This window comes from Muscardinus avellanarius (assembly GCF_963383645.1).
Source record: "Muscardinus avellanarius genome assembly, chromosome: 10".
Lineage (NCBI taxonomy): Eukaryota > Metazoa > Chordata > Mammalia > Rodentia > Gliridae > Muscardinus > Muscardinus avellanarius.
Window position 1 is genome coordinate 97,886,937 of NC_137796.1, and position 70,959 is coordinate 97,957,895.

At 46.6% G+C, this 70,959-nt stretch overlaps 1 protein-coding gene across 1 annotated transcript; it reads right to left on the minus strand.

Annotated features, from left to right (window-relative positions):
• Positions 1-4,266: 4,266 nt before the first annotated feature.
• TMC5 (transmembrane channel like 5) lies at positions 4,267-57,135 on the minus strand (the record flags this gene model as incomplete). The annotated part of the gene is made up of 19 exons (XM_080703939.1): positions 4,267-4,326; positions 5,513-5,617; positions 9,867-9,945; positions 13,386-13,559; positions 14,507-14,640; positions 14,800-14,875; positions 22,463-22,558; positions 24,240-24,337; positions 26,068-26,146; positions 28,179-28,330; positions 29,597-29,752; positions 31,653-31,797; positions 32,930-33,081; positions 34,154-34,402; positions 36,364-36,451; positions 38,118-38,217; positions 46,695-46,784; positions 53,249-53,370; positions 56,375-57,135. The coding sequence occupies 19 exons, from the start codon at positions 57,133-57,135 to the stop codon at positions 4,267-4,269; spliced, it is 2,916 nt and encodes a 971-aa protein (XP_080560065.1).
• Between the last annotated feature and the right edge of the window lie 13,824 nt (positions 57,136-70,959).

Here is a 70,959-nt window from a genome sequence, read left to right on the forward strand (position 1 = left end):
CTGGGATTAAAAATGTGCACCACCACACCAGGCTATGGGATATTTTCTTTTTCTTTTCTTTTTTTTTTTTTTTTTTTTTGGTGGTACTAGGGCTGGAACCCAGGGGCCTTCTACATCCGGGCTACACTCTCAGACCTATTTTATATTTTATTTGGAAACAGAGTCTCTTAAACCAGCTGAGGCTGGCTTCGAACCTGCACGATCCTCCTGTCTCAGCCTCCCAAGCACTGGGATTACAAGCGTGCGCCACCACGCCCGGCTGCTATTGGATATTTTCAATCAACAAATTTGAGGGATAGGGTGAGGTGTGTGGTGCTGAGATTGAACCCAGGACCTCATTCATCCTAAGCACGTACTCTGCCACAGAGCCACATCCCCAGCCCCAAAATAAATGTCTTTGGATTTAAAAACTGTACATCTACTAAATAAATGGAATATCCAAACTGCATGTACTCGATATCACAATAATCAAAGGGACAAGATGGAGAGAAAAATGACCAAGGAAGACCCCTCTGAGGGCTGGATGTCTCCAGAGTCTGCGTGGCACCCAGAGGCAGGCACGCCCTAGGAGCAGAACTCAAGACTTACATCCTATCCTAAAGTGTTTGGGGCCTGTAGAATAGAGAATTTGGATGAAGAAAAGTGTTAACAAGTACTACTAAGCATTTCTTTGCAAAGCCTAATATAAGGTTAAAAAATCAGGGCTCAGAAAACAGTGAATCTGAGTTCCTGATTAACAACTTTTTGGCTGCATGACTTGGGGCAGTTAACTGAATTCACCCCTAAAGTTGGAGCAGTATCAGCAACCATCCCATAGGGCAGTTGTGGTCAAATAAGTGCATGTAAAATTCTTGCTAATTAACGTATATCACTGCCTGCCACTTTATTAGACAAGTTTCAAATGTTTCCCGTGTATCCACTGTTCACAACAAAACTATGCGTTAAGTAACATCATGGTCCTGTTGTATAGCAAAAGAAACCAAAGCTCAGAGAAGTTAAGTCACTTGCCTAAAGTTGCAGAGGAATGATGAACGGGACTCAAACCCAGGTAATTTAATTCCAGAGCTCACACTGTTACCTGTGGTGTACCATCCTTATCTGGCCCATAGCAAGGACTCAGTATTGAGAAATATCTTAATCATTCCCCGCACTATTATACTGTCTCCTACTAAGGGTCTTAGTGGACCCTTTGGTATTAAGAACAGTCTCGTGCCTTGTGAATCATTTGGCAAATCTGCAAAAAAAAAAAAAATAGACACACACAGGCATACATTTATTTCATATGCACATATGTATTCCACATATTACAGCTGGATTCATGTTCAGTTCAGATCGGGCTGATGATCACGTGCAAAATCTCACAGGGGCAGAGTCCCGTTCCACCCTCTCCCCACCTCCCCCGCCCCGTCTAACCCCACAGTCCTGTACTCAGTAGGCAATAAAATTCAGATAAGACCTCGAATTGTATTTTGCCTTTGGGTAACATGGGGTGCTTTTAGTTCAAAGTCACAATCTCAAGTTACATAATTCGGAGGTTTCCTGTCCCTGATTGAGGATCACGTTTTCTCATTCCTTCTGTTCCACTTTTCTTAGCACCAGTTTCTAAACCTTGCCCGCTCTCGCAGGACTGGGAAGAGAGATTCCTCAGGATCAATCATTCAGACACACATTTCTTGAAAATAAAATGCATCACTTCCAGTAGGTCTCTTTCCAGGTTTTTGTAGGCGAATTTCAATATTAGAACAGACTATTGGAAAATCCCAAGTAGGTTGCCTTGAAAAATCAGCAACCAAGTTTTTAAAAAAAATAGCAGAGCATGTCCAGTTTCACCTTTGGCATTCACACAGTGGGTAAGTTTCTGCTCCCGGCTAAAGGCTTGGATTCCTCTTCCAGAAGGCTCTGAGGCACCCAGGTAAGGATGGAAGAAGTTGGCCCACTTTCAGCTTCTTTCAACTGGCTACCACGACAGTCGTCATGCCTTTAGGTTATCTTCATGAAAGGATCGCCTAAATCGCAGGTCTAGGTTTGGAATAGGAAAGAGAAGTTATTGCAGACATGCGTTGGCCCAGCTCTGTGAGGGAAAGACTAGAAAGGTCTGGAAAATTCTCCAGCTTCTCAGGCCTCCCTTCCCGCCACCCTTTGAATTCCTGATCGCCCACCATTGGATGTCATCAGTAAAGCCTATATCCCCAAAAGACAAATGGGTTTTTTGTTAAGGATCTCCTCTGGCATTTGCCCCAGATATTCCTTAGGAAAATTATTAAAGAATAGGGACGGGTGTGGCTTATATGGTTGTACTATCCCCAGTCTACAGCTGCGTGGCACGGGACTCAGATCTGACCAGGGAAATTGCCATTTCACAGCTATTCACTTGATTAACGGGCACATCACCCCCAGAGCCAATGAAACGCTAGAGAAAGTCGAGATCTCCCCCCTCCCCCGCCACTCCTTCCTACTACACTGAACCCAAGAAGATAGAAGAAGCTGGTAAAGCCATTTTGCAATCATTAGGAAGGGCCTATTTGCTTAGAAACTAACATGGAAAAGAACTGAAAAGAGACACCGGGTTTTGGTGACCTGAGCTGCTGCCTCCAGCCAGGCCGAAAGCAAGAATTCTTCCTGGATTTTTGCTGAAGGCAGTTTGGAGCAAGTTTGCAATTGAAAGTGATTGACACGAGAGCAATTCTGATCCTCACCTTGGGCTACATCGCTCGGACAAATGAGTGTCTTATTCTATCATGGTTCAATCACTTACCAGGAGTGACTTCATGTTTCCCCAAATATGAAGGGCGTTGTTGCTGAAAAAGAAAAACAGAAGGGGCGCCACATCAATTGGAAAGCACAGCCGTTACGATTTGTCAGTCTCCCATTTTAAAACTATGGGTAATGAAGCCGGGCATGGTGGCGCGTGCTTGGAATCCCAGCATTCGGGAGGCTGAGACTGGAGGATCTGGGTTTGTGGCCAGCCTCAGCGACTTATGAGGCCCTCCGCAACTCAGGGAGACCCTGTTTCAAAATAAAGAATAAAAAATAGGGCTGGGGTGTAGCTCAGAGGTAGCATGCCCTTGGGTTCCATCCCCAGTACCACAAAAATAAATAAACAAGTAAAATTAAGAGTAATGATTAGAACCAAGCCTCGGCTATAGAAATATCAGATATTTCTATCCGGGCGTGGTGGTGCACGCTTGTAATCCCCGCGCTTGGGAGGCAGAGACAGGATGAATTCATGCATCCATTCCACAGATATTTACTGTGCATCCGCAGTATGCCAGGTGATACATTAAGAAATGGGTGCCAAGGGACTGCCGTAGTCCCTGCCTGGCCTGAGAGAATTTGCGTTGGGCCTCTAAGTCCCTCACCCAAAGTGTGCAGGCACTGAGTAAGTCAACACTGTCAAAGTCGTCATTTCTACAATAATGGCAGTTCAGCTGAGGAGGGCTGCCTATTCATCTGTATTTCCATAATGCCAAGGAAGCTGGCAAGGGCTTTAGAATTAGAGCAGGATTTGAGGCATCTTCATACTGTCTTGGTAGGACTGAAAGTGGTAAAAATCTTTTCAAGAGAGTGATGCAGTGATATTTATTAACATCAGTACAGACCCTGCAGCAGAAAACCTCAAAAATAATTATAACTACGTGTCTCACTGTATACTGTTTTATTTTGTGGCACTAGTGATTGAACCCAGGGGCATTCTAGCTTCAAGTTACACCTGGCCCTATTTTTTATTATTATTATTATTATTATTATTATTATTTTAGTAGTAGTAGTAGTAGTAGTAGTAGTAGTAGTAGTAGTATTTTGGTGGTACTGGGGTTCCTGGAAACCCTTCTACCTCCAGGATACACTCCCAGACCTATTTTATATATTTTTTTTGTTTGGAAACAGGGTCTCTTAAGCCGGCGTGGGCTGGCTTCGAACCAGCGTGATCTTGTCTCCGCCTCCCAAGCGCGGGGATTACAAGCGTGCGCCACCACACCCGGCCCTATTTTATTTTTTAATCAGAAACAGGGTCTCACTAAGTTGCTGAGAGCCTCACTAAGTTGCTGAGGCTGGCTTCGAACCTGTGATTCTCCTGTCTCTGCCTCCCAAGTACTAGGATTATAGGCGTGAACCACTACACCTAGCTATAGACTGCTTTTAGTATTAAAAAATGCCTGGGAATAACCTAAATGTCCAAATATGCAGAGAATGAAATAGTGTCCAAGTGTTGTGTGTGTTTTGGGGGGGTTATGATACTATTAGTATAATACAGCCCCACTTTTGTAATTAAGTGTGAGTAGATACAGGCATCATTTTCGCTGATGCCGGGGGGAAGATCTGGAAGACCTAAGAGTGGGATGAGGTTTCAGGGCACTTTTTATCTTGTGGCATATACTTCTATGTTAGTGGGTTACAGAAAACAAAGGTAGGCGCCATAGGGCAGGGGCTTTATTTTGTTCAGAACAACCCAGCACCTCACACAAGGCCAACCATGGGACGTGTTAAATATGAACAATTACGCCACGTGTGGTGGCGCACGCTTGTAATCCCCGCGCTTGGGAGGCTGAGACAGGAGGATCGCACAGGTTCGAAGCCAGCCTCAGCTACTTAGTGAGGCTCCCAGCAACTTAGTGAGACCCTGTTTCCAAATAAAATATAAAATAGGCCTAGGAGTATAGCCCGGAGGTAGAAAGCCTCTGGGTTTCACCCCCAGTACCACCAAAAAATAAAAATAAATAAATAAATATGAATACTTAAAAGGAAAAAGTGCTGATGCGGTGGTGCATGCTTGTAATCCCAGTACTCAGGAGGCGGAGACAGGAGGGTTGCAGGTTCGCAGCCTCAGCTGTTTAGTGAGGCTCTCCACAACTTAGACCCTGTTTCAAAAATAATTAGTGCTCACTTTGGCAGCATGTATACTAAAAGTGGAACGATACAGAGAAGGTTAGCATGGACCCTGTGCAGGGATGATATGCAGATTTGTGAAGTGCTCCGTATTAAAAACAAAAGAGAAAAAAAAAGAAAGAATTAAAAAATAGATCTGGAAGCCGGGCGTGGTGGCGCACGCTTGTAATCCCCGCGCTTGGGAGGCTGAGACAGGAGGATCAATAGATTTGAAGCCAGCCTCAGCTACTTAGTGAGGCTCTCAGCAACTTAGTGAGACCTTGTTTCCAAATAAAAAAATATAAAATAGGTCTGGGAGTATAGCCTGGAGGTAGGAAATCCCTGGATTCCACCCCAGTACCACAAATAAGTAAGTAAGTAAGTAAATAAATAAATAAATAAATATAAAAATAAAAAATAGATCTGGGGGTGTAGTTCAGAGGTAGAATGCCCCTGGTTTCCATCCCCACTACTGCAAAATGAAACAAAAGCAAAGCAAAAACAAACAAAAACCCCCACAGAAATGCTTCAGCATAGAAAGTCAAGGATGGAGCTTATGTGATCCCAACAGCTCGGTCTGTAGTTCCCAGATACACTTTCCAAAGAGCCACGTGTGTCCCTGGGGCCCTGCGGCGACCCCTGGCCTCACCTCCGCCTTTCTCCTTTCCAGTAAGAGTGTGCTGGGGTTGGCTCTCTTCTCCGCATCCTGCAGCCTGATCAGCTTCTCTATCAGGAACATCTTATCTTTGCCCTCCTGCCAAAAAGGAAGATAAAAAGTGTTAGTAAGTAAGAATGTGGCGATGGACGGTGGCAGAGGGTTATGGAGCAATTGGTACAAAGAAGATCCCAGAAGTTGGGTGGAGACTGATGTCATATTTTCCTCTGATGAAAGAACAGAAACATTTCAGAGCGAAGCCAATGATGCCCCCGAGCCTTCCTATGCGATAGGAGGCTCCCCTAAAGCAATTCCCCTGGCGGGCTGGGGCGGCAACCTTCTATATTTGCTACTAGAACCAGCTGTTGAAGCCCCAGGAAAAAGGGTACTCGGTACCGACATAGTCAGGAACCCCACCGCCTCCAGAAACCGGACCCTTCGGGAGTAAGGGAAGGGCAGCTTTCAGGAGAAATGAGACAGCCGAGCCAGAGGCGATGCTTTCCTCAAGGCCATGAGATGGAGCCATGGCGCCTGGAGCTGGGAGCTGGGAAGGTCAGCTCAGCCCTCTGAGGCATGCGCTCAGCAGAAATGCCAGCTCCCTCCAGACGCAGCAGGGCTTGCCTGTCTATTCTGAGAATAATGCTCTTAGAAACTTTCCTGGATGGCAGGGCAAAATTGCAGGTGCTGAGCACATGCGTAGAATACTCGATGAAGAAACCCACGGTTCCTTGTTAGCTCAGTAGAACACACCCCTAGGTGGAGAGGAAGAGGGATGATGGAGAGGGGAGCAGGTGCACCGGGTCCCACCTCTCCCTGTGATGACATCTTGTCTACCCCATAGAAGATGCCATAACGGCTGTTCACCTCTATGGGGCGTGCGTGCGTGCGTGTTGCTGGGGATTGAAATCAGGGGCATCCTACCTCTGAGCTATTCCCTTCTTATTTATTTATTTTTATTTGGAAACAGGGTCTCACTAAGTTGTTCAGGCTGGCTTCGAATATGCCATCCTATTATTTCAGCCTCTCTATTCCCGGGATGACAGGTGCGTGTCCCGGCGCCTGGCTCCCTGTGCTCAAGCTGGCCGCACACACTCTGTGAGTACTGGGACTTCCTTTTGGCCCAGGAGCTGGTTCTGTGAACTTAGGGTTGCCTGGTCCGGCCTGGCCGACTGAGAGAGAAGGCCACGACTTGGAGCTCTGCCCTCAGGACCACAAGTGAGTTTTACTTGTCAGCATTATCTGTGCTGATGGGGAGGGGCAGGCTTCTCCTGGAAAGGTGGAATCACTTTCCTGTAGACCCCTGCAGCTGAAGACAGTGGAGTATCCCGCCTGTACGCAATGTGCTTTAGAACCATTTTCTATACCTCTCGGTGTTTCTACATGCATTAATTGGAATTCTTCTATAAGGAAGAACTATCATTAGACATAGCTATTTTTTAACAAGTCCCCCAGCTCTCTTGGATATAGCCAATTTGTTTTGGAAATCACTGGCCTATAGCAACTGTCTTCACACTCTAGGGTGAATTAGCATCACCTAAAGAGAGTGCAAAAACGCAAACTCCTAGCTTTCCCCAACAGATTTCTAGTTATTTATTTATTTATTTATTTATTTATTTATTTATTTATTTATTTTGGTGCTGGGACTGAACCCAGGGGTATTCTACCTCTGAGCTATACCCCAGACCGATTTTTTATTCTTTATTTTGAGACGGGGGGGGGGGTCTCACTAAGGTTGCAGAGGATTTCACTAAGCAGCTGGGGCTGTCTGTGAACCTGCAATCTTCCGTCTCAGCCTCCTAAGTACCGGGATTGATTCCAAGCATGCGCCACCATGTCTGGCTAACAGATTTCTGTTCAAAGAAGCAAAAACTGCACTGTGGTCAAGGGCACAGGCTCTGGAGTCTCCTGGTCCACCATTTAATAACCCTGTGACTTAGGGCAAGTCACTGGACTGTCTACCCTCAGATTCCTTAACTTTAAAATGTGAGTTCAGAGACCAGTGTAGGGCTGCAAGCCCATAATCCCAGTACTTGGGAGGCCAAGACAGGAGGGTCACAAGTTCAAGGCCAGGCTCAGCAACTTAATGAGACTCAGCTTCAGATTGAAAAATAAAAACAAGGCTAGGAAGTCAGGTGTGATGGCACACGTTTGTAATACCAGTACTTGGGAGACTAAGACAGGGGGATCGCAGGTCACGGCCAGCGTCAGCTACTTAGGCCCTCTGCAGTGTAGTGAGACCCTGTTTCAAAAACAGAGAATAAAAAATAGGGATAGGGTTTATCTTGGGGGTAGAATGGCCCTGGTTCAATCTACAGTACCACAAAAAGGGGGACTGTGGATCAGTGATAGAACATTCATGTGTTCAGTCCCCACTGAATTCCCCCCTCTCTTTCCCTCTCTCTCTCTCTCTCTCTCTCTCTCTCTCTCTCTCTCTCTCTCTCACACACACACACACACACACACACACACACACACACACTCCTAAAATAGGAGTTTAAAAGAAATGTAAGGCCGGGCATGGTGGCGCACGCTTGTAATCCCAGTACTTGGGAGGCTGAGACAGGAGGATCCCACAGGTTCAAAGCCAGCCTCAGCTACTTAGTGAGGCTCTCAGCAACTCAGTGAGACCCTGTTTCAAAATAAAGAATAAAAAAATAGGGCAGGGGGTATTAGCTTGGAGGTAGAATGCCCCTGGGTTCCATCCCCAGACCTGCAAAAAATAAAAAAGAAATAAAAGAAATGTTAAAACCGGGCGTGGTAGCGCACACTTGTAATCCCAGAATTCGAGAGGCTGAGACCAGAGGATCGCGGTTTGTGGACGGCCTCAGCTGAGACCGTCCGCAACTTAGTGAGACCCTGTTTCAAAAATTAAAAAAAAAAAAAAGAAAAGAAAATAGGTCAGGGAGTGTAGCTCAGAGGTCGAATGCTTCTGGGTTCCATCCCCAGACCCAAAGGAAGGAAGGAAGGAAGGAAGGAAGGAAGGAAGGAAGGAAGGAAGGAAGGAAGGAAGGAAGGAAGGAAGGAAGGGAAGGGAAGGGAAGGAAGGGAGGGAAGGAATGAAGGAAGGAAGGGAAGGAAGGAAGGAAGGAAGGGAGGGAGGGAGGGAGGGAGGGAGGGAAGGAAGGAAGGGAAGGAATGAAGGAAGGAAGGGAAGGAATGAAGGAAGGAAGGGAAGGAAGGAAGGAAGGGAAGGAATGAAGGAAGGAAGGAAGGGAAAGGAAGGACGGAAGGAAGGAAGGTAGGTACCCCTAAACTAGTTAGGATTCAATATGATTTTTTCTTCATCACTTGGCATATACCAGGTACAGGTAAGCGCCCGACAAGTAGTGTTATCTGACACTTGTGTTAGCTGGGGCAGGGAGTTAGCAGGAATTTGCATTTTAACAAGCATCCAGGTTTTATGGTCACTCTTTGAGAAGGGTTGTAGCAGAGCCGATTCCCAGCCTCTGTCGGGTTCTGTTGGAGAAAGTGTCCCAGCCTTTGTGGTCCATCCTCTGGGCAAGACTCCCAAGCAGGCGGGCCTTGACGATGCCACAAATGAATTATCCAAACCTCTCCCCAGTTGACCCTGCACTGCCGGGACAGCCCGAGACTTTAGAATCAAATCCCTCCCTTGCTGGGATCTATGTAGGATTTGCCTAAGCCGCCCAGAGCTCTGCACAAGCCCTAAATTGGGATGCTTCCAGAAGTGAGAAGAGAGAAGAAGAGTATAAAGAACCCATACGTTTCTTTACATCCACAAAGAATCAACTCCAATGATTAGAAACCCCACAGATTCAAGCAGCTACAGCAGCTGGGACACCTGCCCTTTCCTGCACTTCTAGACACAAGGTCTCACGCCACGGTTATGTTGGTGCTCAGAAGGAAAGGAACCAGTCTCAGCAACTTGTTGAGACCTTCAGCAACTTAGTGAGGCCCTGTTTCAATATAAAAAATAAAAGAGAGCTGAGGGTGTAGCTCATAGGTAGTATGCCTCTGGGTCCGATTCCCAAAATAAAAAGGAAGGAAGGAAGGAAGGAAGGAAGGAAGGAAGGAAGGGAGGGAGGGAGGAAGGAAGGAAGGGAGGGAGGGAGGGAGGGAGGGAGGAAGGAAGGGAGGAAGGAAGGAAGGGAGGAAGGAAGGGAGGAAGGAAGGAAGGAAGGAAGGAAGGAAGGAAGGAAGATACAAGAAAAGAAAAAGTAATAGTGTAGGTGAAATGAGAGTATATAAACGTCCATGGCTTTGGAGGCCAGGTAGAAGGAAATGGGTTCAATACACTATTTATTCTTGCCACTTTCTAGTATGTTCAGAAATTCCCATCATAAAGTATTAAAAGGGAGAGGAGCGTGATGGGGCCCAACATACTTACGTTAATGATCTGCTCATGCAGCAGCCGGATCATAATTTTCCTTCCCTCTGTGATCTGCCAGTAAAGATAGGTGATGATTCTGGAAGAGAAGAAAAGAAAAAATAAAGACCAGCTCATTGCAGTCTCTGGGCAGGGGCCAGATATCGGGATTTAAAAATGCCCATGAAACCGGGCGTGGTAGCGCACACTTGTAATCCCCGCGCTTGGGAGGCAGAGACAGGAGGATCGCGCAGGTTCGAAGCCAGCCGCGCTGGCTTAAGAGACTCTGTTTCCAAATAAAAATAAAAAATAGGTCTGGGAGTATAGCCCGGAGGTAGTAGGGTTTCCAGGAACCCCAGTACCACCAAAAAAAAAAAAAAAATGCCCATGAAGACAGGTATGGTAGAGCAGGATTGTAATCCCAATTCTTGGGAGGCTGACACAGGAGGATCCGAGTTCGATGCCAACCTCAACTTAGTGAAGCCCTTTGTAACTTAGTGAGACCCTGTTTCAGAAATAAAGAATAGCCGGGCGTGGTGGCGCATGCTTCTAATCCCAGCATTTGAGAGGCTGAGTCAGGAGAATCGTGATTCACAGACAGCCTCAGCTACTTAGTGAGGCCCTCTGCAACCCAGTGAGACCCTGTTTCAAAATAAAGAATAAAAAATAGGCCTGGGGATTTGGCTCAGAAGTAGAATGCCCCTGGGTTCCATCCCCAGTTCCACACCCAGAAAAAAAAATGTGAAGAAAGCAACGCATGCCAGCGCAGAGCCCCGAAAGCAACCGCGTAAGGCTCCATTCTCGGGAGGCCCTGGTGTGGGCAGGGCAGCGCCGAGGGCCCGCAGCCCCAGCTGAGCCACCTGTTCAGCTCTGCAGCCTGGAACCTGCCCCTGCAGGCCCGCCAATCCCTGTGAGTCTTATCCCTCCCCTTTTAAAATTGGGGGTGGGGATGGCTCTGCAAACCACAGCAATGAGTTGCATTAGTTTGTGTCTTTGAGTGTCTCTCTGTGTAAGGGATTGCGGCCTCAAACGCCCTCGGAGCCAGGCCTCCCAACGGTGACAGCCACGGCCAGCCAGTCCACTCGAGTGCCCATGGAGGAAAACAGACCCAGAGTACTGAGAACTCTATTTTGTCACCAGAAGTCAAAAATGGAGTTTTCTTTCTTTTTTTTTTTTTTTCTTATTGGTACCAGGGATTGAAACTGAGGATTCTCTACATCTCTAGCCCTTTTAATTTTATTTATTATTTATTTATTTGTTTGTTTATTTATTTATTTTTGGTGGTACTGGGGATGAAACCCTTCTACCTCTGAGCTACACTCCCAGACCTATTTTACATTCTTTTAAATTTGGGAACAGGGTCTCTTAAGCCAGCGAGGCTGGCTTTGAACCTGCGCGATCCTCCTGTCTCCGCCTCCCAAGCGCGGGGATGACAAGTGTGCGCCACTGCACCCGGCTCTAGCCCTTTTTAGTTTTTTTTATCTTGAAATAATATCTTACTAAATTGCTAAGGCTGGCCTCAAGCAAGTCTGAGATAGTCCTAGCACAGCCTCCCAAGTCGGGGCTTATAGGTGTGCACCAACATGCTTAATTAGAAGTGAATCTTTTTAATTTTAATTTTTATTTTTTGCAGTATTAGGGATGGAACCCAGGTAGGGGCATTCTACCTTCAAGCTACATCCCCAGCCCTATTTTTTATTCTTTCTTTTGTGTGTGTGGGTCTGGGGATGGAACCCAGGGGCATTTGACCTCTGAGCTACAACCTCTGCCCTATTTTTTTATTCTTTATTTTGAAACCGGGTCTCACTGAGTTGCAAAGGTCCTCACTAAGTAGCTGAGGCTGTCCACCAACTGCAATCCTCCGGTCTCAGCCTCCCGAATGCTGGGATTACAAGCGTGCACCACCACACCAGGCCTAGAGGTGGACCTTTTTTAAAAAACTAAAAACATAGTCAGCTGTTGTGATACATAACTGTAATCCCAGTACTTGGGAGGCTGAGACAGGAGGCTCACAGGTTCAAGGCTAACCTCAGCAACTTAGTAAGGCCCTCAGCAACTTAGCAAGACCCTGTTTCAAAAATAAAATAGGGCAGCCGGGCGTGGTGGTGCACGCTTGTAATCCCCACACTTGGGAGGCAGAGACAGGAGGATCGCGTAGGTTTGAAGCCAGCCACGCTGGTTTAAGAGACCGTTTTTCCAAATAAAAAAGTATAAAAATAGGTCTGGCAGATCACGTGGACTCTGGGAGAAAGTAGTTTGCAACTGACGGCACTTGGCTCGGGCCACACTCGAGTAGTGACCTAAAGGCAGCTACTGTACCCCAGGGCCCCGACAGCCCCTTTGGGGTGTTCGGCCACTTTTCCCTATTCCCTTCTGGCAGATTGCGTGGACTCTGGAAGAAAGCAGCCTGCACCTGAAAGCAATTCGGCTTGGGCTACTCTCAAGTATTGTCCTGAAGGCAACTGCTAGACCCCAGAGTCCAGCCCCTTTGGGGTGCTCAGCCACCTTTCCCCATTCCCTGCTGCTTCCAATAAACCTTTTACTTAAAAAAAAAAATAGGTCTGGGAGTATAGCCCGGAGGTTGAAGGGTTTCCAGGAACCCTAGTACCACCAAAACTAAACTAAACTAAAATAGGGCAGGGAACATACCTCAAAGTAGAATATCCCTGGGTTCAATCCCTAGTTTAAAAAAAAAAAATCCCTAGTTTAAAAAAAAAAATCACAGAGCCTGCCGTGAGGCAAGGCCGGTACTGGGACCTCCGAGGCCGGGATAAGAGCCTGCTGAGGGGTTAGGCCGGTGCTGGGGCCAGCGAGGCCGGCCCTTTATTTTTGATTTTGAAACTGTGTCTCGCTAAGTTGCAGAGAACCTCATGAGGTTGCCAAGGCTGACTGGGAACCTGTGATCCTCCTGTCTCAGCCTCCCAAGTACTGGGATAACAGGCATGCTGGCTGCCCAAAGTATTTTCACAGAACACAGTGTCATATATATATATATATATATATTTTTTTTTTCCCTAAGCATTCTCATATTCACTTCTTCCATTTTATTCTCATGTCATCTCTTAAAAGGGGTGTGTTTTCTTTGTATCATGCAAAAAAAAAAAAAAAAAACCTCAGTTAAGAAGATATTATATGACTTAAAAAAAAAAAAAAACAGCCGGGCATGGCGGCGCACTCTTGTAATCCCCGCGCTTGGGAGGTTGAGACAGGAGGATCGAGCAGGTTCGAAGACAGCCTCAGCTACTTAGTGAGGCTCTCAGCAACTTAGTGAGACCCTGTTTCCAAATAAAATATAAAACAGGGCTGAGAGTACAGCCCGGAGGTAGGAAGCCTCTGGGTCCCACCCCCAGTACCACCAGAAAAAAAACAAAAAATACCTACCTCTTCCGAGGTAGAGTCAGGACCATCCTGAACGCCAAGCTCCGCTGCAGCTCTTTGCTCTCCAACCAAACCCCCAGGCCCGCCCTCATCTCTCAACAAGGAAGGCCCCCAGCGGCTGGCCCCGCCCCCGCCAGCTTCAGAGGTGCCCACCCCACTCACAGCACGATGAGGGTGAGGATGAAGAAGAAGTGCACGCTCCCGATGAGGTTCCGGTAGATCCACACCACCCACAGGTAGCCAGGCCGCCCGCTCAGGGTGTCGATCCAGCCGTAGATGGAGTGGATGAAGGAGGGCAGGCCTCGGAAGGGGCCGCAGTCAGCCGAGGGCTTCAGCCTGCAAAGCAAGAGTGGGGAGACCTGCTGGCCTGGGCTCCAACGCCACGCGGGCATCAGAGGAGAATCGGCCTTTCTAGGAAGCAGCCATTCCTGCCTGCTCCAAGCAACTCCTTCCTTTCTTTCCTTCTTTCCTTCTTTCCTTCTTTCTTTCTTTCTTTCTTTCTTTCTTTCTTTCTTTCTTTCTTCTTTCTTTCTTTTCTTTCCTTCCTTCCTTCTTTCTTTCTTTCCTTCTTTCTTTCTTTTCAATACTGGGGATGGAACCCAGGGGCATTCTACCTCCGAGCTACACCCCCTGCCCTATTTTTTATTCTTTATTTTGAAACAGGGTCTCACTGAATTGCAAAGGGCCTCACTAAGTAGCTGAGGCTGTCCGTGAACCGCAATCTTTCTCTCTTAGTCCCACAAATGCTGGGATTACACGCGTGCACCACTATGCCAGGTTTACAGTCTACCTTTTTTTTTTTTTTTTTTGCGGTACTGGAGATGGAACTCAGGGTCATTCTAACTCCAAGCTATATCCCACAGTCCTATTTTTTATTCTTTATTCTGGTGGTACTGGGGTTTCTGGAAGCCCTTCTACCTCTGGGCTACACTCCCAGACCTATATTTTATATTTTTATTTGGAAACAGGATCTCTTAAACCAGAGCGGCTGGCTTCGAACCTGCGCGATCCTCCTGTCTCCGCCTCCCAAGCGCGGGGATTACAAACGTGCGCCACCACGCCCGGCGTTTTTTTTAATTCTTTATTTTGAAACAGGATCTCACTGAGTTGCCAAGGGCCTTATAAGTAGCTGAGACTGTCCAGGAACCATGATCCTCCTGTCTCAGCCTCAGAATGCTGGGATTACAAGTGTGCGCCACCACACCCAGCTCCCAACCTACCTTTTAAAGCAAACGCTCACCCAGCTAGTCTCCCAGCCCTCGCCCGAGGCCAGCGCCTCCTACCTCCAGATGGTGATGGCCAGGGTGCACAGCACCCCGGTGAAGGACGGGAAGAAGAGCAGGAAGATGAAGAACGTTATCATCTGGGAGGCCCGCCAGGCCTTGCTGGGCGGCTGGAAGTTCATCACCAGGCTGAGCTGAGGACAGAGAGGCAGCCCTGTCCCTCCTGTGGCCGGAGGGGCAGCCCGAGGGACCCTCCCAGGGGCCGGCCCATCCCTACCCAGTGTCCTCTCCAGCCCCAGCCACCACCGGGTCCCATGAGCCAAGCGGTTGGAGGCCACTCTGGGCCGACTCACGTTCTTGACATAAAACATGATGAACAGTGTGATTATCTGGATAAAGGGCAGCAGAGGGCAGAAGAACATCCCGATCCTGCAAGGAGAAGAGGGGGAGTGGTACGGGGGACCCGGGAGACTCCTGGAGCAGGGGCAGGTACAGAGGCGTAGAGCGAAGGGAGACAGGGTCGCACTTCACAGGATGGAGTCCTAGCCCGGTAACTCAGAACATGACTGTACTTGGAAACAGTCTTTAAAGAGGCAACTAAGCGGCCGGGCGTGGTGGCGCACGCTTGTAATCCCCGCGCTTGGGAGGCGGAGACAGGAGGATCGAGCAGGTTCGAAGCCAGTTGCGCTGGCTTAAGAGACCCTGTTTTCAAATTTTAAAAAAAAAGTATAAAATAGGTCTGGGAGTGTAGCCCGGAGGTAGAAGGGCTTCCAGGAACCCCAGTACCACCAAAAAAAAAAAAAAAAAAAAAGCAATTAAGCTCAGGTCACTTGACTGGTGTCCTTAATAGAAGAGAAGCCAAGCATGGTGGCACAGGCCTGTAATTCCAGTACATGGGAGGCTGAGACAGGAGGATCACGGATTCAAGAACAGCCCCAGCAAACAAGGGGACCCTTAGCAACCTAGCAAGACCTTGTTTCAAAGGAAAACAAGCAAACCAAAAGGACTGAGGTGGGCATAACTCAGGGGTGGAATGACCTGGGCTCAATCTCCTAGACCAAAAACAGGAACAAAAAATAATAGTAATAAAGGTTAGGACACGAAGGTGTGGTCAGACAACCCCTTTAAGACGCAGGGAGAAGAGAGCCAGCTGCAAGCCAAGGAGGGAGCCCGGGGACTGGTCCTTCCTCAAGCCCCTTGGACGAAACCAACTAGGCAGCCGGGGGCGGGGTGTTCTCTTGGGAGGCTGAGACAGGAGGATCGCAGGTTTGAAGCCAGACTCAGGAACTTACCGAGGCCCTCAGAACTAATCAAACTCTGTTTTCTTTTTTCTTTCTTTCTTTCTTTCTTTCTTTCTTTCTTTCTTTCTTTCTTTCTTTCTTTTTCTTTCTTTCTTTCTTTTTTGGTGGTACTGGGGTTCCTGGAAGCCCTTCTACCTGTGGGCTACACTCCCAGACCTCTTTTTTATTTTTGGAAACAGGGTCTCTTAAGCCAGTGCGGCTGGCTTCGAACCTGCGCAATCCTCCTGTCTCCGCCTCTCAAGCACCAGGATTACAAGCGTGCGCCACCATGCCCGGCTGAAACCCTGTTTTCAAGTAAAAAAAATGAAACAGGGGTGGGGGTATACCTTGGAAGTAGATGCCCCTGTGTCCAATCCCCAGCACCACACACACACACACACACACACACACACACATACACACACACATACACACACATACACACATACACACACATACACACATACACACACATACACACATACACACACATACACACACACATACACACACACATACACACATACACACACATACACACACATACACACACACACATACACACACTCCTTTAAAAATGCATTTGAAGCTGAGTGTGGCAGCGCACGCATGTAATCCCAGCATTCGGGAGGCTGAGACAGGAGGATCGCGGTTCACGAACAGCCTCAGCTACTGAGTGAGGCCCTCGCAACTCAGTGAGACCCTGTTTCAAAATAAAGAATAAAAAATAGGGGTGGGGGTGTCGCTTGGAGTTAGAACGCCCCGGGGTTCCATCCCCAGTAGTGCAAATAAATAAATAAATAAATATAAATAAAACCAAAGGGACTAAATCTAACATCTCATGAGAAAGGGAAAGGCCTGTGCCTTCAACTGTGCTCACTCGTAATTCACTAACAAAACCCTCAAAAGTCCAGGAGTCACAACGGCCATTCTGACGGTAACTTTCCCCGCTCGCTGCTCTCATTTCCTATCAGAACCTCCCCAGATGGTTAACAGGTGAGAACCCAGACACTAGGTGTAAAACTGGGCCAAGTCAGCACTGGATAGACGGAGCTGTGTCCTCATTATTGCTTTATGTGGGATAACTTACTCACTTTTGTTGTTGTTGTTGTATTGGGGATTGAACTCAGAAGCAGTCTACCTCTGAGATTATATATATATATATATATATATATATATATATATATATATATATATTTTTTTTTTTTTTTTTTTTAAGCAGGGCCTAAGTTGCTGCGACTGGCTTTGAACTTGTGACCCTCCAGTCTCAGCCTCCCCTCTCAAGTACTGAGATTGCACGCCTAGCTACCCACATTATTTTTTTTTTAAATATAGAAACAAACAAGCAAAGACTTAGGAGTGATCTTAAATACCCTACGATCCAGCAATCCCGCTTCCTGGTCTATATTTCTCCAAAAGAACTGAACCAGGATCTCAAAGAGCTATTTGCACATGCCTGTTCAAAGGACCACGATTCACGACCGCCAAGAGCCTGGAAGCCACCCAGTGTCCACGGACGGACGAACGGATGAACAAGATGGGGTGTTATGCACACACTGAGATACTGTCCAGCCTGAGATGAAGGCTGCACATGGATGGACCTTGAGAACATCTGCTACGTGACATAAGCCCCACACAAAGACCAGCGTTATTTGATTCCACTTTTATGGTCCATCTAGAGCAGTCAGACTCATACAACCATGAAGTAGAACAGAGGTTGCCAGGGGCTGGGAGTAGGGGGAGAGGAAGAGTTGCTTAATGGGTAGGAAGAGTTGTTTAATCAGTTTTGCAAGAAGAAGACATTCTGAACATTGGTTATACAATAATATGATTATAATTGTTCTGCATTTTTTATGGAAAAAAATCAAAGGGTGCTTGTAAGGTTAACAATGGGTGTAGTATCACACTTATAAAATATTTCTCACCTGGGTAGAGTGATGCATGCCTGCAGTCCCAATACTTGGGAGGCCGAGACAGAAGGATCACGCAGGTTCGAAGCCAGCTGCATGCGCTGGCTTAGGAGACCCTGTTTCCAAATTAAAAAAAAATGTAAAAATAGGTCTGGGAGTGTAGACCGAAGGTAGAAGTGTTTCTAGGAACCCCAGTACCATCGGAAAAAGAAAAAAGTAAAGAGATTTATTGAGTATTGGTTTGAGGTTTCTTTTTGTTTGTTTGTTTGTTTGTTTTTGCAGTGCTGGGGAGGGAGCCAGGAGCATTCTACCTTCAAGCTACATTTTTTTCTCCCAGCCCTATTTTTTCATTTATTTGGAAACAGGGTCTCACTAGGTAGCTGAGACTGTCCTTGAACCACAATCCTCCTGTCTCAGCCTCTGAAACGTGGGGATTATAAACATGCCCCACCATGCCTGGCTAGGTTTCTAAATGAGCTTGTATATATTAAAAAATCAATGCAAGGGGCTAGGAGTGTAGTTCAGTGGTAGAGCGCTCATGTAACATGTCCAAAGGTCCCATCACCAATATGTAATAAAACAAAACCTAATGCAAGTAGCTGGCCATTCCCTCCCTCCCTCCCTCCCTCCCTCCCTCCCCCCTCTCTCTCTCGCGCACACACACACACACACACACACACACAGAGTAGAACAAAAGTTGTAAATCTCAAAGGCCACACTAGTGAAGCAGGCAAGGTATAAGAGATACACGGCCCTCTCTGCCCATCGTTTTTTTATTTTCTTTTCTTATTTTACTTATTTATTTTGGTATTGGGAATGGAGCCCAGGGACATTCTACCTCTGAGCTACAACCCCAGCCCTATTTTATTTTTTATTTTGAAACAGGGTCCCGCTAAGTTATGGAAGGGCTCACTAAGCAGCTGAGGCTGGCCGGGAACCTGCGATCCTCCTGTCTCAGCCTCCAGAGTCCTGGGGTTACGAGCCTGCGCCACCGCGCCCGGCTCCTTCTCTGCCTTTCTTTATTCTCCCACTTCTGCTGAGACTTGGATGCAAAGTAGAGTTTTCCACCAACCCGGTAAAGGCAATAAGAAATGGCGAATCAGTGCTGGGTTCGAGACAAGATTCAAGGTGGGGACTGGGGCAAAGTGGAGACGCTCACACCACTCAAGGCCCCGCCAGATGCTAGCATGGGGGAAGATGGGGCAGGGTTTCCTGAAGAATAGCCTGATATTTACATTGGAAGTGAAATCTCATGCTTTTTATTTATTTTTTGTTTTGTTTTTTGGTGGTACTGGGGATGGAACCCAGAGGCTTTCTACCTCCGGGCTGTACTCCCATGCCAAGACATCCTGCTGCCTCGGCATCTATGTGTTGAGACCCCACTCCACATAGTTAAATCGGCAAAAACGCCCCGAGAAGGAGGTGTCGTCTCTGGCCAAAGTACCCCCCACTTTTAGATACCCTTCACTATTATTCCTTTTAACTTTCTACACGAATTGCTCCAGTGATGTGAAATTAGAACTATAAAAAGAAACTGAGTCCGTGGAAATAAACTCTCTAATAATTTGTCTAAACGTCCTTGGCTCTGCTCAACAATAATGAGAAACTGGCCAGAATTCAGGTACTGTGATAAGCACCCCAGCTGCAGCAATCACAAATGGCCTCCGACCTTCATCGTTAACTCCGGCAAATCCTGCCTAGAGACAGAGAAAAACTTTGTGTGTGACCTTAAAGAAACAACTTAGCTGCCCAAATACAATAGATCCAAAGAAAAAGACTGTTAACTTTTACCTCAGTGTGAGCATTCCAGGAGATAGAAAAACTGGCCGCATAATTAGAAATAAATATTATAAAATAAAGGACAGACATTTTAAATATATATGTATGAAGGAAAAGAAATACCGTAAGAGTAAGAAAAGCATTTTTGCATGAAAAAGAGCTTATCATAAGAAAGTCCCAACTGGAAAAGAAAGAAATTAGAAAGTTAGAAGCAGACTGCAGAGAGTTTGTGACAGGGAAGTGGATTATTAAAGATAAGTAGACTTTTAATAGGCTTGTTGTCTAAAGAAGAGTGCTCAGCAGTTAAGGAAATACATCTGACAATTAGAACTAAGAACCTTGTGGTGTTATTTGCGGTATTTTGTCTACCAAACTGTGTTGTGAGTATGCTTAAGCTTTCAGATTTAGAAGATAAGATGCCAACACCTGAAGAAACTCCATCACATCCACCTGAATCACCACATCTCCCCACACTTGCTATATGAACTGAGCCCAAAAGATGGAAAGTTCCAGGAAAAGTTCCCGAGAAGCTCCCAAGCCTTGACTATTCTGGGAGGCTGCCACCTGGAACTGCTTATCTACAAGACCTTGGGACCTTGGAGAGGAACAGGAGTAAATTCTTCGAGGGCCAACAGCCAGCTGAAAGACCCTCCCCCCTTTTCTCTTAACTTTACTGGGGAAGGGTATAAATTTCTTGGGGTTTTCATAATAAAGTGTCATTGGCTCAAGAAGCCTTTGTCCACCTCAGATTCTTTCCAAAGCATCGTCATTTAGGGACCTAAAGAAAATTCAGTCCCTAAAGGAGAAAGAATCGCTGCAGATAAGAATCTGCAGAACTCCACCTGCCTTTTGCCCCATCTTTCTGAGATTTTGACCGGGAACAAACAATTACAAACCGACTGAGATTAGTCCATGACACTCCCAGACCTTTTTTATATTTTATTTGGAAACAGGGTCTCACTAAGTTGCCAAGAGCCTCACTAAGTAGCTGAGGCTGGCTTCGAACCCGTGCAATCCTCCTGTCTCCGCCTCCCCAGCGTGGGGATTACAAGCGTGCTCCACCGCCAGCTCTCATGCATTTTAAATGTCGTTGGCTTAGTCTACTGTGCGTCATTCCTAAAGAAACGGAGGAGGGTGAGACACCATGTCCCTGCAGGGCCCCTTCCTGTTTCCAAATCCTACCCAAGTTAAGGAACATTAAGAACCAGCCTGGGACGGGAAGTCCAGAGACTTATTATCTTGAAGGTCCCTACTTTTCTCTCCTGCATGCTGAGAGAGGGCAAGTTAGTGCCGTCTGTAGAAATGTGCTTCTCACACATATGCCAGGAGAGCGGCTCCTTGGGACGCTGGTCAAATAAACAAAGGAAGCCAAAGCCATGATGTGACTGCTTCTACAGCCTAACAGAAAACCCTTCTTAGGCCAGGCATGCTGGCACTCCCCTGTCATCCCAGTATTGGTGCACTGAAACAGGAGGGTCGCAGATTCAAGGCTAGCCTCAGAAACTTAGCGAGACTCTTGGCAACCTAGAGAGACCCTGCTTCAAAATCAAAAAATAAAATAGGACTGGGGGTGTAGCTCAGAGGTAGAATGGCCCTGGGTTCATTCCCCAACATCAGAAACCAATCATTCAGCCGGGCGTGGTGGCACACGCTTATAATCCCAGCATTCGGGAAGCTGAGACTGGAGGATTGCAGTTCGCGGCCAGCCTCAGCTACTTAGTGAGGCCCTCTGCAACTGAGTGAGACCCTGTCTCAAAATAAAGAATAAAAATAGGGCAGGGGGTGTTGCTTGGAGGTTGAATGCCCCTGGGTTCCATCCCTAGACCCGCAAAAAAATAAAAGAGTAAAAAATAGGGCTGGGGATGTAGCTTGGAGGTAGAATGCCCCTAGGTTCCATTCCCAGAACTGCAAAAAAAAAAAAATCAATCAATCAATCAATCGATCGATTGATCAGTCAACCCCCTCTTGGTCTAGGGATGGGCGCGGAAGCGAGCGCACCGTGGAGAGGATGCACGCTGGAGAGTTGGGGCTGCGTGGCCATGCCCCGTGGGGCACAGAGGTGCTGTGTGTCAACTTGTCACCACTGCACTCTTCCTGCAGAAGTCATTGGCCTCCTGTTAGCTGGCCCCAGTAAGCCATGTGTCCCCTGTGCTCTCCCAGAACTTCCTCTGGTCTGTCTGCAACCTACCCCACTGCCCTGGCACAAGTAGGCTGTGGACAGGACAGCTGCTATTACAAAATGTCACAAGCTGGTGGACTTGGGAACAACAGAAGCTGAGATTAGCCTTAAACCTAAGATCCTCCTGTCTCAGCTTCCCAAGCACTAGGATTACAGGCATGTGGCACCACATCCAGCTTCGTGGGCCTCTTTTATAAGGGCATTAATTAATCCCATTCATAATGGCATCACCCAAAGACCTTCCTCCTAACACCGTCACCAGAGTGCCTAGGCCAGCACATGGGGCTTAGGGGGACACAAACATTCCAATCACAGCAGGAGGTGATCCTAATTGTTTAGAAATAGTTCTATGAAGTCAAGCAAAGCACACATATAGGCCGGACACAGCCTTTGGGACCCCAGGACGAGACGCTGCTCTACGCTGATTCTTGTCTGAAATCCTCAAAGTCTCAGGAAGGAAGAGAATGGTCTAGACACTACATTCATGGCCCTCAGACTAGCTGGGTTTGGAACTACTTGAACAGGTTTTGGGTTTTTTTTTGTTTGTTTGTTTGTTTTGTTTTGTTTTGTTTTTTGCGGCCCAGGGGATGGGACCCAGGGGCATTCTACCCCTGAGCTCTATCCCCAGCCCTATTTTTTATTCTTTATTTTGAAACAGGGTTTTGCTAAGTTGTGGAGGGTCTCACTAAGTAGCTGAGGCTGGCCACAAACCTGTGATCCTCCTGTCTCAGCCTCCCAAGTTCTGGGATTACAAGTGTGCATCAACATGCCCGGCACCCGAAGAGTTTTGAAAACAACAGATTTGGGACCTCACCACGCCCACTGTCAGGAAGGAGCGGAGGGGGCATCTCGAAGCCGCGAAACTTACCATCCCAGAGTTTGGGCATAGATCAGTTCTAGAACGTTCCTGGCGATGTCGAACTCCTGTAAGCCGTGACTTGTGAAGAATCGCATCCCGATGATCCTATGAAAACGTACCGTGCTTAGCACCCAAACCATAACTCTCGCCGGGCGTGGTGGCGCACGCTTGTCATCCCCGCGCTTGGGAGGCAGAGACGGGAGGATGGCGCAGGTTCGAAGCCAGCCGCACACGCTGGCTTAGGAGACCCCGTTTCCAAATAAAAATGTAAAAATAGGTCTGGGAGTGTAGCCCGGAGGTAGAAGGGCTTCCAGGAACCCCAGTACCACCAAAAAAAAAAAAAAAAAAAAAAAAAAAGAAGAAGAAGAAGAAAAAAGAAAGAAAGAAAGAAAGAAAAAAAGAAAATTGGCAGTTCATTCATTTCTTTTGCACTTGAAAAACATGCTACTTAATTCTGTAATCAGATGAGAATTTTGTCATTAAAAATGGTATTCTTCTTCGCCGGGTGTGGTGGCGCACACTTGTAATCCCCGCGCTTGGGAGGCGGAGACAGGAGGATTGCGCAGGTTTGAAGCCAGCCGCGCTGACTTAAGAGACCCTGTTTCCAAAAATAAAAAAGTATAAAATAGGTCTGGGAGTGTAGCCCGGAGGTAGAAGGGTTTCCAAGAACCCCAGTAACACCAAAAAAAAAAAAAAAAAAAATAATAATAATAATAATAATAACTCTCTCCTCCTTCCAAAGATACCCACAGACTAGGACAACCAACAGTGGGTCCGCGCCGGGTTAGAATAAGGTTATAAGTTTCCTTGCAAATGTCTGAAAATTTTCAAGTAAAGAAGCATGTTTTTGAAGAAATAATTGAGGAGAAAATTGAATGAATACAATGCAGGCAAGTTGGGCACTGCTAATGGGATTTTTAAAACAATTCTAGAGAGTAACTGTTACCCCAATTATTTAAATGACCCCCCCTAATATCTTGTTTATGCCACTTTTTGCTTATTAAACCTTTTTCATGAACTGGATAAACTCAGCACCTCCCAACCCAAATAACTTTAAAACAAAACTAATTTTTTTTTTTTTTTTTTTGGTCCTGGGGATGGAACCCAGGGGCGTTCTACCTCCAAGCGACACCCCCTGCCCTATTTTTTATTCTTTATTTTGAAACAGGGTCTCACTGAGTTGCAGAGGGCCTCACTGAGTAGCTGAGGCTGTCCGTGAACCGCAATCTTTCTCTCTTAGTCCCACAAATGCTGGGATTACAAGCGTGCGCCACCACGCCCGGCTCTAAAACTTTGTGTGTTGGGGGAGGGTACTGGGGATTGAACTCGGGGGTATTCTACCTCTGAACTACCCCCACCCCAATCCTGTTTTATTTTTTTATTTTTTACTTTTTGAAATAAGGTCTCACTAGATTGCAAAGAGTCTCGCTAAGTTGCTGAGACTGATCTTGACCTGCGACTCTCCTGTCTCAATACTAGGATTGAAGGCATGCACCGCCTGCCTGGCTTAAAATTTTCTCTTTGGGTTCTGAGGATCAAATCACAAGAGAATGTTGCAAAAAATAAAAAATAAAAGGGTCAATAGAACCCACTGAGCTATAACAACAGGACTGTCAGGTTACTGTGGAATTGGGGTTCATTTAGAAGAGAACAGTACCCTGAAGGGTAGTCAGAAGCTTAGAACAACGCACTCCTGGAGTATTTAAAGGACCCTACTTTCCACCCAGCCAGGAACCAGGCTCTGGTTATAGTATTAGGTACAAGTACTCAAGATACAAATTTTTACCTTCTCAGAAACTCCCCCAGGAAGGAATCAGCTAAAGAGAAGACAAAGTCCATCAGGAGAAGCCGGTAGATCTCCTGGCCGATGAGCGTTTCCCAGCACTGGAAGGCAGACGTGAGTCAGGTGCGGGCCAGGGCTGCGGCCCCAGCTCAGGCCTCTTCCTCTCCCTCACTCTATGCCTGCTGGGGTTTAGCCGGTAATTCAGTCTGACCGAGCCCTTGTGTACCCAGGAAAGCAGACCCACTGTGTGTAAAGGTGTAGCCAGGGGTGTTTTCAAGGGTGTTTAATATTCTCTTTCTGCATTTCTTCCTCCCCCACGAGGGCTTGCCGTCCACATGTACGAAAACTTTCCCTTCTCGTCACCTCTCCTCTTAAAATCTTCATCTCTGTCCCATCCCCACCGAGTCCTATTTTTCAGCAAGGGCTAATCGGTTTTGGTTTTTTTTTTTTTTTGTTGTTGTTGTTGTTGTTTTTTGCGGGTCTGGGGATGAAATCCAGGGGCATTCGACCTCCGAGCTACACCCCCTGACCTATTTTTTATTCTTTATTTTGAAACAGAGTTTCAAATAAAGTTTTTCATAAAGTTTTAAATAAAGAGTTTCACTGAGTTGCAGAGGGCCTCATTAAGTAGCTGAGGCTGTCCGCGAACCGCGATCCTCCGGTCTCAGCCTCCCGAATGCTGGGATTACAGGCATGCACCACCACGCCCGGCTTCTGATCAGTTTCTGAAGAAGAGCAGGATGGTTAAGAATGCTTCCCCTCTTTTACTTATTGACCTTACAGAAAATCAATCAATATGTGCTTGATTAAGAAAGTGACTTGTGAGATATATATATATATATATATATATATACACACACACACAGACACAGACACACACACACACACACACACACACACACACATATAGTTGTTGTTACAGTGGGCTAGTGTAAACTGGAACCTTGAGTTAGTTGGTTTATGAAACTGGTGTTCAGTAACCTCTGTAGGAAGTCAGTGCTATGAGCTGAAGGTTTTAGATTTGACCGAGGAGGAGAAGGACTCTTTGAGCGCACAGCTCAAGGATGGATGCGTGGATGTATGGATGGATAGATGGACAAATGGATGGAGTGGGCGAATAGATGGATGGGTGGATGGATAGATGGACTGATGGGTGGGTGGGTGGGTATATGAATGGATGGATGGATGGATGGACGGACAGGTGGAAACATGGATTGATATATAAGTAGATAGATAGATGGTAGATGGATAGATGATACACAAATAAATGGATGCGTGGGTAAATGGATGAGGATAGGATGATAGATGGTAAATGAATGGGTGAATGGATAGATAGGTGAATAGAAGCATAATATAGTATCTTCTCTAACCAGCCTAACTTGCAGGGCTGGTTTTGAATTTCTTTGATGATTAAAGTGAGAAGGTGAAGGCACCATGCTTATGTAAGATGGTTTTCTGGACACAGTGTTATTAAGGGGCCCAGGATGATAGACACTTGATTAAATTAATGTTAAAAAGGCAGTGTGATACAGCCGGGCGTGGTGGTGCACGCTTGTAATCCCAGCATTCGGCGGGCAGACACTGGAGGATCGCAGTTCGCAGAGAGCCTCAGCTACTTAGTGAGGCCCTCTGCAACTCAGTGAGATCCTGTTTCAAAAATATAAAGAATAAAAAATAGGGAAGGGGGTGTAGCTTGGAGGTCGAATGCCCCTGGGTTTCATCCCCAGACCCGCAGGGGGGAAAAAAAAAGGCAGAGTGATGGCTGTTGAAAAACTCCCATCATCCTGGTGATCAAAGACTAAGAAACCAAACTCAAGGATAGAACTCTCACCTCTTCCCCAGACAGGGCCACGATGTTGAGCCAGTAGTAACAAAGAATTCCAATGATTGATATCTTTAGAAAGATGTTTCTAAAGAACAGGAGAAAACAGCTATCATTACCCTCCACAGTAGTCTCATGCTCTTTACCAAAGTTTCCTTTTGGGTACATAGTGGGACAGAAGTTCCTGCCCTCCCGTGACAGGATGGGGCCACGCAGCTAGTTTTACCAGGTGAATTGTGTGCACAAGTGATGTGTGTCACTTCTAAGCCGGAGCATTGAAAACGAGTGTGAAATACCCCAGGACTCTGTCATCCCTTTGGAATGGCAATCGGAAATAGTCAAGGTATCTGAATACATTCTTTGATATATAAGATAACATGTTGATATACATTCTTTCAGTGTATATCCCTCTGTGATTAACATGAGCAGAACCAACCCTCCTGCCAAACCATAATGTACATGCAGCTTGGACAAGAAATAAACCTTGTGTTCCAAGCCACAGAGATTTGGGTTTTGTTGTTACTGCGGCATAACCTAATTTATTCTAACTGATACATTCCTTTTTGCTGCCTCTCCAAACTCTGATTTCAGTTCTCATTATAATAATAGTATTAGTACATAATTTTCATTTAGTGTTGACCAAAGATACTCTGCTAAGTACTTTATTGAGTCATTCTCTTAGATTTTTACAATTCTATCACTAAGTAAAATGATATTTTATGCCTAGCTTACCTTACATTATGCAAGGGTAGAAGGTAACAGTGAGACCTATTATTTCCCCTTCTATTCAGACCAAGAAAGTGGTACCCTGGACCAGAGGGTGGGATGTGGAGAAACAAGGAGAGTACAGGAATCACTTATGGATGGGGGCTTTACAAGATGAACTAGACATGATAGATTGACAGATTCACTCATTCTTTCCTTCACCAATTATTTTTGAGCTCTTATTATGTCCCAGTACTGTCAACAGACAAAGGACTCCCCCTCCTAAACTGTGTGTGGTAGGGGAAGACAATCAACAAATAAAGGAGTAATAGTAAAATAGAAATAGCAATATAGTTAAAATGCAGGAGAGAAGAAAATGGGGGGAGCTGTTAGTTTTAATGTGGCGATCAGAAAAAAGCTCTCTGGGAGGACAACATTTGAGCAGGGGTCCAAATAAAATCAGAAAACTATGAGCCGTGTGGCTATCTGTGGGAAGAGCGTTCCAGTGCAAAATGGGCATGTATTTTGGCATGTCTGTGGACGCTCAGTGGGGGAGGTGGCAGAGGAGCTAGCTCTAGAATTGTGCGTCAAGAAGCCAACCTGCCCTGTGTGGCTGTGTGGGTCTATTGTCATAGCCACATGCTAATTAGCTGGGGAACTAGCCAGGAAGAAGCTGCAAGGCCAAGATTTGGGTAGTTTGGGCCTTTGTTCATCAACACCCTGTGACAGCCTCTATCACATATGATTCCTTGGTGGGACTCACCCAAAGGTGCCCCTTCCAAGCCAACAAAGGCACGCCTCCACTCTCACACTCTCCTCCACTGATGCAGTGGGTACCAGGTCTCATAGTTTGACACTGGATGACTTCAGTCCCCACACAACTCCCTGGTTGTGTACCTTTGTGCAGTACACTGCCTGCCCATCTGTACATGCCTTTTTTTTTTTTTTTTTTTTCAGCACTGGGGATTGAACCCAGGGGCATTCTCCAAACTATACCCACAGCACTATTTCTTTTTCTTTTTTTTTTTTTTTTTTTTTTTTTTTGAGGTACTAGGGATGGAACCCAGGGGCATTCTACCTACAAACTACACCCACAGTCCTATTTTTTAGTCTTTTTAGTTTGGGAAACAGGGTCTCACTGAGTGGTAAAGTAGCTGAGGCTATCTGGAACCTCGATCCTCTGTGGACACGCCATATTTGAGAACTATGTGAATCCTTGGGCAGAGAGCCATTACGAAAGGTAAGCCGGTCCTGGAAGCCAAAAGCTCCTGCTGTATTTTCCCAGGGCTCTTTTCTGGCTCTGAGTCCTCTTTTGAAATCCCTTGCTGCTGGAGAACAGAACTTTGGTATGTGCACAGAACCCCTCCCGGCTCCCCGGAAAGGAGGCTGGTGTTGGGCACAGCAGACCCACCTACCGGATGAGGAGGGTGTAGACCTCGTGCCGCGGCATCTCGTATCTCTCCACCAGCCTGAACAGGGAGTAGAAGCGCGGCACCACCAGGTTGATGCAGGACACGAGAAAAGGCAGTAGGAGCACCGCCCCGGGGTTCTGGTGCGTCCTCAGGAACTGCAGGGAGGGAGGAGAGGGCAGAGAGGCCTGATGTGCTTGCGTGCACCCTCCCTGCCTCCTTGCTCGGAAGACCCAGGAGCCGCGCCTCTGGGGTTAATTTAGCACTTACCCCGGCTAAGCACACTGAGGCCCAGAGAGGTGAAGACACTGGCCCCGCGTCACCCAGTGAGGAAGCAGCCATTTATTTATTTATTTATTTATTTATTTATTTATTTATTTATTTATTTATTGGTGGTACTGGGGTTCCAGGAAGCCCTTCTACCTCTGGGCTACACTCCCAGACCTATTTTTTTATATTTTTTTAGTCGGAAACAGGGTCTCTTAAATCAGCTGAGGCTGGCTCTGAACCAGCACGATCTTCCTGTCTCCGCCTCCCAAGCGCGGGGATTACAAGCGTGCGCCACCACGCCCGGCATATTTATTTATTTTTATATTTATTATTATTATTGTTATTATTATTATTATTATTATTATTAGTGTTGAACTCTCAACCCAGTTTATTTTATTTTATTTTATTCATTTATTTTGTAGTACTAGGGATTGAACCCAGGGGCATTCTGCCTCTGAGCTGCACCTCAGTCCCATTTTATTTATTTAGTTATTTTTTTTTATAGTACTGGGGATGGAACCCAGGGGCATTCTACCTCTCTCCTTACACTCTTCTGCCCTTATTTTTTATTCTTTATTTTGAAACAGGGTCTCACTGAGTTGCAAAGAGCCTCACTAAGTAGCTGAGGCTGGCCATGAACCTGCGATCCTCCTGTCTCAGCCTCCCAAGTACTAGGATTACAAGCCATGCCTGGGTCTTTTTATTTTATTTTGAGATAGGGTCTTGCCAAGTTGCCCAGGCTGTCTTGGAACTTACGATCTTCCTGCCTCAGCCTCCTGAGTAGCTGGGAGTATAGGTGTACAACCAGAAAGATTAAATATATATATTGGTACTGAGGGTTGAACAAGGCATTTTACCTCTAAGCTAAAATCCCAGCCCTATATTTTTATTTTGAAACAGGGTCTGGCTAAATTGATGGGGCCCTAAGTTGCTGAGTCTGGCCCCAAATCTGCACTCCTCCTGTTCCAGCCTCCCTAATACTGGGATTACGTGTGTGTGTGTCACCACGCCCAGAGAATTTCTACAATTTTACCCAAGCTTCCAGCTGCTACTACTGCTGTCTCCGGGTCCTTCTCACTGTCCCCCTCCGGCATCCCAGCCCTTGACCTGGCCCTCTCTGCTCTGAATCCTGGAGCTCCCGCCTGCCTGGTTACCTCCGAGTTGTACTCAGCCAGGTAGTAGACGGCCACGCAGCAGGTGAGGGCCGCTCCCGTGGAGACGAGCCAGGCGGCCATGTGAGCGCACAGGCGGGTCAGCCGCTGGTGGAATGTGAGTCTGACGTTCTCCTGCCGGATCTCTGACAGGTTTTCCTGCAAATGAAAGAAATATGTGTTGACCCACGGATCCCTCTCCACCGCGTGTGTGGCCACAAGTAGAGACACGCCCAGCTCGGGCCCATGAGGGAGAGGGGGTTGTGATGGACACAGGTTAGGGGTGACCCAGGGAAGGATCTCTAAATGGCCAAGGACCCCATCACCACATCAAGCTCCATCTCCATTTTAGAAGAACAGACGGAAGTAATCTATGGGACTTTGTGCAGAACATGGATGGTAGACACAGTTCTCTTTCTTGTTCTTGTTTTTTTGTTTGTTTGTTTGTTTAGTTTCTTCTTTCTATTTTTTGTACTGGAGATTGAACCCAGGGTTTCTCTGCCTCTGAGCTACAACCCTACTTTATTTATTTATTTTTTATTTTGAAATAAGGTCTCGCTAAGTTGCTGAGGCTGGCCTCAAAACTACAATTATCTTGTCTCAGCCTCCCAAATACTGGGATTACAGGTGTGCACCACGATGCCTACCTTACTTTCTTTTTAAGAAATTTATTTCTTTAGGCCCGGGCTGCTCATATCTCCACACCATTGACATTTGAGACTAGATCATTCTGTGGGGCCAGCCTGTGCCTTGTAGGATTCTTAACAGAATCTCTGGCCTCTACCCACCAATCAAAGCAGCCAAAAACAACTCCAGACATTGTCCAGTGTCCTCCCGAGGGGCAGAACTGCTCTACACTGAGAAACAGTGCTCTCGGATACAATTTTAAACCTGAAACCACAGGATTTAATATTTTGATATAAATTGCTAAAATGGCCGGCAGGAAGGCTGTACCAGTTAGAAAGCCTCCAAGCCCTGTGAAAATGTCTATTTCCCTATGCCACCACCAGAACCAGGCATTATGAGCGCTGAATGTTTTTAATTTTGCCAATCTCATGAGCAATAAGAAAGACATTCGAGCCAGGCGTGGTGGCGCACGCATGTGATCTCAGCATTTGGGAGGATCACGGTTTACAAATAGCCTCAGCTACTTAGTAAAGCCCTTCATAACTCAGTGAGACCCTGTTTCAAAAATAAGAAAAAACTGATGCCGGGCGTGGTGGCCCACGCTTGTAATCCCCGCACTTGGGAGGCAGAGACAGGAGGATTGCACAGGTTTGAAGCCAGCCGCACGCGCTGGCTTAGGAGACCCTGTTTCCAAATAAAAATGTAAAAATAGGTCTGGGAGTGTAGCCCGGAGGTAGAAGGGCTTCCAGGAACCCCAGTACCACTAAAAAAAAAAAAAAGAAAAGACTGAAAAATAGGTCTGGGGGTATAGCTCCGAAGTAGAATGCTCCTGGTTTCCATCGCTGGTACCGAAAAAAAAAAAAAAAAAATAGGGCTGGAGGTGGCTTGGAGGTAGACTGCCCCTGGGTTTCATCCTCAGTACCACAAAAATAAAAACATCATTCAAGCTGGGCATGTTGGTGAACGCCAGTACTTGGGAGGCTGAGTTAGAAGGATTGTATGTTTCAGGACCTATCAAGGCCCTGTTTCAAAATAAAAAGTGCTGGGGGTGTAGCTCAGGGGTAAATGGTCCTGGCTTTAATCCCCAATTTTATTTTTTTTATTTTTATTTATTTATTTATTTATTTATTTTTTTGGTGGTACTGGGGTTCCTGGAAGCCCTTCTTCCTCCGGGCTACACTCCCAGACATATTTTATATTTCTGAAACAGGGTCTCTTATGCCAGCGCGGCTGGCTTCGAACCTGCGCGATCCTCCTGTCTCCGCCTCCTAAGCGCGGGGATTACAAGCGTGCGCCACCACGCCCGGCCTTAATCCCCAATTTTAAAAACCGTCATCCGTTATTCCTTTTAGGAAAGTTATGGCCATGCGGCCGCGTCAGCGCAGGGGAGGAGCCCGGCCACGGGAGGCCGGGCAGGGCGGGCTTGCCTCACCCTGATTTCAGTGCTGAGGTTCTTCTGTTTCAGCTTCACGGCTTTCTCGAGAGTGACAGTGAAGTCCCAGCAAAAGATCAGCTTCGCGATCCCCCTGGAGTAAATGTGGGGGTTGATGAAGTTGTTCCGGAAGTACTTGGCCATACTAGGGGGAAGCAGAAACCAAACATCCAAGGGTTACTCCAGCCGGCATTGGGAGTGCAGGGCTCAGACGACAGCATTCCTGGTGGAAGAGTGAGCCCTGAGCTTTCATCCGAAGAGTGTGACTGTAAACACCATGGTTAAGAATACTGACCTTGGTACAGACAGGCCTGGTTTGTAATCTTCAATGTGCCAGTGGTGCGTGTCCTATGAACTGTTCTGAGACTCTTTGTATACCTGTGTGATGTGGATAAGAGTACCCACTGCTTGGAGATACTATGAGAGCTGTATTAGTTTCCAATGGCTGCTATAACAAAATGTCACCAACCTTGTAGCTTAAAACAACACAGATGATGATGATGATGATGATGATGATGATGATTAATTATTATTTTGGCGGGTCTGGGGATGGAACCCAGGGGCATTCGACCTCCAAGCTACACCCCCTGCCCTATTTTTTATTCTTTATTTTGAAACAGGGTCTCACTAAGTTACAGAGGGCCTCACTAAGTAGTTGAGGCTTTCTGTTAACTGCAATCCTCCCATCTCACCAGGGATTACAAGCCTGCATCACCACGCCCAGCTGAGTTCAGGGGCATTCTAACTCTGAGCTACAACTCCAGTCTTATTGTCTATTTTTATTTTGAAATGGTCTCACTAAGTTGCAGTGGACCTCATGAGGTGGCTGAGGCTGACTGCGGACCTGTGATCCTCCTGTTTCAGCCTCCCAGTTACTGGGATTACAAACATGTGGTACCACACCCAGCTGTCCAATTCATATTTTACATTGCAGGACAAGGAATGATTAGATAGCAACAGAATTTTTTTCCTGAGTAAATTATGAGTTTCTTGGATTTTATCTAAATCTAAAATCAGCCTCCAGCCAGGTGTGGTGGTATATGCCTGTCATCCCGGTATTTGGAAGGCTGAGACAGGAAAATCACGGGTTCGAGGCCGGTATCAGCAACTTAGTGAAACCCTCAGTAACTTAGCAAGGTCTTGTTTCAAAAAATAAAAAGGGTTGGGGGTATAATATGGAATTATAATGCCCCTCGGTTTAATCCCTGGTATAAAATAAAATAAATAAAATAAAATAAAATAAAATAAGACAAGCCTCAGAATGAGGATGCAGTTACCTGAAGAGCAGGCTGAAGAAGCAGACGATCAGGCAGGCCCCGATCGTGAAGATGTAGGCCAGCTGCATGTTGTAGGAGATCCTGCTGCTCCCGTGCCGGATCGTGGAATTGGTGTAAAAGCCGTAGTACATCACTGTGTCCCTAAAATAACCCTGTTGGGAACAACGAAGAGATGCGGGTCAGGTGGGTCCCCAGAGAAAGGCGATGACTGTGGTCAACAGAGGCGGCCTCTTCTGTCTGCAACACAAAATAAGTAAGAAACAAAAGATAAAAGGAGAGGATCATACCACAAGTCTTATTTTGTAGGTTGTGTATAGGTTGTACATACCCTTCCTATATATCTTGGACTTAAAATTATATATATATATAATATGCATATACATATATTCCCTTTATTTTTAAAGGAATCATTATTCATGTATCTATGACCTAGTTATTTATCTATTACCTATCATCTATCAACCCATGAGCTATCCATAGACTAGTATTTGTACAGGAAGAAAAAAACTGTCTTCAAAGACATACCTACCCCAAACTGGGGAGTTAGACAAAAGAAACAGGTAAATGGAGTTTCTCTTAGTTCTCTTCCATGCTAGGAATCTTCCAGAAGGAGCGCTGCATTTTGTACAAATAAAAAGCAAAGAAGGGAAAAGAAATGCGGGTCTCCAACCCGAGGAGATGTCCACCGCTTATTGTTGGGTGAAAGCAAGCAAGCCACAGAAGACACAGAGTGAGCCGGGCGTGGTGGCGCACGCTTGTCATCCCCGCGCTTGGGAGGCAGAGACAGGAGGATGGCGCAGGCTCGAAGCCAGCTGCGCGCTGCCTTAAGAGACCCTGTTTCCAAATAAAAAGTATAAAATAGGTCTGGGAGTGTAGCCCAGAGGTAGAAGGGCTTCCAGGAACCCCAGTACCACCAAAAAAAAAGGAAGAAGAAGAAGACGACGACTCAGAATCATCAATCCATGCTTTGTAAGAAAGAAGAAGAAAGGAATTGCCCAAGTATGTGCGCGCGCGCGCACACACACACACACACACACACACACACACCGGAGCGTGGGTCACGCCACAGCAGCAGTGACTCTGGAGGCAACACCCCTCAGTGCTGTCCATATCACTTGGGCTTGGGGGACATTTTTAACACCTCTCGGGCCTGGGTGGGTGACGGGCACGGCGCACGCCGCGTTTCCAGGTGGCGATCCGGGGAGGGGGACGCGGGCAACTCACCGCCCCGGTGAGTAACTCCAGCCCCGTGAACCGGAGAGCGTTCTCCTCGGCCACGGTGAGCTGAGGGATGACGATGAAGCCGAAGTTCACGATGAACGAGAAGATGTTAAACTTCAGGAGCCACTTGAGGAAGCTGAAGTAGGAGAGGATGCTGGTCCCGAACTGGCCTCCGATGGCCTTGAGCGTCTTCTGCCACAAGCTGACGGAGTCGAGGACCTCAGAGAAGCTGTTCTTGGATCTCCGGTAAGCCTGGAGTTAGGGGGCAGAGCAGGTGGCCCGACGGTCACTTGACCAGCATCGCTCGAGCAGGTGCCGGCAGAGCAAAAGCCCCGTCGTGACTCAAGCTTAGATGGTGCCGGACACATGTGTTTACAAAAGGTGTCACACCGTGTGTGTGTGTGTGTGTGTGTGTGTGTGTGTGTGTGTTTGCACGCATGCTACTGTGGATTAAACCCAGGGCATTCTACCTTCGAGATAGACTCCCAGGCCCACTTCTTGAATTAGTGTCTTGCTAGGTTGTTGAGAGTCTCACTAAATTGCCGAGGCTGGTCTTGAACCTGCAATCCTCCTGTCTCAGCCTCCCAAGTACTGAAGTTACAGGTCTACATCACCACACCCACCTAAGTTATCACACTGAATCCTTACAACCGCCCTCTAGGGTTCTGCTGCTCCCCGGCTTTGCTGCGAAAGGTGCCACTCCCAAAGGCCAGGTTGGCCACCTAACGTGGCCCCATGCCCGCCTCCCTTCCCCGCCTGCGCTCACCCAGTGGCCCTGGACAGTGAAACAGCCCTGAGTTTTGGTCCCTCTTCCCTCCGATCCTTGTCTCTTGTCCCTCCCTGTCTTCACCCTCTTTCTGTGCCCATTTTACTGTGGGAATGTAAATTAATAAAGCTATCACAGAGGTCCCGCAGGACACTAAATACAGAGCAAACATAAGATCCAGCTATCTCCCATTTCTGGATATATATCTAAGAGAGTCCAAATCAGTAGATCTCAAAGAAATATCTGCATGCCCATGTTTACTGTAGCAACATTTACAAGACCTAAGATATGGAACCAACCTGAGAGTTCACTGACAGATTAATGGATAAAGACAATGAGGTGTATATACACAATGGAATATTATTCAGTCATAAAGAAGAATGATACCCTGTCATCGGCAGCAAAACAGATGGGACTGGAGAAATTATGTTAAGTGAAATAAGCCAGATGCAGAAAGACAAATCCATCCTTCCTTCCTTCCTTCCTTCCTTTCTTTTTTTCTTTTCTTTCTTGGCACTGGGGGTTGGAACCCAGGGGCATTCTATATCCAAGCTACACCCCCAGCCCTATTTTTATTCTTTATTTTGAAACAGCATCTCACTGAGTTGCAAAGGGCCTCACTAAGTAGCTGAGGCTATCCGCGAACCACGATCCTCCTTTCTCAGCCTCCGGAATTCTGGGATTACAAGTGTGCACCACCACGCCCAGCTTCACACACGTGCTTACACTATATGTGAAAGCTAAAATAAGTCTGCATCTGAATGTAGAATGGTGCTTACTAGAGGCTAGGCAGGGCACGGGGAAGAACAAGGGAGGCTGCGTAACAGGTGCCAGGACCCGGTTAGGTAGAAAGAATGAGAGCTGGAGCTCTGCAGTGCAGTGTGGTGACTGTAGTTCACAATAACCCTCTATTTTATTTATTTTTGCTACTGGAGGTTGGGCCCAGAGGCAATCTACCTCCAAGTCACACCCTCAGCCCTATATTATTTTTTATTTAGAAACAGAATCTCCCTCAATTGCTGAGAATCTAAGTTGCTGATATTGGCCTTGAATCTGCGATCTTCCCGTCTCAGCCTCCCAAGTCCTGGGGTTACAGGCGTGCGCCGCCATGTCTGGCTCTTAAGTATTTTATGAAGATCTAGAAGAGAGAAACTGTAAGGCACAGAATGCAAAGAAATGATAAGGAGGGGCTGGGGTGGGGCTCAATAGTAGAGAGCATGCGTAGAGTGCCCCAGGGCCTGGGTTCTGGCCCCAACACAAGAAAGAAGGAAGGAGGGAGGGAGGGAGGGAGAGAGGGAGAGAGTGAGAGAGAGAGAGAGAGGGAGGACAAGGAGAGGCAAGTGTTACAATGCATACTGTAAGCATGTGTTGGAATATCATAACAACAAAATAATGCACAATTATTGCATGTTAATAAAAAAGTAAATTTTTAAAAAGGCTGACTTACCAGAGACAAGGAGTTCAGGTAGTGAGCGCAGCAGCTGAACCTGAGGGCACTACGGGATTGTTTACTTTTCTCTTTATCAACCATTTGCCTGAAGGGAATAGAAGGGGGGGGGGAATGAGAGGTACCAAAGCTCTAATTCACTCATTCAGAAAATAGCTGCGGCAAGCCTGCAATCCCAGCCCTTGGGTGGCTGAGACAGGAGGATCACGGGTTTGAGGCCAGCCTCACCAACTTAATGAGACAGACCCCATTTCAAAATAAAAAGGAGTGAGGTTTTTAGCTTTGAGGTAGAACATCTCTGAGTTCAATTCCCCAGTACCAAAAATTAAATTAATTAATTAATTAATTAAATTTAATAAATTAAAAGAAAGAAAGAAAAGAAAATAGCTACTATTGGGTGTCGGGTATAGGCGGGAGGCACCTGTGGTCCCAGCTACTTGGAAGGACACTGGAAGGGTCCCTTGAGCAGCGTCCAGGGGCAGCCTGGGCAGCATAGAGGACCACATCACAGTCAATCAAGCTACTGAGCTCCGACGTGCCAGGCAGGGTCCCAGACAGTAAAGCAAGGCTGGCTGTTGCCCTAGCCAGGGAAGTGGACATCCTACCCAGACTTCACTGGAAAGTTATTTTTCTCCTCTTCCTCTACGTCATTAAGTAAAGCCCACACGTCAGCAAAGGAAGTGGGTTAAGCTCCACCCCCAGAAAGAGGGGTACCCACTTAGATGATCTGAAATTCTTCCACAGGAAAATTTCTCTCTTACATTATTTATTTTTTATCTTTTTGAGACAGAGGACAAGTAGAAGCTTGAGGTTCACAGCCAGGCGTGGTGACTCAAGCCTATAATCCCAGAATTTGGGAGGCTGAGACAGGAGGACTGCAGACTCAAAGCCAGCCTCAGGGCCGGGTATGGTGATACAAGGCTTGTAATCCCAGTACTTGGGAGGCTGAGAAAGGAGGATCACAGGTTTGAGACCAGCCTCAGCAACTTAGTGTGGCCCTCAACAACTCAGTGAGACCCTGTTTCAAAATAAAGAATAAGCCGTGTGTGGTGGGGCACGCTTGTAATCCCCGCGCTTGGGAGGCAGAGACAGGAGGATCGCGCAGGTTCGAAGCCAGCCGTGTGCTCTGGCTTAGGAGACCCTGTTTCCAAATTTTAAAAAATGTAAAAATAGGTCTGGGAGTGTAGCCCGGAGGTAGAAGGGCTTCCAGGAACCCCAGTACCACACACAAAAATAATAATAATAATAATCAAAATAAAGAATAAAAATAGGGCTGGGGATGTAGCTCAGAGATAGAATGCCCCTGGGTTCAATCCTGGGTACCCCCCAACACACACACAGCCAGCCTCAATAATTTTACAAGGCTTTCAGCAACCTAGTGAAACTCTCCTGTTTAAAAAAAAAAAAAAAAGACCTGGGGGCTTAGCTTGTAGGTAGAATGCCTAAGGGTTCAATCCTTAGTACTACAAAATAAAAAATAAAAATAAAAATATTAAGGTTAGCTGGGTATGGTGGCTCATGCTTGTAATCCCAGTACTTGGGAGGTTAAGACAGGAGGATCACAGGTTTGAGGACACCCTCAGCAAGTAGTGAGACTCTCATCAACCTAGTATGACCCTATTTCAAAATAAAAATAAATGTGAGCTGGGGGTATAGCTTGGAGGTAGAATGCCCCTGGGTTTAATCCCCAAATACCCCCCAAAAAATTAAGGTTCACATGGAATCTGAGAAAGAAGAAAAAGATAGGTTCATACCTAAGCTTTCTCTTCTCTTCCATGGTCCTTGGCTGGTTCCTGATGGCTTTAATTCTGTCTCTAGATGTCATGGGTATCAGCGAGGCAATTAATTTTTGTCCTGCAGAAAAAAAAGAAATAGAATTTTCTTTCTTTTTTTTTTTTTTTAACAGAGTCATACCATCTTAAAGTATGGCACCAAAGTTAGAGAAATTTTTTTCCAGTACTGGAGATGGAACTCAGGGTCATTCTACCTCTGAGCTACACCCCGAACCCTATTTTTTATTACTCATTTTGAAACTGGATCTCACTAAGTTGCAGAGGGCCTCACTGAGTAGCTGAGCTGGCCGCGAACCTGCGATCCTCCGGTCTCAGCCTCCTAAGCACAGGGATTACAAGTGTGCCCCTCCATGCCCGGCTAGAGAACGTTTTTATAAGAACACGAGGAAAGAGAAAAACATGAACTGAAGGATTCCAAGGAGCACAAGTAAAAACAATGAGACACACAAGTGTGTTTAAAGAAAATGGAGGCTGGAGTCCATTCTGTAGCTGAAAGGGTCATAAGTAGGAAAATTTGGAGAGAAATTAAGATAGAAATGGATCAGTTTTTCAAAATGACCATGTTTGTACTCTTTTTCAACTTGATGTCTCTCTTTCCCACAACAAAAATAAAAACCCTTGACCAAAGCCAGGGGCACCCCGTGCGCCTGCTCCCCTCCGGCCCCGCAGGCTAACGCCCGCCTGGCTTTTTTCTGCCCTGTACTTGAGATGAGTGACTTTGTTCATTCCCTAACACCACACATTCTTCCATCTCCCTCCTTTTCTTCCACTAACTCGTTCACATTTTTTCATCAATGTGGCAGAGAGGCTGTGGGTCGCCCACCCCAGAGAGAGGCTGTGGGTCGCCTACCCCAACGCCATTTCCTCCCCGTTAACAGCAGCCCAGTTGTGTTTAGGACTCCATCGTGCCTCCATCACAAGGCTTTCTCAGTGGCCCATCCCCAGGTACAAGGGGTCCCCCTGAGTCTAAGCCCTTCCCAGTGGTCCCGCCCCCTTGCAGGTGACTGGTTGAGACTCAACCACGTGACATTTTGTTGGCTAGTGTTCTCCAAGAGGTTTATCAGAAAGTTTCTCACAAAAGAGGTTCCAGCCAGGCGTGGTGGCGCACACTTGCGATCCCAGCATTCGGGAGGCTGAGACAGGAGGATCTGGGTTCACGGACAGCCTCAGCTACTTAGTGAGGCCCTTTGCAACTCAGTGAGACCCTGTTTCAAAATAAAGATTAAAAAAAGAAGAAGAAAAAAGAAAAGGGGGTTCTTTCTATGGATAGAATCATAAAATAGGGCTGGGGTGCAGCCCAGTTGTAGGGCATGTGTCAGGATGCATGAGGTTCTGATCTACCCCTGACCCCACAAAATAAGTAACATAAAATTAAAAAAATAAAATAAGAGAGGGGCAGATCCTTCTTCCTGCAGATATTGTTGCGTCTGCGTGCGCCACTGGAGCTGCAGGCCCCATCTGGACCAGGGCTGGACGGCTGAGGGACAGGAGCAGGCTGGCTCCTCCATCACACCACTGAGCCACAGCGCCTCACGAGGAGGCACCACTTTCAATTTAATGACATAGGTGAAGTGGAAGGGGATCCCCAAAAGAGGACCGCCAAGAAGCCAGGTGTGGTGGTGCACGCCTGTAATCCCAGTACTTGGGACCTGCGACAGGAGGATTGCAAGTTTGAGGACAGCCTCAACAGCTAGTGAGATTCCCATCAACCTAGTGAGGCCCTGTTTCACAACAAGAAAAACAGGGGGAGGGAATGGGGTGGGAATCGGGTAAGGGCTAATTGGGTGATGTGTGCGTGTGTGTCTCCACCATCTTGGATCCCATTATTTGTATGACTAATATGCACCAATAATTTTTTTTCATGGTGCTAGGGGTGGAACCCAGGGGCTTTCTACCTCCGGGCTATACTCCCAACCCTATTTTATATTTTATTTGGAAACAGAGTCTCACTAAGTTGCTGAGAGCCTCACTAAGTAGCTGAGGCTGGCTTCAAATCTGTGCGATCCTCCTGTCTCAGCCTCCCAAGTGCTGGGATTACAAGCGTGCGCCACCATGCCCGGCACCAATACACAATTTTTAAAAACATAAATAAAATAAAATAAAAAACATTTTGCATGATTAAAAAACACACACACAAAAAAGGCTGAGAATGTAGCTCAGAGGTAAAAGGCTCCTGTGTATCTCTGGTATTAAAATATAAAAATGAAATAATAAAAAAAAAAGAGGGTCACAGAATCACTCTGGAGATGAGGACTATGTGTCTCCTGGGCAGGGAGGGCAAGTGGACAGAGAGGAAGACAGCTGAAGGGAAGAAAAGGGAATGCGCGGTGTGGGAGATGGCAGTGATCCTGGCGAGGCTCCGCTCCTCCATCGAGGGGCTACACCCCGCAAGTGCTTTGCTGTGAATTTTTTTTCTTCTCCCAGAAACTTCTGGAAGCTGCTAGAGTTTCCACCATAGAAACCACTCAGAGGTAGCCAGACGTGGTGGCGCACACTTGTAATCCAAGTACTTGGGAGGCCGAGACAGGAGGATCCGGGTTCGCGGACAGCCTCAGCTATTCAGTGAGGCCTTCCGCAACTCAGTGAGACCCTTTTTCAAAATTTAAAAAATCGGGCTGAGGTTGTAGCTAGCTCAGAGGTAGAATGCCCCTGGGTTCAAACTGTAGTACGACAAAAAAAAAAAAAAAAAAAAAAAGAAAAGAAAAAAAAAAGAGAGAGGAAACTACTGAGCACTGCTAAACTTTACACCTGGAGTATTATGGGGTAAAAGAGAAATAGCGTCTCTGTTGCCCCCAGCTGCAGAGGGGCCAGCATCTTATCTCTGTTCCCCGCCACCAGTGTCAGGGGAGGGGGGGAGTCACACCAAAGTGGGACAGCGTAATGGCTACTGACTCAAGCTTGGCAGTCAGGCACATCTGCATTGAGCTCCAGATGTGCCAGGCCACTCAATTTCTTGCTTCCCAAGAGTTTCCATGTGCTGGAACCGAGCACACGGAAACTCTTGGAAAGCAAGAAATCGAGCTACATTGGCTGGTTAAGCAAAGAAGGAGCCACCAGCCACGGGAGATAAGATGATCGGGGTCGGCTCTGGTTGGTGGGGAGGTCTCAGACATCACCCTCCATCCCCAGCATCCTGGGTTCACCTGCTGAGCAGCCAACCCTGTAACCAGGTGGAGGCCTCCCTTCTCTGCTCCTCCCCTGCCTCGTTCCCAGCATTTTCTACCTTGCATCCTGGGTTCACCTGCTGAGCAGCCAACCCTGTAACCAGGTGGAGGCCTCCCTTCTCTGCTCCTCCCCTGCCTCGTTCCCAGCATTTTCTACCTTGCATCCTGGGTTCACCTGCTGAGCAGCCAACCCTGTAACCAGGTGGAGGCCTCCCTTCTCTGCTCCTCCCCTGCCTCGTTCCCAGCATTTTCTACCTTGAATGGTTTCATGAGACGCACAGGGAATGTCCGCGCCCACGCACTCGGGGCCGGGAAGGGTCTGAGAACTCGACTCATTCAAAGTTGCTGAAAACTGTAGCAGTTGGCTGTGCTTTTTGTCATTTCTGTGACTGAAAACCGGAGAGTCTATCACGACGATGTCCGATGTCAACGAAACCACGCTGGACGTGGGATTTCCCAGTGACCTTTCGGGAGCAATCTGATTAGAGGATGGACGGCTCTGGCCCCCAGACTGGATCATCTCAACCTCTATGATGGCCTGGTCACCTGACAGCATCTCTCGGCTCTTGCAGGCCTACTTCTCTACTGGGGTGGGCGTTAGGGACCTCATGTAGAGGTCACACTGGCATGGTGGGGACCCACCCCGGGAAGAGGGGGGAAACATCCAAAGGGTCACTCCATTCACTTTTTTTTTTTTAATGCCAGGATGAGGTCTCCAATATCAACCCCACACAAATCACCATAATGCCCCGATCTGGCCCCTGAGGGGTTCCCTTGGGGGAAGATACATGGGAATTCTCCTACAGAGAATTCTGTCTTGGTAGCTAGGTGAGAAATTGGAAACAGAATCCTTCATTAAAGACAATGGGATTCTAGAAACAAGATGGAGAGGCTTCTAAATAACTTATGATCAAAGGGCGAGATTTTCTCTTGAATTTACTATCTCTGCTTTAGAACTTATATTTTATATTTACTTTTATATTTATTCATGGGCCTATATAAAACTCCAGGTGGGTTTATAATGTTACAGTTATATCTGGTGGACACTGCCCTGTCTCTTGATATCCATTCAGTCTTTTCTCCTCTGAGCAGAAACTCCAAGTCTTGTACAGACCCTGTGCTCAGTTATAATTCTCCCAGCTTCCTTTGCAGCTAAGGGTGGACATGTGACCAGTTTGGGCCAATGAGACATGCAGTTTCCAAGCATGCTCTTTAAAAGGGGATAGCTTGCCCGGGCTTATCTTTTACCCTCTATCCCTTCTCCTTGTGGCTGGAGGCAGCCATTTTGAAAACAAGAGGATTAATATCAGCTAAATATGGTGGAGAAAAGCAAGAGGTGTCCTTGAGGGCATCATGGAGAAAGCTGCTATAAAAACTTTAGACTTTCTTTCACCGCTCCTTTTTAAATTTTTGTTTGTTTATTTATTTATTTATTTTACATGTCTGGGGATGGAACCCAGAAGCATTCGACCTCCAAGCTATACCCCCTGCTCTATTTTTTATTCTTTATTTTTTATTTATTTATTTATTTTGGTTGTACTGGGGTTCCTGGCAGCCCCTCTCCCTCTGGGCTACACTCCCAGACCTTTTTTTATTTATTTGGAAACAGGGTCTTTTAAGCCAGCGAGGCTGACTACGAACCTGCGTGATCCTCCTGTCTCCACCTCCCAAGCGCGGGGATTACAAGCGTGCGCCACCACGCCCGGCCTTATTCTTTATTTTGAGATAGGGTCTCACTAAGTTACAGAGGGCCTCACTAAGTAGCTGAGGCTGGCCACGAACCTGGATCTTCCTTTCTCAGCCTCCCAAATTCTGGGGTTACAAGTGTGCGCCACCACGCCAAGCTCTTTTGGTAGTACTGGGGATTGAGCCCTTGGAGCATTCTACTTCCAAGATATAACCCCAACCCAACCCCCTTTTTTTGGAAACAGGTCTCACTAGGTTTCTAAGAGTCTCACTAAGTTGCTGAGCCTGACCTCGAACCTGTGATCCTTCTGCCTCAGCCTCCCAAGAACTAAGATTACAGATGCCCACCACCATGCCCAGCTCTTGTTACATGAAAAACATTAATCCATTTATTTATTTATTTATTTATTTATTTATTTACGCTACTGGGGGTGGAACCCAGAAGCTTTCTACCTCCAGGCTATACTCCCAGACCTATTTTATACTTTATTTGGAAACAGAGTCTCACTAAGTTGCTGAGAGCCTCACTAAGTAGCTGAGGCTGGCTTCGAACCTGTGCGATCCTCCTGTCTCAGCCTCCCAAGTGCTGGCGTTACAAGCGCGTGCCACCACACTCGGCTCCATTAATTCTTCTATTGCTAATCTGTTGCTCTCTTTCAGTGCCAGACACATGAACACAATTCCTGCTCAACAAACTTGATTTAGAAATCACCCAGGGTGCAGGAGGTGATGGCATATTCCTGTAATCCCAATACTTAGGAGGCTGAGACAGGAGGATTGCAGATTTAAGGACAGCCTTAGTATACAGTAAGACTCTCAGCAACCTAGTGAGACCCTGTTTGAAAGCAAAGAATACAATAGGGTTGTGGGAGCCAGGAGTGATGGCATGCATTTGTAATCCCAGTACTTTGGAGGCTGAGACCGGAGGACTGCAGGTTGGAGTCTGGCCTTAGCTACTTAGTGAGGCCCTCTGCAATTTAGTAATAACCTGTTTCAAAACAAAGAATAAGAGCCGGGCGTGGTGGCGCACGCTTGTAATCCCAGAGCTTGGGAGGCTGAGACAGGAGGATGGCACAGGTTCAAAGCCAGCCTCAGCTACTTAGTGAGGCTCTCAGCAACCTGTTTCCAAATAAAGTATAAAATAAGGCTAGGAGTATAGCCTGGAGGTAGAAAAGCCCCTGGGTTCCACCCCCAGTACCACAAAAAAAGAAAAAAAATAGGGCTGGGGGTGTAGCCCCAAGGCAGAATGCTCCTGGGCTTAATCCCCAGTACCACAAGAAAAGAAAGAAGGAAGGAAGGAAGGAAGGAAGGAAGGAAGGAAGGAAGGAAAGAAAAAAGTAATTGCCGAGCATGGTGGCGCACGCTTGTAATCCCAGCATTCGGGAGGCTGAGACAGGAGGATCGCGGTTCGCAGACAGCCTCTGCTACTTAGTGAGGCCCTTTGCAACTCAGGGAGACCCTGTTTCAAAATAAAGAAGAAGGCCGGGCGCCGGGTGTGGTGGTGCACGCTTGTAATCCCCGCACTTGGGAGGTGGAGGCAGGAGGATCGCACTGGTTTGGAGCCAGCCTTGCTGGCTTAAGAGACCCTGTTTCCACATTTTAAAAAAAAATTTAAAAAATAGGTCTGGGAGTGTAGCCCTTGGGAGTGTATCCCAGAGGTAGAAGGGCTTCCAGGAATCCCAGTACCACCCCAAAAAAATAAATAAAATAAAGAAGAAAAAATAGAGCTGGGGGTGTAGCTCAGAGGTAGGATGTCCCTGGGTTCCATCCCCAGTACTATAAAAAACAAGAAAGAAAGGAAAGAAGGAAAGAAGGAAGGAAGGAAAGAAAGGTAATCACCCAGGGCAAGTTGTTTAATAGTTGAAGAAACTGAGGTCCAGAGAGATAAGCTGACCCCCGTCACACCCTCGTTAGATTGGAGGACTGAACCAGAATTCAAGAACTTCTCCCATAGATGACAATGAACAGTAATGACACCCGCCATTACGGCAGGTCAAGTACTTTAGAGAATGTCATGATTCCCTTTTCACAATCACCCTGTAAAGTACGTATTATCATCAACCCGATATTCTACATAAGAAAACTGAGACCGGATCAGGCAATTTGCCCGAGTCCATGAACCAGCGAGGAGTAGAGCCGGACGCCAAACCCAAGCCCAAAGAAGGATTGTTCTAAGCCCAGAGAAGGACCTACCAATCACTTCCCCTTGGCTCTGTCCTTGTGAGTGCCCACAATGTGCCAGGGGCTTCCAGGGGGCAATGCATAACCCAGCATCAAAGCGACACTTTACCACAACGCTGTCCACCAATGAACCGCACGTCGTTTGAAAATCAGAACCAAGGCAAGGCGAAATGACAAAGAAAGCCGGGTCTTCTATTTCTTTATTTCTATCTGCCTTTGGGAGACTCTGTTTCTACCAGGGTCCCAAACCTCAGGCTGGCTCAACAGAGCAATCATGTAAGGGTACTACAGCTATACCCTCAGCTCTTTTCATTGTTTTGAAACAGGGTCTCACTAGGTTGCTGGGAGACTCGCTAAGTTTTTGAGGCTGGTCTTGAACCCATGATCCTCTGGTTTAAACCTCCCAAGTACTGAGAGGCTCAATCTGAATTATTATATAGAAGCTCTCACTGGTTTATTCTTGGTCGTTCACAGACGTGCCCTTTGGTACCACTGTTCCCCAGACCCTCTCTTGCATTGCTTCCTTTGAGTTCCTCCGTCTTGGCCTCCAATCAGACCTTCATCACTCCACACGGTGATTTCTCTGAGTTTCCTAACTGATTTCAAAGGCTGCTGTCTTAGTAGGCCACCTGCTTCCACACTCAGCCACCATAAGCCTAATGATTATTCAGAAACATTTTGAGCAATGCCTCTTGTCCCCACCGACCCAGACTTTACTTACAGGATGGACAGGGAACCCAGTCTTATCTCCGATGGTGAAATGATTGGTCCAAGTGCGTGTATCCAAACAGGCCGCTGAGAGCCTCTCCCCAGCAGTGATGGTCACCCAGGGAGAAAGAATGACCTTCCGCTGACGTAGCTAAGCTGAGGGGTGTCTGTGTGGGCCTGTGGGCCTGGCTCCGATGGAGATGAAGGTGGTCAAGGTTAGAGAGAAGGTAAGTCAAGCAGAGATGAAAAATGGACGGAAAATGCGCAGGTCCCAGTGCTCCAAGCCCGGGTTTCAGACTCTGAGGGCTTGGTTTCTGTGAATCATTCAACAAATATGTCTGAAATACCTCTACGTGTCAGACACTGTCTGAGAGGCTGGCAGAAATTATCATTGTTGATACCCTAATTACCACATGAGCCAATAAGTTCCCTTTGGGTTAATGCCCTTTGGAATTGGGTCTCTGTCACCTGCAACCAGAAAACTCCTAATGAATACACCTAAATACCCAGAGGAGGAAATAGGGCCTATCCAAAAGAAAGGCCGGGGAGTCGCTCGAGGGTAGAGCATGTGCTTAGCATGTGCGAGGCCCTGGGTTCCGTCTCCAGCTTCCAAACAAAGAAAAAACAAAGGAAGGATGGAAAAAAGAAGTTAGTTTTGAAAGAAAAAAAACCCCAGTATGATAAGTAAGCAGGTGCTATCTCTATTACTGCGGTGTAAAATTCCATTACAGCAACATCTGGGTTGCTTTGAACACGTTCTCTCCTAGGGTTGATTTTTTCGGTCATCAGTAAGCCTTACCTTGGGAAGACTTGGGCCAATCACTTTCAGACAACGGTGGGTTTCCATAAGCACGGACGGGTCTACTTTCAGCCACATAGGCAGGGTTCACTGCAACGCAGGGGAGGGAGACATTGCATATTAATCCCACCGCTGGAGATAGAACTGAGCACATCATGGTCATCACGTGTTAATCCTGATCAGTAGTGGTTTCTAACACTGAGACCTTGGCTTTGACGTAGGATTACTAACTTGGGTGGAAAATAGGAAAAAAAATACAAAGACAAAAGCCAGGCACGATGGCACACGCCAGTAATCCCAGTATTTAGGAGGCTGAGACGGAAGAATTACAGGTTGGAAGTCAGCCTTAGCAACTTATCAAGGCCCTCAGCAACTTAGTGAAACCCTAATAGGGTTGAGGTATGACTCAGAGGTAGAATGCCCCTGTATTTAATACCTAATACCAATACAATCAAAATAATTTTTAAAATTAAAAATAAAAAGTGCTAGAGGTGTAGTTCAGTTGTAGAACGCCTCTGGGTTTACTCTCTAGTTACTCCCTCAAAAAAAACATAAAAAAAAAAAGCCAAAACAACCAATGCCGTTAAATATCGTCAATCTGGATCAATAGTTTTACAAGCCAAGGTTAAAAATAATTGTTGCACTGAGATTCAGGACACAACCATATTTATATAGCTGAAAAACAAATTTTACAAAACAGTACTTTTATTTCATAAACTGTACTCTGACATTCATACTCTATTCCATTCTTTCCGTATCATTTTAATTTCTTTAATTTTATTTATTTATTTTAATTCTCTTTTGTTTAAGGATTTAATTTCACAGCTTGCTAGTAAGTTACAACTTCTAGTCTGAGAAATCTTTGCAGTGGCTGAATACAAAGGTCCCTTCCAGGTGTTGTGTTTTATGATGATACATGCATAAAATTGACAATGGCGTAATTTTCTCAGGGCCAGAGTCCACTCTCAGCATCTCCACAACCGTGTCACATTGTAATATATTTTTATTCAAACCATGGCAAACGATAAAGGAAAACTCCTCAAAAGAAAAGACAGAGCATCTTTGGATAGGGATGTGGTGCAAAATTCCATTGCAGTATGTTCCAGAACTTCTTATGGGGAATAATTTCCAGTCGTGTTACTTGTCAGCAGTTTTCTCCAGGGCATGCGATTTAACATCCCTGAGCTTCGATATCTTAATCTCTAAAATAGAAATAATAAGGCGACTCTCACAGAGGATGGTTGGTGGACTTGAACTAGCTAACACATGCAAAGTGATTTCTCCTAGAACATGGTAAATTCTCAACATACACTACTGTGGTGGAACAGGTGTTATTCAGCCAATATTACACCTCCCCACCTTGGCCGCTTCCGCTGAGTTTGTGGTGGGTGACATGAGTTGCTTGTACCAGAGTAACACAGTAGCAATGATGGTGTGCCGGTTCCAACCCAAATCTATTACAGTCATTGTGAAATCTGCTTGCTTCTTTGAGTAGCTCATTGGTCCAAGAAGGACACTAGACCTCACCAGAACCATGGCCTGAAGCCAAGCACGGGGAGTCTCAGCCTGGTGCAGCCCAAACCCAAGCAATCCTACAGACGTGTGTGAGAAATGAATGCCAGTTTGCTATGCTTCTGGTTTGTTGGAGCTGTTTGTTATGCGGCATTCCTTTGGTAACAGCTAACTGATACAACTCACATAGCTGTTGCTGTTAATTCAGTCAGCATCTTATGCATCTACTATGTGCCAGGCTTTGTGACACTAGAAAAGCCACCTAGATAGAGCTTTGAAGGAGATACAGATGGATATGAATTTGTGTGCATGTGTATGTGTGGGTGTACAGGAGCTCGAACCCAGGGCTTCATGCATGCTAGGCAAGCACTCTATCACAGAGCTACATCTCCAGTCCTATTTATTTATCTATTTATTTGTTTCTCCAGTCCTATTTATTTATCTGTTTATTTATTTGTACTGGGGATTACACCAAAGGACATTCTACCTCTGAGGCACACCCCCCTCCAGTCCAATTTTATTGTTTATTTTGAAACAGGGTCTCACTAAATTGCGGAGGGCCTCATTTTGCTGAGGCTGCCCGCAAACCCGTGATCCTCATGTCTCGGTACTAAGATTACAAGCAGGTACCACCATCCATGCCCAGCTTCCCAGCCCTCTTTAAAATTTTATTTTGCGTCAGGGTCTTGCTATGTCGTTCAGGCTGGCCTTGAACCCTGGATCCTCCTGCCTTAGCACCCCGAGTTGCTGGGGTCACAGGCGTGCACCTGGCAATATGGGTTCTTCTTAAGGAGTGAATGGTTTGTCAGAGTGGAGCAACACCAGACAAGTGATTGTCAAGGGCTACGACTTTTGTTCTACAAAGGCGTCCAAAGAGGGAAGCCATGTGACTTTTTTTTTAAATTTAAGCATTTTAATTCCCAGTGTTCTGGGTGGTTGGGAATCTGTATCTGCCCTGATTATACCCAGAGGAAATGTAGGGCAGATAGGGCTCAGGCCTGGAGCACAGAGCCTGGATCCCTATCTTGGCCTTGTTGGTTTAACAGCTGGGTGATTTCAGATCATTTTTTTCTGAGCTCACTTTTCCCTTATGTTAAACGACCTGGAAGGTAGTTTTCAGATTAAGTAGGATAATGTAACTATCTGAAAGGTAGTTTGCAGATTAAGTTAGATAACAAAATGCCTATAATCTCAGTAGTTGGAAGGCTGAGATAGGAGGATCACAGATTTGAGGCTAGTCCACAGTAACTTAGCGAGATTCTATTTCAAAATAAAAATAAAAAATAGGGTTGGGAGTATAGTTCAAAGGTAGAGTGCCCTTGGGCTTAATCCCCAGAACTGCCAAAATAATAATAATAATAATAATAATAATAATAATAATAATAATAATAATAAAAAATAAATAATGTCTTCATAGAGTCTCTGGGCATAGAAAACACTCCAAACCTTCTTGGAATCACTGCACTGGGGTAGGAAGTGTTTATTATTATTTTTTTTATTATCAGCCCTCTAAGGAATTTTTTTCCCTTTTAAAAAACTGATGCACAGCCGGGCGTGGTGGCGCACGCTTGTACCCGCACTTGGGAGGCGGAGACAGAAGGCTCACACAGGTTCGAAGCCAGCCGTGCTGGCTTAAGAGACCCTGTTTCCAAATAAAAATATAAAATAGGTCTGGGAGTGTAGCCCGGAGATAGAAGGGCTTCCAGGAACCCCAGTACCACCAAAAAAAAAACCCCAAAACTGATGCACAGCCGGGCGTGGTGGCACACACTTGTACTCCCCGCGCTTGGGAGGCTGAGACAGGAGGATCGCACAGGTTCAAAGCCAGCCTCAGCTACTTAGTGAGGCTCTCAGCAACTTAGTGAGACCCTGTTTTCAAATAAAGTATAAAATAGATCTGGGAGTATAGCCCAGAGGTATAAAGCCCCAGGGTTCCACCCCCAGTACCACACACACACACACACACAATTAATGCACTGAGTTATACCTAATAGTAGGCTCCTTGTTACATATTTGTATATGCACAAACATAACTTGCTCGATTTCTTCCCTAACCTATGGAGTCTGAATAGACATTTTCCCCCATTGCCCTCCCCCATGAGATTTCAATCCCTGTCTATGTCCTCTATGTTTTCTTGGGCTTATCAAGAACACACCCTCCCTCTCCTCTGCCTGGGATGCCGTTGCTCTCTATCAAGAATACCTGGGCATGCCGGGCGTGGTGGCGCACACTTGTAATCCAGCATTCGGGAGGCTGAGACCGGAGGATCGCGATTCGCGGACGGCCTCAGCTACTTAGCGAGGCCCTCTGCAACTCAGTGAGACCCGGTTTCTAAATAAAGAATAAAAAATAGGGCGGGGGCTGTAGCTCAGAGGTCAAATGCCCCTGGGTTCCATGCCCAGACCCGAAAAAAAAAAAAAAAAAAAAAAACAAACCTAGGCAGAAAAAGTCTGGAATATTTTTGGGACTGAACAACTTCTTATATTCGGGCTCCCAACTGAGTATTTTCTCTGCAAATATGTAACAGTCAGCATTTCTCTAACGAAAGGCGATGGATAGCTAATGTGCACCTGGTCCCCAACCTGAGCCGATGTGACTTGTCATATGTCGACTCTATGGTGGTAGGAAATTGATAAACATTCAGTAGGAACTGGACTGCAAAATTTGAATTGAATGTTGCGGGCTGGGGATGCGGACCAGCGGTGCTGTTTTGCTTGGCATGCAGGGGCCTGTGTTTGAGACTCAGCATTGCGCTGCCCCCGACCCGACCCACAAATGAACTTTGAATCTTTCTTTCTTTCTTTCTTTCTTTCTTTCTTTCTTTCTTTCTTTCTTTCTTTCTTTCTTTCTTTTTTTTTTTTTTTTTTTTTTTTGCAGTACTGGGGATGGAACCCACGGGCATTGGGCCTCTGAGCTACACCCCCAGCCCGATTTTTTATTCTTTATTTTTTAGAAACAGGGTCTCACTGAGTTGCAAAGGGACTCGCTAAGTAGCTGAGGCTGGAGGCAAACCGCTATCCTCCTGTCTCAGCCTCCCGAATGCTGGGATCACAGGCGTGCGCCACCACGCCCGGCTATGAATTTTGAAAGTGTCCAGGCCAGCCTTTCGTGGGGGACCCTCTCTTACAAGGCTGAGTGGCGGCAGCCAGCCACAGCTCCCAGTCCGCTCTGTGATCACAGGGAGGACGGCTGTACTCTCTAGCAGAGGGTGTGCAAAACTGCATCGATCGGTAAATTAGGAGTATTTAGTGCACCTTTTACTTGCCATATTTTCAGTGAATAATGGATTTATCAGGACATAACACCATCAAAGCCTTTCCAGTCCACCCCCTCGAGGCTGATCCATCCTCCTTCAGCACCTCCCAGCAACTGCGACTGCATTTCTCTTGCTGGATTTTTTTTTTTTTTTTTTTTTCAGTACTGGGAATGGAACCCAGGGGTATTTGACCTCCAAGCTACACCCCCAGTCCTGTGTGTGTGTGTGTGTGTGTGTGTGTGTGTGTGTGTGTGTGTCTGGGGATGGAACCCAGGGGTATTCAACCTCCAAGCTACACCCCCTGCCCTATTTTTTTATTCTTTATTTTGAAACAGGTCTCACTAAGTTGCGGAGGGCCTAAGTAGCTGAAGCTGGCTGTGAAACTGGATCCTCCGGTCCCAGCCTCCCAAATGCTGGGATTACAATAATGTGCCACCACACCCAGCTATTCTTTATTTTGGAAACTGGGTCTCACTGAGTTGCAAAGGCCCTCGCTAAGTAGCTGAGGCTGTCTGCGAACCACGATCCTCCTGTCTCAGCCTCCCGAATGCTGGGATTACATGCACGCGCCACCATCCCTGGCTCTCTTTCTGTTCTTGACTGAGCCCTTCCCCCTTTTCTGACACCCACGGGCTCTAAATTCCTACAACGTCGCCTAGATTTGGGTCTCATACAGTGAACTGGCTCCTCCCAGTGAGGCAACAAGTCCTTTTTTCCTTCTGGAAAGGAAGAAATTTGGCTCTTCAGCCTCCAAAACTGTGAGCTAAATAAACATTTTTTTAACAATAAAGTTTCGAAATGGGCGTGGAGGCGCACACTTGCAATCCCAGTGCCTGGGAGGCTGAGACAGGAGGATCGCACAGGTTCAAAGTCAGCTCAGGTACTTAGTGAGGCTCTCAGCAACTTAGTGAGACCCTGTTTCCAAATAAAGTATAAAAATTAGGTCTGGGCCGGGCGTGGTGGGCACGCTTGTAATCCCAGCGTTCCGGAGGCTGAGACCAGAGGATCGTGGTTCGCGGACAGCCTCAGCTACTTAGTGAGGCCCTCTGCAACTCAGTGAGACCCAGTTTCAAAATAAAGAATAAAAAATAGGGCAGGGGGTGTAGCTCAGAGGTCGAATGTCCCTGGGTTTCACCCCCAATACCACAAAATATAAATAAATAAAAAATAAAGTTTCAAGAGCTGGGCATGATGGCTCATGTTTTTAATACCAGTACTTGGGAGGCTGAGACAGGAAGGTTGCAGGTTTTGTGGCCAGCCTCAGCTACTTAGTGAGGCCATCCACAACTTAGTAAGACTCTTTCAAAATAAGGGATAAAAAATAGGGCTAAAGATATAGTTCGGAGGTAAAATGCCCCTGGGTTCCATCCCCAGTACCACACGTACACAGAAAGTTCCCAGCATCAGGTATTTTTGTTATAGCAACAGAAAATGGGCTGATACAAAAGCTTTTTGGGTTGTTTTTTTTTTTTTTTTTTTTTTTTGGCCTCTTTTGAAAACTCTCAGGATCTCGCCACACTGAGCCCTCTTCCCTACATAACCACATGGGCCAAAGAGGACTGTGGCCACCTGAGTAGGCACGGGGCGGCAGGCCCTCACCGTCCACACGCCTTCCCTGGCCTTAGGTAACTGCTGACAACTGGTTTTCCTAAGAACTGAGTTCTCAGCTCTTGTATCCGCACAGAGTATTTCACATTGGAAGGACGACTCTGTAATGGCGGCAGCCCTAAGTGCACTGGGTTTTTATTTTCTTCCCTGGACATGATCCTCATCTCAACTCCTTACCGTAGCCATTTCCAGGAGCACCTGGCAGGGAGCGGGCATATGCACTGGCCACGGATGTCATTTCAATGATCTCCGGGTAATCTTCATTCCTTCCTCTGAGGATGCCCAAGGGGCCCTTACCCCTGCAAAGGAATGAGGGCTCAACTGAAGACACTCTGTTCAGCACTGAGAAGATGGGTCACCATCCATCCAGTGATGTGGGCAGGGCAGCGATCCATCCATCCATCCATCCATCCATCCCTCCCTTCCTCCCTCCCACAAATGCAGGCTGAAAGCCAACCATGTAATAGGCCGTGAGGAGATACAGACATGGGAACTGACCCCCAAGAAGCTCCCAGTGCAACCTGGCACAGCTTCTCAGCAGAAACTGACGAGTTTCTAATACTGTCAGAAGATAGGCCCAAGGAGTTCGAAAGGAGAAAAGAGTGCTAGCTGGAAGTTTTGGGGAAAATCTACATGGGAAAGAGACATCAGAGGGATTGGGAGAATGAACTCGTATACAGCTGAGGGAGGTATTGCAAAGTGAAGGAATAGTGTAATAAAGGCGTGAGCTTCAAAAGTATGGAATACATGAAGGGAATGCTTTTTTTTTTTTAGGTCTGGGGATGGAACCCAGGGGCATTTGACCTCCGAGCTACACCCCCTGCCCTATTTTTTATTCTTTATTTTGAAACCGGGTCTCACTGAGTTGCAGAGGGCCTCACTAAGTAGCTGAGGCTGTCTGCGAACCGCGATCCTCCGGTCTCAGCCTCCCGAATGCTGGGATTACAAGCGTGCGCCACCACGCCCGGAATGAAGGGAATGCTTTATAGCATTGATTTTTATAAATCAATTGAACTGTAGCAAAAATAGTCCATTTTTTAAATACCAATTCCCAAGCCGGACTCAGACAACTGAATCAGAAGCCGTGATGAACTGGATCTAGACATCTGTATCATTTTTAAAGTTCCCCAGGTAATTCCTTTCTTTATTAATTGTTTGGTTTTCCCTTTTGTAGTACTAGGGATTGAACCCAGGGCACTCTGCCTTTTAGCTGCACCCCTAGTCTTTTTTATAATTTTGTTCTGAAACAGCATCTTGCTAGGCCGTTGAGAGTCTCATTACATTACAGACATGCGCCATTATGCCCGGCTCCAGGTAATATATTAATTTTAAGGGTCAGCCAACGTCACGAATCACTGACCTATTTATAGGACCGAGACGGGGAGGGGAGAGGAGAAACAGAAGCTCTGCCATGCTGGGCTTGGGCTGGCACCCTCTATTAGCACAGGGTGTCCTCGTTCTGTGGCCTTCCTCCTACGGGCTGTGGGGACCCAGGGAATATGTAAAGCAGAGGCGGGACAAGCTCAAAGGTGTATCTTAGAATGACCTCAGGCACTGAGATAAGATGGGGGAACCTTTAGCCCCGGGCCTGTTAATCCTACTGCTTAGGACCTAAAGATATTTTGATGGCTACACACCCAATTTCTACATCCTTGTTTATAAATGCAATCTATTGTTTTTATCAAATTCATAAATATTAGTAGTAGAAACAGGAAATGCAAAAGAAAACTGAAATCAGTTAAAATTTCACTTGGGAAGCCAGCCATGGTGGTGTAACACCTGTGATCCCAGAACTTGGGAGGTTGAGAAGGAAGGATCAGAGATTCAAGCCAGCTTCAGCAACTTAGCAAGGCCCCGCTTCAAAATAAAATACAAAAAGGGCTGGAGGTAGAGCTCAGAGATAGAATGTCCCTGGGTTCAAGCTCCAGTTTAAAAAAAAATTTTTTTTTTTTTCGTCTGGTGGCCGGGGTGGTGGAGCTCAGTGGTTAAGTGTGTATGCAGAATGTGTGAGGCCCTCAGTTTGATCCTCAGTACCACAAAAATAAGTAAAAATAAAATAAAAATTCACATGGCAAATTTTGTTATAGATTAACCCAAAAAGCTGAATAAAGAAGTACATTTCATTGCTTACATGAAAAATAAAAAATTTCCCCCAGGGAAAGTTAGATTTGGCCCAACTGAGTCACCCAAAAGAACACTATCAGTGCCCAGAATCACATCTGGTAAAAATTTTCAATAACCAAAAACTTGCTGGGCATGGTGTCACATACTTGTAATCCCAGTATCTGGAGGCTGAGCTAGAAGGATCGTGGTTCGCGGACAGCCTCAGCTACTTAGTGAGGTCCTTTGCAACTCAGTGAGGCCCTGTTTCACCATGAAAAATAAAAAATATGGCTCAGAGGTAGAATGCCCCTGAGTTCCATCCTCAGTACCACAATAAAATAAAAATAAAATAAAATAACCAAAAGCCGACAGAAAATTAAAATACTTTAGAAAAAAATTAAATCTTCAGAAACCAAACCAGGAGCCGGGCGTGGTGGCGCACGCTTGTAATCTCCGCGCTTGGGAGGCGGAGACAGGAGGATCATGCAGGTTCGAAGCCAGCCGAATGTGCTGGCTTAAGAGACCCTGTTTCCAAATAAAAATATAAAAATAGGTCTGGGAGTGTAGCCCGGAGGTAGAAGGGCTTCCAGGAACCCCAGTACCACCAAAAAAAAAAAAAAAAAAAAAAAAAAAAAAGAAAAGAAAAAAAGAAACCAAACCAGGAAAAATTGGACTTGATATTTAAAAATGGCCTTAAAACCTATCTGAGAAGCTGGGAGGGGGAGGAGGAAAACTCTTTAAAGCACATGATATACTTAATCATATCAAAGTCAATCAGGAAGCCAAGCATGGGAAGGAGGGAGGAGGAGGGAGGGGTTAGGGATTGGGTAGGGGCTGATTGGGTGACGTGTACATGTATATCTCCACAAGTTTTTAATCCCATTAAGATGTATGACCACAATGCACCAATAAAAGTATATTAAAAATAAAAATAAATAAAAAATAAAAGGTGATGTCCAGTAAAAAAAAAAATGGCCTTAACCAGGTGCGCTGGCTTAGGAGACCCTGTTTCCAAATAAAAATGTAAAAATAGGTCTGGGAGTGTAGCCCGGAGGTAGAAGGTCTTCCAGGAACCCCAGTACCACCAAAAAAATAAATAAAAATAAAAAAAAATCAAAGCTGTATCAATGAAGTTGAACATCCAATGACTTATTGATCTGGCACTCAGCCGTACCAATGAAGAAATATACCTGAACTTACCCCCTGGTCATTTCCGGGGTCTTGGAAGAGCCATAATGATAATCATCCTTCGCACCTGGGTAATCAGGATTCCCCCAAAAGTTTGGAGAATCCTGATCATTCTCAGCACTGGGATAGTCTGGTTCCCCCCAAAAGTGTCCAGAGTTAGCTTGGTTCTCGGCCCCTGGATAATCAGGCTCTTCTGAGTCTGTGCAGGCATGGATTCTGGGACCAGCAAATCCTGGATTCCTTGTAGAGCCTGGGTGGTTGGGATTGGCTCTGTGGCCAGGATGGTTTGAGTTGCCCTGAGCTCCAGGGTAGTCTGCTTCTTCCAAAACTCCAAAATAACCTGGATTTGTCCTGGAGCCTGCGTAATCTCCACTCCTTCTGGAACCTGCAAAACCAGGATTCTGTGGGGATCCCGGGTAGTCTGTCTCTCTAGATGAGCCCGGGGGGTTGAGATCGCTCTGAAACTCGATATAATCTGGCTCCGGCAGAGACCCGTGATAGGCCGGACTTGTTCGGGAAACCGTGGAATAATGGTCGTTCCTGGTGCCAGGGTAATCTGGTTCTGCTAGAGACCCAGTATAAGCTGGATTGGTTCTGGAGCCTGCAGAATATGGGCTGCTCTTGGTTCTGAAGAAGTCTGGGTTGTTCAGAGGACCTGGGAAGTCTGGATAATCCTGAGTTCTCGAATGCCCCTGAACACGATTCTGAGGCCCTGCGGAGCTGGGGTAGTCGGCATCCGCCTCATAGCTGCTGTTTCGATAGTAGGCAGACATGCTGGCAGGTACTCCTTTCCCCAGAGCATTGAAATGTTTCCGTTTCTGCAATCACTCAGAGATCATTTGTAAATCTGAAAAATAAATAGAAGGAAAAGGTCAGCTGTTTTTCCTTTTTTCTTTGGAGAGATTGCTGGCCCTCTTCCAGCACCTGTTCTCTTTGTTCTCGTAGCTAGGTACACAGTTGCCCCGAATAAAGACTCTATTTTCCAGCTTCCTTTGTCCAACCTAGGTACAGACATGACCGCGCTCAGGGAGATGTGAGCAGAGGCCTTGCACACAACTTCCGGGTCACGCTGTTAAAGGAAAGGGGCCGGGGTGGCTGTCATCCCAGTACTCGGGAGGCCGAGACAGGGGGATCGCTGGTTGGAGGCCAGCTTCCTCAATTTACCGAGATCCTCAACAACTTGGCTAGAGCCTGTTTTGAAATAAAAAATTTTAAAAGGGCTGGGGGCATCGCTCAGAGGTAGAATGACCCTGGGTTCAATTCCCAATACCAAAAAAGGCGGTCCCTCTCTCCCTCCCTCCTTCCCCTTCTCAGTCTTACTTCCTGTGTGCTCAGCTGTGGGGATGGAGCACCATGCTGGGCCACGCATACGAGGGTAGCACCTTTGTAGGGACAGCTTTGTAGGGACAGTCGCATGGCCCGCGGAGAGAGCCTGCGTTGCCGGGGACTTCACAGAGCCGAGCCGCCAGATCAGCTCTTGTCATCCAGGGAGAGGGCATCTTGGGTGACTACTGTTTTCTGTGTGTTTGACACCTGCACTCAAGTTCTATCTTTATACGTTCCCTTGGTTGAGGGAGGGTAACAATGAATCAAAGGGTGTGTGTGTGTGTGTGTGTGTGTGTGTGTGTGTGTGTGCTGGGAATTGAACCCAGGAGCATTCTACCTCCAAGCCATCGCCCCCAGCCCCTTTTTAAAAATTTTTGAAACAGGGTGTCACTAAGTTGCTGACGACCTCATGAAGTTGCAGAGGCTGGCTCCAAACCTGTGATCCTCCCATCTCAGCCTCCCAAGTACTGGGGTTGTGAGTGTCGCCACCACACCCGGCTCAGAGGATTAGAAGGAACAAGAACCCGCCAGGCACTCCGACGGCACTTGTGTTTCTAGGGTTCAAAGCATAAATCCGTGTGTGCGCCCAAAGGAAGAGCAGTCCATGGAGACTGGAGGGCTGGGGCAAGGAGGCCATGGCTATGATTCCTTCACACTTGAAAATATGATTTTCTGAGTCCCATGAGCAGTAACCTACAGACACGGCACACTCCCCAGTCAGGAGTGATCAGGTGCCCGGTGTGGTGGCCCACATCTGTAATCCCAGTACTTAGGAGGCTGAGACCGGAGGATTGCAGGTTCAAGGCTAGCTTCAGCCATGTAGTGAGGCCCTTAGCCACTTAGTGAGACCTTATTTTAAAATAAAAAATAAAACCCGGTTGTGGTGGCGCATGCTTATAATTCCAGTACTTGGGAGGCTGAGACAGGAGGATCGCGCAAGTTCGAAGCCAGCCTCAGCTACTTAAGTGAGGCTCTCAGCAACTTACTGAGACCCTATTTCCAAATAAAATATGAAATAGGTCTGGGAGCATGGCCCGGAGGTAGAAAGCCTCTGCGTTCCACCCCCGGTACCACCAAAAAAAAAAAAAAAAGAAAAAATGAACTGATGAGGTATTCATTTGCAGGTGTGCTGGGTATCAATTTTGCTTGCTTATTACTTGTGGCCCCTTCTTTTGGCATTGATGCCCTGAGTTTTCCCCGGGTGTCTTCTCTTCTCCTGTTCTTGGTCCAGGTGACACAGGAAGGGCCGAGCATCCTCCCGACCCGCTCCAGGACAGTCACATGACCCAGGCCTGGCCCGTGTGTCCATCAAGCCCCTGGCCACAGGACCGACTCAGGACCCAAGTCGGGATATGGATTAGACTAAATGGGAAAAGCACGTTCTGATTTCACGGTGGTTAGAATGTAAGCCTGGAAGCCGGGACCTTTGGCCCATGCCTCTAATCTCCACATTTGGGAGGCCCAGTTGTGAGGATCACAGGTTCGAGACCAGCCTCAGCAATTTAGTGAAAGTAAACCCTTTTCGAAAGTAATAAAGGCTGGGAGAGTAAGTCATGGGTGGAGTGTTTCTGGGCTCACTCCTCAGCGCCAATAAAGAAATGAATAAGCAAAGAACTGAAAGAACATAAACCTGGAGGGGTTGGTATGGGCTTGATAGGATCAGAAAAAAATAAATAATAAGTTGGGGAGAAGCTGTAAAGGAAGAATCAGTAAGATTTGTTGGCTGACCTAATACGGGAAGGCTGATAAACAAGAGAAATCAAAGATAAGCATCATCAGGATTTCAAGCCATCGGGACCAGGGGAATGGCAGGGACAGGAGGAAGTAGGGTGTTTCTGAAGCGCAGCCAACCCTGTGAGCGTACCTCCGCGTAAATGAGCAGGTTGGACTTGTGAGCAACCGGGGCCAAAGACAATATTAGCCTCTGTCTCCACCTCGGGTCAGATGTTTGTCCGCCAGCTCACTTCCAGGTGTCCGTGCTGCAGAGAGGAAATCTGCGTTGATTTTGTTCCTGCCCACCATTCGTTTTTCTCCTTTGTGATAACGGGCTTCCTTGAGTAAAACACCCCCGTCTCCCCCACACACGCGCAGTCCCACGGGCCAGGAGAGGACGGGGGACCCCGCCGGAGTTGTTAGCTTCCTGGCCATAGTGTTTAGGTCAGGGCATAAAACCGAGCCAGAAGCAGTGAGTTTGGTCAGAGCTGTAGGGAAGAGAGGCGCTCTCTCTTTCTGTGGGACTCCGAGCTAGAAGTTTAAGTCCAAAGCTGACGGCGGTCACAACAGGAGAAAGTTTGCCTGGCGATGCTAGCAAGGGGACAGATAGAGAGGATGGTCAGCGGGGAGCGGTGGCCACACCTGCGAGTCCAGCATTTGGGAGGCTGAGGTAGGAGGATTGCAGGTTTGAAGGCAGCCTCAACAACTTAGTGAGATCCCCAGAAACTTAACAAGAGTGTGTGTGTGTGTGTGTGTGTGTGTGTGTGTGTGTGTCTGATGCTGGGGAGTAAACCCAGGGGCATTCTATCTCTAAGCTACACCTCTAGTCCTATTATATTTTTATTTTGAACCAGGGTCTTGCTAGGTTAATGCGACTCACTATTTGCTGATGCTGCCCTGGAATCTGAGATCCTCCTGTCTCCGCCTCCCAAATACTGGGGTCCCAAGCAGGTGCACCAAGCCCGGCTTAAGATTCTGTTTGAAAACAAATAAAATAAAAAGGGCTGAGGTGTAGCTCGAAGGTAGGAGTCCCTCAGTTTAATCCCCAGTACCAAAAAGACAAAGAAAATGATCCAGTACCGATGACATTGTTTAGACGCCTGGATTCAGCCATACCTGAAGGCGAATGGTCAGCAGACACTTCTCATTACACTTTCTTTTCTTCCTTCCTTCCTTTCTTTCTTTCTTTCTTTCTTTCTTTCTTTCTTTCTTTCTTTCTCTCTCTCTCTATTTATTTATTTATTTATTTTTTGGTACTGGGGATGGAATCCAGGGGCATTCTACCTCCGAGCTACATCTCCAACCCTATTTTTTATTCCTTATTTTGAAACAGGGTCTCACTGAGTTGCAGAGGGCCTCGCTAAGGAGCTGAGGCTGTCTGTGAACCGCGATCCTCCGGTCTCAGCCTCCCGAATGCCTGGATCACAAGCGTGCGCCACCACGCCCGGCTTACATTCATCTTTTTACTTAAGGTATTTTGAGTTGAATTTCTGCGATTTGCAAATGAAAGAGAATTTTGACTAACATATGAACTGTGTAAGCAAGCGGGAACGTGCATACAAACTGTAGTGCTGCGAAGACTAAATGCTTGGTTTATTGCTAATTATTTTTGCCCAGTGTGGTGGTGCCCGCCTGTGACCCCAGTATTTGGGAAGCTGAGACAGGAAGATCTCAGTTCTATCAAGACTTTGGGAAACTTAGCTAGACACTGTTACAAATCTTTTTAAAAAAGGAGCTAGGGATGTAGCTAGGAGGTAAAATGTCCCTGGCTTCAATCCTCAGTACCAAAAAATATATATACATTTTTTTCATAACATGGAAATTGAACCCATTTTTATATATATTCTAACACTAGAATTTAATATACTTATGCTCTAGGAACCCCCAGGGCATAACAACACTCGGGCTATTCTACCTCTCACCAAGCTTACTACTACCTAGCACAGCTAAGAAATTAAAAATAGATACCCAAGCTGGGCGTGGTGGCGCACGCTTGTAATCCCCACGCTTGGGAGGTGGAGACAGGAGGATCACACAGGTTCGAAGCCAGCCGTGAGTGCTGGCTTAGGAGACCCTGTTTCCAAATAAAAATATGAAAATAGGTCTGGGAGTATAGCCTGGAGGTAGAAGGGCTTCCAGGAACCCCAGTACCACCAAAAAAACCAATAATAACAACAACAAAAAACCAACAATAACATCAACAAAAAAACCAGATACACAAGCTGGGCGTGGTGGCGCACGCTTGTAATCCCAGTGCTTGGGAGGCTGAGACGGGAGAATCACACAGGTTTGAAGCCAGCCTCAGCTACTTAGTAAGGCTCTCGGCAACTTAGTGAGACCCTGTTTCCAAATAAAGAATAAAAAAATAGGGCAGGTGGTGTAGCTCAGAGGTCAAATGACCCTGGGTTCCATCCCCAGACCCGCAAAAAAAAAAAAAAAAAAAAAAAAAAGAATGCTCATGGAAACCTTTTTTTTTTTTAAATTAAAATAAAGCCAAACATTGGAAATAACACAAGTGTTATTTAATAGCAGGATAAGTAAAAGAGTTGTAGCATATTTGTACCAGGAAATAATATACAGCAACAATAAAAGCTGAACTTCTGAGCCAGGCGGGCATGGTGGCCCACACTTGTAACCCCAGTACTTAGGAGGATGAGACAGGAGAATTATAGATTCGAAGCCAGCCTTAGCAGCTTAGTGAGACCCTGTTTCAAAATAAAATATAGACTAGGTCTGGAGGTGTTGCCTGGAGGTAAAAGACCCCTGGGTTCCATTCCCAGTACCACCAATAACAAAACAAAACAAAAAACCAGAAACCTGAATTTCTGGGCTGGAGATATAACTCAGTGGTGGAGCATGTATAAGGTCCTGGGTTTCATCTCCATCACTGAAAAAAAAAAGTGTACACAGCCAGGCATGGTGGTACACACCTGTAATTCTGGTACTTGGGAGACTGAGACAGAAGGATCACAGGTTCAAGTCCAATCTCAAAAATTTAGTAAGCCCCTCAGCAATTTACTGAGACCCTGCTTCAAAATTAAAGAAAATAGCCAGGCGTGGTGGCGCACGCTTTTAACCCCAGCACTGGGGAGGCTGAGACAGGAGGATTGCACAGGTTCGAAGCCAGCCTCAGCTACTTAGGCTCTCAGCAACTTAGTGAGACCCTGTTTCCAAATAAAGTATAAAATAGGTCTGGGAGTATAGTCTGGAGGTAGAAAAGCCCCTGGGTTCTACCCCAGTACCACCAAAAAAAAAAAAAAAAAAATTAAGGAAAAGAAAAGAGGGCTGGAAGTGTAGCTCTGTGGGAGAACACTTGGGTTCAACCTCTAGTACCACAATAAAATAAAATTAAATATATAAATAAAAAGGAAGGCTGGAGGTGTACCTAGGAAGTAGAAAGCCCCTGGGTTCCATCCCTAGTACCTTAAAAAGAAAAAGGAAAAGAAAAATCATGCAACCCACCAGGACACGGTTAAAGAAATAAGAAACCAGACAGAGGAAGGAACAACCCTACCAGATTCCCTGGTTGACATAGTGACCGTAACTGAGAAATAAATTGTGCCGGGAGCTTTTTATTGGCCAGACGACAGGGGCATCAGGACAGGTTATCTAAATCGCTGCTTGTGAGAGAACGGACGCAAACCAGTTTTTCAAGATGGACACACTTCTTTCTGGATCCATTTCTGAAAAGGATTTCTCCTGAGAGCCTTTTTCAAAAGGGGTCAGATAACAGTGCAGGGAAGCCGCTGGGGCTCCAGGCCACCAGCAAAGGCTCGGGAGAGCCCTGGGAACAGGGAGCCCCAGAGTGCTGAGCGGTAAGGAGGGCAACGGCCTGGGGCTGTTGGGAAGTGAGGCGCTCTCTCTGGCCTCCCTTTCACTGTCACGGGAACAGTGACCTCCAGGCGGGGACCCCTTCATCAGCCTGGTTTCTGTATGTCTACACTGGGTGGATGTCTACACTGGGTGTGGCCCACCAGCCATCAACCCACAGCAGCAATAAATGAACAATATGTGTGTGTGTACATATATATACATATACATACATATATATATATACACACACACATTTATTTATTTATTTATTTATTTATTTATTTATTTATTTATTTATTGCAGGTCTGGGGATGGAACCCAGGGGCATTTGACCTCCGAGCTACACCCTCTGCCCTATTTTTTATTCTTTATTATGAAACAGGGTCTCACTAAGTTGCAGAGGGCCTCACTAAGTAGCTGAGGCTGTCGGCGATCCTCCGGTCTCAGTCTCTCGAATGCTGGGATGACAAGCGTGCGCCACCACGCCCGGCTCACATTTATGTATTAAGTCCTTGACGTTTTGAGTTTGTTTGGCCCCAACAGAGTTTAGCATAGCCTAATACAGATTGTTTTGCTCATTTTGAATGACACACACACACACACACACACACACACACACACACACCATTCCTTCTATATCCAGAGGCTCATCTGTGGGTTCAACGAATAGATTGATTTTTTTTTTTTTGCAGTACTAGGGATGGAATATAGGATGGCACAAGTGGGCTACATCCCCGCCTCTTTTTATTTGTATTTTGAGACAGAGTCTCTCATGAAGTTGCCCCAGGCTGAGTTTGAAATCGCCATCCTCCTGCCTCAGCCTCTAAACTAGCTGGGATTACAGGGTGTACACTACTATACTGAGTCAGAAATATTTAAAAAAATTTTTTTTGCAGATCTGGGGACGGGACCCGGGGACATTTTACCTCCGAGCTACACCCTCTGCCCTATTTTTTATTCTTTATTTTGAAACAGGGTCTCACTAAGTTGCAAAGGGCATCACTAAATAGCTGAGGCTGTCCACGAACCACAATCCTCCACTCTCAACCTTCTGAATGCAAAAACTATTTTTTAAAAAGTATCTTTTACTAAACATGTACAAACATTTTCCCTTGTCATTATTCCTTAAACAGTACACAGTTATTTACATAGCTGTGGCATTGTATTAGGTATCATAAGTAACCCAGAGAAGCTTTCAAGCATACAGGAGAGAGACAGGCATGGCGGTGTACACCTGTCATCCCAGCACTTGGGAGGTTGAGACAGATTGCAGGACTGAGGCTCAGCAGTTTAGCCAGACCCTCAGTGACATAGTAAGACCCTGTTCCAAAATAAAAAGGGCTGGGGATGTAGCTCAGATGGGTTCAATTCACAATCCCCACCCCACTCTTAAACCCCAAAAAACTTTAAAGTATACAGGAGGGTGTGCACAGGTTATATTCAGACACTAAGCCATTTTCTGTAAGAGACGTGAGCATCGTGGGTGTAGGGGGGTGCTGGCAATGGAACCCAGAGGGAGTCCATCTTTGAGCTCTACACCCAGCCCTTGTTTGTTTTGTTTTGAAACAGGGTCTTGCTAGGTTGCTGGGAGTCTCACTACATGGTTGAGGCTGTCCTCGAACCTGCGATTCTCCTGTCAGCCTTCCAAGAAGCTCAGTGAGCACTGTGGATTTTGATCTGTGCGGGGTCCTGGAGCCAATCCCCTATGGGGACTGAGGGATCACTGTAGATACCTACACACACACAAACAGGTGCATGTGTACATATAATGTATGTCTGTAGTACACATACACATGTCTACATACATAACATGCATTCTACATGTAGATACTCATATAATACACATTCACAACTCACATGGCTTAGACATCTAGAGAGACGGGTGACAGACACAGAGACAGCGAGGGCTGTGCCCTGCACCGGGCCGGCAGCCTCCCCGGTCCCGTCCTGGGCTCTAGGGCTCCTGGACTGTGGCTTGGCTTTGCAGGTCTCCTTCCCAGCCAGGCACCAAGGTTCTCTAACCCTAAACAAACGAAAACCCACAGCAGAGGATTGTGAAAGGAGAGGGAGGAGGAGCAAAAGAAAACAGTCTCCTACTGATTGTCAGGGGACGGAGCGGCCTTCTGAGAACCTCCCTCCAGCCTCCTGGTAACTGCTGGAGGAGCAGAGGAACCCTCCCGTGGTGCCTTGGGAAAGGAGAGGGCACTGTGCCCCCCCCCCCCCAGCTTCTGTATTTTTAGGACTTCCTCAAAAAGGCTAGTGAACCTTCACTCCAAATCCTCCTTTTGTGATTTTATTGAGGCGCTCTCTCTCTCTCTCTCTCTCTCTCTCTCTCTCGCTCTCGCTCTCGCTCTCGCTCTCGCTCTCTCTCCTTTCTTTCTATCTCTCCCTTCCTCTCTTTCTTTCCTTTCTTCCTTCTTTCTTCTTTCTTTTTCTTTCTTGTGATACTGGGGATGGAATCGAGGAGCATTCTTCCTCCGAGCTACACCCCTAGCCCTATTTTGAAACAGGGTCTCACTAAGTTGCCAAGGGCCTCATTAAGTAGCTGAGGCTGGCCACGGACCTGTAATCCTCCTGTCTCAGCCTCCCAAGTACTGGGATTGCAAGTGTGTACCACTATGCCCAGCTTGAGGGTTTCTTGATTGGCTGTTTATATTTATTTATTTATTTGTTTGTTTGTTTATTTATTTATTTATTTATTTATTTATTTATTTATTATTTTTGCAGTACTGGGGATGGAACCCAGGGGCATTCTACCTCTGAGATATACCCCCAGCCCTACTTTTTTATTCTTTATTTTGAAACAGGGTCTTACTGAGTTCCAATGGACCTCACTAAGTAGCTGAAGCTGTCTGCGAACCACGAGCCTCCTGTCTCAGCCTCCCATATGCTGGGATTACAAGCGTGCACCAACACGCCAGCTCATTGATTGGCTGTTTAAATGGCTTCCTGTCACATTCCAAGGCTGCTCATGGGTGGCTTATTATTTAATGCCCCAGGCCCCCTGGTTTGAACAGGTCACCATACCAATCTCGTGTTTGCCACTCAGTCCTGGAATTTTCTTTCTTTCTTTTTCTTTTTCTTTATTTTTGGTACTGGGAATTTAACCCAGGGGCATTCTACCTCTGAGCTACATCCCCAACTCTATTTTGTTTCTTATTTTGAAGTAGGGTCTCACTAAGTTGTGGAGGGCCTCATTAAGTTGTTGAGGCTGGCCTTCAAGCCTCCCATCCTCCTGTCTCAGCCTCCCAAGTACTAGGATTATAGGCATGCACCGCCATGCCCAGCTTAGTCCTGGAATTTTTACATGATGAAATTTTTACATGATGAATTTTTACATGATGAATTTTTACATGATGAATTACACTGTAGAATCTGGATGACATCACATGCAAGCTCAGACCCAAAACAGCACTAGGTCCAGGCAAGCCCCCCACAGACTGCCCCAAGTCACCGAAGCCTTCTCCTGAAACACAGGGACTCGGACTCACCCAAGCTTGTCAGGCCTGACTTTGCGTGTGATGACAAATTGGAAATAATCCAAACCCTCCAGGCAGATGTCACTTCCAGGACATTTGCTCAGTGGAATATTATGAAACAGTCAAAAAGAATGCATCCTCTGGGCATACACCGGCCAAGGATGGCCAGCGAGGGACCTGCCCCAGGCCTAGGTACAGCAGGTGGCCATGCAGATGTCAACTGACCAAAGGTCAGTTTTACTACTGAAGGCCATTTCTTACCAGAGATACAAGAGAGGAAAATTAAGGCCTTAGGCAACATCAAAGCATCCCGTATCAAGTGCAGAAAGTCCCAGGAGGCAAAATGCGGCCACAGCTTCTAATTTTAGCCCTGTTTTCCATTCTCAGGGGTGAACTTTGTCATACTGACGCAAGTCAAGGTAAACCTTTCAACCTAAATGAAGTCAGAGCTCTTGAACGCTGGCGACAGTCCCATTAGTGACAAGGTGTATCTGTGTTCAAGACCCACCGGCAAGATCATGAAAATGATTTTGTAGAAGCTCTTAACTAGTTCCAATGAGCCCCCGCCCATTTGATTTTAAATACATCAAACCAACATTTTTTTTTAATTTTTGATTTTGAGCTGGGCGTGGTGGCGCACACTTGTAATCCCAGCTTCAGCATTGTAATGAGGCTCTCAAGAAGTTAGACTCAGTTTCCACATTAAAAAATAAAATAGGAGCCGGGCGTGGTGGCGCATGCTTGTAATCCCCATGCTTGGAAGGCTGAGACAGGAGGATCGCATGGGTTTGAAGCCAGCCTCAGCTACTTCGTGAGGCTCTCAGCACTGTACTGCCCACAGCCCTGTTGTGCTAGGGCAGTGGAATCGGTTGCTGGGAGATCAAATAAGATGCCCGGAGCGGGCTTGTGAGACAGAAGGCTCGTTGAAAACTGCTGATACTGATCCTCCAAGTGGCAGCAACCTGGACAGACAGCGCCTCCGTCACTCGGAGGGCTCGCCCGGGAAGCAGCGCCCCTGTCCCCCACGAGCGTCACCGAGCGGTGGCCGGCCAGGTACAGGAAAGGGGGTCTGTAAATTAAGTCACAGGAACGGTAACATCGTTAGCTAGCTTTGTCCCGTTGTGTCGCCAAGTAATTTAGCATGCATGTAAGAAAGCAATTTCTACAGAAAACACTAGTTCGCCCTAGTTTTCTGCGCATGACAGAGTCAGTGTTCTTTAAGATAAGACTTATCTGGACATTCCAGTCCAGGTTCACTTTCGTTGTTCCCTTGAGTTGGCCACGTTCCTGGTGGGAATGGGAAGGGGCGTTTCCTTTCCAGTTCCTTATGTCAGTTATATAAAACATAAAACTTATATGCATTTGGCTGGGCGTCATGGTGTACACACGTGTAATCCCAGGGCTTGGGAGGCAGAGACCGGAGGATGGCAGGTTCAAGGCCAGACTCGGCAACTGAGTGAGAATCTTAGCAACTTAGTGAGATTCTATTTCAAAACTAAAAGAGTGAGGGATTATCTCAGAGGTAGAGTGCTCCTAGGTTCAATCCCCAATACCAGAACAAGGGGGGGGAGTCAGGTGTGTGGCTTAGAGGTAGAACGACCCTGTGTTCAGTCTCCAGTGTGTGTGTGTTAAAATATGAATTATATTATAACACTTTATGTATTGCCTAGTCATCCCTTAGTATATTGATGGGGTATTGATTGGACTCCTGCTGAAACAAACGTGCAGAGGCTTCAGGCCCTTATACGAAGGGGTATAGTATCTGCATACTTACACACGTACTCCCATATACTTTTTTTGTGTGTGTGTGTGGTACTGGAGGTGGAACCCAGAGGCTTTCTACCTCCGGGCTACACTCCCAGACCTATTTTATATTTTATTTGGAAACAGGGTCTCTTAAGCCAGCGCGGCTGGCTTCCAACCTGCGCGATCCTCCTGTCTCTGCCTCCCAAGCGCGGGGATTACAACCACGCCCGGCGCAACTTACTTTTTTAAACATAAAAATTGGCTTTGAGGTCTCTTCTGTCAGTTCTAGCGACTGGAGCTAGTAGTAGTACGCACAACGCTCTAGAAGTTTATTTTTGTAGCTGTGTATTCTTTCATGTGACCTTATGACATTCTACTCAGGAACATTTATGCTATTTCCGACTTCTTTCTTTCTTTCTTTCTTTCTTTCTTTCCTTTTCCTTCCTTCCTTCCTTCCTGTCTTTCTTTTTTTCTTTCTTCCTTTCTCCTTTCTTTTTTTTCTACTGGGGACTGAACCTAAGGGTATTCTACTTCTGAGCTACACCCCCAGCCTTTTTTATTTTTTCTTTAGAAACCAGGTCTTGCTAGGTTGCTGAGTCTTGCTACGTTCCTGGCCTTGAACCTAAGATCCTCCTGTCTTTGCCTCCGAAATACTGGGATTGTAGGTGTACAGGTGGGCACCTCCATGCCCAGCCTTTTTTTTTTTTTTTTTTGGCAGTGCTGGGGATTGAACCCAGGGTCTTATGAATGCTTGGTAAGCACCCTATGACTGAGCCACATCCCCAACCCATAGTTTTCACTATTATAAACAATAATCATTGTGAATCCCATTTGAGTCTCCTTGTAAGCATGTGTGAAATTTTCTCCAAGGAAGAGAAACAGAGGTGGTTTTGCTGGGTTCATTTTGAGTGGATTCGTTTTCCCTGGAGAGGGTCCAGTTGTTCCCCCAAGTAGGAGAATGACAGCTGAGGGTAAGTGGCTGTTTGTTTTCATAGTGTCATCCTGGAAGAACAATCAAAACTATTCCTCAAAACTGATCTTCCTTTCTTTCCCCTGGATTATACCCAGTCACATTATCATATGCAACTTGCAAGAAGGGATTGAAAGAAGCTGACGTGGAAAAACAACAATTGGCCAGGCATGGTGGCACACGCTTGTAATCCCAGCCTCTGGGAGGCTGAGACAGGAGGATCATGGTTCACAGACAGCCTCAGCTACTTAGTGAGGCCCTTTGCAACTCCGTGAGACCCTGATTCAAGATAAAGAACAAAAACTAGGGCTGGGGGTGTACCTTGGAGGTAGACTGCCCCTGGGTTCCATCCCCAGTGCCACAAAAAACAGAAAGAAAAAAAGAAGGGAAGAAAGAAAGAGAGAAAGAGAAAGAAAGAAGGAAAGGAAGAAAGAGAAAAGGAAGAATTGCAGGATAAGCCCTGGTTAAACCAAGTTTTTCCATCTCAGCACTACAGACATCGTGTGCTAGATAATTCTTTGTTTCTTTGTTGAAGGGAGATGACCTGGGCACGGGAGGATGTCTGCCTGCATCCCTGGCATCTGTCCATCCGATGCCAGAGAGCACCAATTTCCTAAGAACACAAATTCTCCAAGCACTGCCAAATGTCCTCTGGGGACACAATCACTGAACCTGCCTCATCACTCAGTTTGAAGATGGTTGAGTTACACCGACATGAACCCGGGATGACTTACAGGCTTTACAACTCTCCAAGCCAAGACTGCCAAGAGAAACTCTAGGAAAAAATAAAAAAGCATTGATGCCAGGCGTGGTGGCGCACGCTTGTAATCCCCGCGCTTGGGAGGCGGAGACAGGATGATCGCGCTGGTTCGAAGCCAGCCACGCGCTGGCTAAGAGACCCTGTTTCAAAAAAATTGGTCTAGGAGTGTAGCCCAGAGGTAGAAGGGCTTCCAGGAACCCCAGTACCAGAAATAAATAAATAAATAAATAAATAAATAAATAAATAAATAAATTTTTAAAAAAGCAAAGCAGAAGAGAGAGCTTTCATTAAAGAGAAAGAAGCAGACATTTTGGATGCAAGGGAACCCTGTATTAGGGAGTGCAATAGACCGAGGAAGAAAATGCTACTTCAGGGATGTGTTAGCTCTCCCAGCCCAAGTGGAGTGAGGCAGCGGGCGGGAGGCGTTGCGCCCGCCCAGGTCCACGTGGTCCCGCCAGAGCCGCTTCCTGCTTCCATTTCACAGACGAGGATGATGAGGCTTAAGGCTCCATCGCTCTTCTGAGTTCCCACAGCTGGCACGTGGCCACAGGATGTGAGTATAAGCTGGGTGGGTTCTCCTCCTTCTCTCCTTCTCCTCCTCCTCCTCCTCCTCCTCCCCTCCTCCTCCTCCTCCTCCTCCTCCTCCTCCCCCTCCTCCTCCTTCTCCTCCTCCTCCTCCTCCCCCTCCTCCTCCTCCTCCTTCTCCTCCTCCTCCTCCTTCTTCTCCTTCTCCTCCTCCTCCTCCTCTTCTTCTTCTTCTCCTCCTCCTCCTTCTCCTCCTCTTCCTCCT